Genomic DNA, 72,089 nt, shown 5'->3' on the forward strand with positions numbered 1-72,089 from the left:
TTGAAAGTTTCAAAGATTTCAGAGTTGTGATTAACTTTCCTTTGTTTGGTCATGGCATGAGGAAATGGAAGTGCTGGCGGAGAATCAGTCTTTTCCTTGCAATGATCAGATTCAACCCCTTCCTTACCCTCAAAGATTGACTCATCATCATTCTCACAAGGTTCAAGAATGGGTTTTTCAATAACCTTACCACTGCGAAGAGTGATGACTGATTTTACGTGATCCATATGTTGGCTTCCCGAACTACTTGCATTTGCATGGTACTGCCCCTTGGGATTTTGTTGTGGTTGAGATGGAAACTTACCTTTCTCTTGGAAACTGAGAGCAGATGTCAATTTTGCAAGAGTATCTTTAAAATCTGTCATGCTTTGAGCAAGTTGAGTGTTGATTGTCTCTTGCTTTTCCATGAATGCATGCAATGTTTCCTCAAGATTTCTTCTAGGAGGTGGAGCATAAGGAGGTGCATATCCATGAGAATTTTGGAAATTATGGTGTGCTTGAAACGGTGGCTGTGAAGTTTGTGCATTATTGTTATCACTCTTCCAATTGAAATTTGGGTGATTTCTCCAACCAGGGTTATATGTTTGCGAATATGGGTTATGGTTGGGCCTTTGAAAACTGTTTAATGCATGGGCTTGTTCATGGAGACATTCTTTAAAAGAAGGCAAGGTTGGACAGTCATTGGTTGAATGTTCGTTGGTTTCACAGATTTGACACGCAATGTCTTGAACAGATTTTAGTTGACCACTCTTTTTCAATTCTAGTGCCTCGACTTTTCTAGCTAAGGATGCAAACTTGGCTTGGAGGTCATGATCTTCCCTAAGGTTGTGCATACCTCCACTAGATGTATGAGGTTGGGTTTTACTTGGTGCCTCATAAGTGCCTCTAGTGTCCCAATTTTGTGCATTTTCAGCGAGCAAGTCTAGGTACTCCATGGCTTCATTAGGGTCTTTATCCTCAAAAGTTCCATTGCACATCAATTCAACCATTTGCCTATCTCTAGGAGTTAACCCTTCATAAAAATGTGAAACTAATCTCCATGTTTCAAAACCATGATGGGGGCAAGTATTAAGCAAGTCTCGATACCTATCCCAACATTGATAAAATGTTTCTCCTGGTTTTTGAGAGAAAGTAATGATTTGTCTTTTGAAAGAGTTTGTTCTGTGAGATGGAAAAAACTTCTTTAAAAATTGTTGTTGCATATCATCCCAAGCACGAATAGATCCAGGTCTCAAATTTTGTAGCCAAGTTTTAGCTTTATCTTTTAATGAAAAAGGAAAAAGCTTCAATCTAATGGTATTCATGCTACAATTTGAGTCATTATATGTGTTGCAAACCTCCTCAAATTCCCTTAAATGCAAGTATGGATTTTCTAAATCTAAGCCATGAAAATATGGTAAAAGTTGAATAATGCCTGTCTTAAAATTAAAATGAGATGCATCAGGAGGAAAAACTATGCATGAGGGTGCACTTGTTCTTGTGGGATTCATGTGGTCTCTAAGTGTTCTAACCCGAATATTCTCATTATTCTCATTGTGAAGCGATTGGTTATCTTCTTCGGCCATATTTTCTGAAAATGATGAGGATACCCTACAAAGTCTACCACTTAATGTACGTGACCACACTCTCATGCACGTGCAGGAAGAGAATAAAAGAAAGAAAAGAAAAACAATAGAAAAAGAAACAACACAAAAGAAACAAAGTTAAATACAAGAAAAGTAAAAAGAGAAAATAAAATAAACACTATAATTTGTACAAGAATTTACCTCCCCGGCAACGGCGCCAAAAACTTGACACGACCAAAAGATTGATGTCTTCTCCCAAGTGTAGGAGTGTCGAAGTAATAAATAACCCGGCAAGACCGGGGTCGAACCACAGGGAGGTTAATTGTATAAATTATAGTTAACAACAACACAATAACAACAACAATAATAGTAATAATAATAATAATAATAATAAAGAAGAAGAAGTTGATGAGAACTTTGAGATGTAAGATTAACGTAAGGATTAAACAATGATAACAACAAATGTCAAGGTTAGAGGATCCACTAATGGTATTTCAAACAAGTATAGTATAAACTCTTTTTATTCAATTGGAAACCACACACAAAGGAGGTTCCAATCAGATTATAAATTGTTAACATGATTACATTAGTTATCTTATTCGAATAATGCTAATACTTGTAAATGTTGTCAGGCATTCATGATTATAACTTATGTTAACAACAAATCAAGTTCCTTTCATAGCTCAGGTGTCGGTTATACCATACAGTATGGGCTATGAAAGTGCCAAGTATTTGTTGTACCAAGTGTTATACAACATAAATCTAGATTAACCATTTAACAAGCAAAGTATTAAAAAGTGAACAAGATAACAAATATAAAGCGTGTTATTATCCAACATTAAGGTCCATGTTAAGTTTATATTATACTTATTCTTACACCATTAGTGTACCCTTTTCACCTTGACGTAATTAACTTAGCAACACATAATGAAAGAAAGAAACATAAATAAACAAGGAAAGGAAATGAAAAGCATAAGCAAGAAATTAATATAAGCAAAACTTAAGCATTACAAAATATAAAGAGAGGGCAAGAGCATGATCTTGATCTGAACACCAAGATGCCTCAATACATGGCAAATGCCTCCTTTTATAGGCCAAAATTCAGAACTATTGATTTGTTGACTAATTGATGAGTGAGTGGCCACATCTTGACTTGGTGACAATCCTTATCTTCTTGTCTGCCAAAAACGTCATTGATGACGTCATAATTTGAACAAACTTAAATCATGAAAGTTCTAGAGAATTGTCTCATCTTTCCAGGGTAAAAATGTGAGATCATTTGGACTTCTAGAACTCGAGATATGGGCTGAACACTAAACAATGTCTGGGCTGCAGGACAGATTCGGACTTCTTTGTTGTTGCTGCAATTTGGACTTGAAAACGGCCTTTTTAAATCTTGTGCTTCACATGAAAGTTGTAGGCCTATGTCTTATCTTTCCATCCATATAAAATGGACCTAAATCCAAGATCTACAGCTCTAGATATGACGCAATTACCGAACAGTGTTCCAGTTTGGACTGCACCAGCATCTCTTTTCTAAGTTTGGCCATCTCTTTGTCCTTTCAATTTCAGTACTTCAACTCATCAATCAATTCTTTCATCTATGTGATAGGCCTGCATTTAAGATGAACATTTACCATAAATTAAAGGTATCTTATATTATTAGATATGTTATTATAAAACATGCTTTAGTTAAGGAGTTATTGATACTTCAAGTGCAAAATGATGATATAAAACCTTGATAAAAATGCACTTTTAAGTACTAATCAAAATGCCTCTTTTTATATGCCAAAATTCAGAGCTATTGATTTGATGACTAATTGTTGAGTGGGTGGCCACATTTTGACTTAATGACAATCCTTATCTTCTTGTCTGAATAAAACGTCATTGCTAACATCAGAATTTGAACATATAGTCTTCATGAAAGTTCTGGGCATTTGTCTCAGCTTTCCAACAAAACAAGAATGATGTCATTTGGACTTCTAGAACTCGAGATATGGGCTGAACACTAAACAGTGTCTGGGCTGCAGGACAGATTCTGACTTCTCTATTATTGCTATAATTGGAACTTGAAACCGGTTCTTTTGAATCTTGGACTCTTTATAAACATTTTAGGCCTATGTCTTAGATTTCCATCAATATAAACCAAACCTAAATCCAAGTTCTACAGCTCCAGTTATGATCCAATAACCGAATGGTGTTCTAGTTTGGACTGAACCAACATCTCTTTTCTAAACTTAGCCCTCTCTTTGTCTTCTCAATTTCAGTAGTTAAACTCATCAATCAATCATTTAAATTGTGAGATATGCTTGCATTCAAAATGAGCATTTGCCATAAATTAAAGATATCTTATATTATCAGACTTGTTATTATAAAATATGTTTAAGTTAGAGAATTTAATGATACTTTAAGTGCAATATGATGATATAAACCTTGAAAAAAATGTACTTTTAAGTATTAATCATGCACCACTATCCAAGGGATGGATTTGATTTCCCCAGTGGTATATACAACACTTTACATAGGATAAACTTGATCTTCTAATGCTATATGTACCACTCTCCAAGGGATGAACTTGATCTCCCAAATACTATATGCAACACTCTCTATAGGATGGACTCGTTCTCCCAGCGCTATATACACCACTCTCCAAGGGATGGATGACACGATCAAAAGATTGATGTCTTATCCCAAGTGTAGGAGTGTTGAAGTAATAAATAACCTGGCAAGACTGGGGTCGAATCATAAGGAGATTAACTATATAAACTACAAATAAAGAAATAGATAATATCAAAAAAGGAGTTGAAGAGAGCTTTGAGATGTGATATTGATGTAAGGGTTTAAACAAATATAAAACAATTGTCAAGGTTAGAGGATCCACTAACGGTATTTCAAATAAGTATAATATAAACTCTTTTTATTATTTAACTGGAAATCATACACAAAGAAGGTTCAAATCGGATTATAATTTATTAACATGATTATATTAATTATCTTATTTGAGTAATGTCAATTCTTGTAAAGGTTGTCAGGTATTCATGGTGATAACTTATGTTAACAACAAATCAAGTTCCTTTCATAGCATAGGTGTCGATTATACCATACAGTTGGGCTATGAAAGTGCCAAGTATTTGTTGTACCAAAGGTTGTTCAACACAAATCTAGATTAATCATTTAACAAGCAAGGTATTAAGAGTGAGTAAGATTAGAAATACAAAATATGTTAGTATCAAATATTAAAGTCCATGTTGAGTTTATACTAAAAAAAGAATAAGAGAATAAACACATACTTATTCTTACACCATTAGTGTAACCTTTTCACCTTGACATAATAAACTTAGCTGAACATTATGAATAAGAGAAACATAGATAAACAAGATAAGAACATAATTATATAAGTATAGTAAAGGAAATCAAAAGTATAAAAAAGAGATTAAGGAAAATATAACATGGAATAAAACTTGAACATTACAAAATACAAAGAAAGAGAGCAAGAGCAAGATCTTGATTTGAAAAACCAAATGCCTAAATGCATGGCAAATGCCTCATTTTATAGGCCAAAATTTGGAACTATTGATTTGATGACTAATTGTTGAGTGGGTGGCCACCTCTTGACTTGATAACAATCCTTATCTTTGTGTCTGCATAAAACGTCATTTCTAACATTAGAATTTGAACAGATAGTCCTCATGAGAGTTCTGGGAAATTGTCTCAGCTTTCCAACACAACAAGAATGAGGTCATTTAGACTTCTAGAACTCGAGATATAGGCTGAACACTGAACAGTATCTGGGCTGTAGGACAGATTTCGACTTCTCTGTTGTTGCTACAATTTGAACTTGAAAACGGTCCTTTTGAATCTTGGATTCTGCATGAAAGGTTTAGGCCTATGTCCTAGCTTTCTATGCATATAAACCAGACCTAAATTCCAAGTTCTACAGCTCCAGTTATGATCCAATAACCGAATGGTGTTCCAATTTGAATTCAACGAGCATCTCTTTTCTAAGCTTAGCCCTCTCTTTGTCTTCTTAATTTTAGTAGTTAAACTCATCAATCAATCCTTTGATTTATGTGATAGGCCTGTATTTAAAATAAACATTTACCATAAATTAAAGGTATCTTATATTATCAGACTAGTTATTATAAAACATGCTCTAGTTAAGGAGTTATTGATACTTCAAGTGCAAAATGATGATATAAAATCTTGATAAAAACGCACTTTTAAGTACTAATCAATGGACTTGATCTCCCTAGAGCCATATACACCACTATCCATGGAATGGACTTGATCGATCAAGTGCTATATGCACTACTCTCAATGGGATAGACTTCACCTCCCCACTGTTATATGCACCACTCTCAAGGAGATGGACTTGATCTCCCAAATGCTATAAACAACACTATCTATAGGATAAGCTCGTTCTCCCTATTGCTATATACACCACTCCCCATATGATGGACCTTTTCTCCATAGTGTTATAAGAAAAAATCTTCATAAGATGGACTCGATATCCCTATTGGTATATGCTCCACTCTGCAAGGGATGGACTTGATCTCTGTAGTGCTATATGTACCACTCTTAAAGAGATGGACTTGATCTACCCAATGCTATATGCAATACTCTCCATGGGATGGACTCGTTCTCTTTAGTGCTATATAAACCATTCCTAATGGGATGAACTCAATCTTCCTAGTGCTATATACACCACACCTCATGGGATGAACTTGATCTCAATAGTGCTATATACACCACTCTATATGGGATGGACTTGATCTCATTTGAGCTAGTTGAACCACTCTTAAAGTGATGGACTTCATCTCAACATAGTCATATCCACCATATCCATGGAATGGACTTCATCAATCTAGTGTTATATGCACAACTCTCTGTGGGATGGACTCGATCTCTCTAATGTTATATGTACCACTCTTCAAGGGATGGACTTGATCTTCCCAATGATATATGCATCACTCTCAATGGGATAAACTTGATCTCTCTAGTTCTATATGCACCACTCTTAAATGGATGAACTTGATCTCTTTAGTGTTATATGCAACACTTAAAAAAGGGATGTACTTGATCTCCCAGCGCCATATTCACCACTATTAATGGAATGGACTTGATCTCCCGAGAGCTATATGCACTACTATCCGTTCGAATGATTTAATCTTCTAGTACTAGATGCACCACTCTCCATGAGATGCACTTGATCTCTTAAATGTTATATACACCACTTTCTATGGGAAGCACTCGATCTTCCCATATTAATATGACCACTCTCTAAGGCATAGACTCGATATCCCTGAGCTACATGCAACACACTCCATAAGATGGACTTGATCCCGCCAATGCTATATAAACCACTCTTATAGGGATGAACTTGATCTTCCTAGTTTTATATGCTCCACTCTCTATGGGATTGAATTGATATTCCCAGTGTTATATGGACCATTATTTATGAGATGGCCTTGATCTCCTTTATGTTTTATGCACCACTTTTCAAGGGATGAGCGTAATCTCCAGAGTGTTATATGCACCACCCTTCATGGGATGAACTTGGTCTTCCAAGTGCTATATGCACCACTCTCCAAGGGATGGACTTGATCTCTCTAGTGCTATATGCACCACTCTTCATTGGATGGACTTGATCTCTCCTGTGCTATATGCACCACACTCCAAGGGATAGACATGAGCTCTCTAGTGTTATATTCACCATTCCTTAAGGGATGGACTTGATCTCCCTAGTGTTAAATGCACCATTCTGTAAGGGATGGGCTTGATCTCTTGAGTGTTATATGCACCACTCTTCATGGGATGACCTCTGATTAGTAATTAAAAGTGCATTTTTATCAAGGTTTTATATCATCATTTTGCACTTAAAGTATCAATAACTCCTTAACTAGAGCATGCTTTATAATAACATGTATAATAACATAAGATACCTTTAATTTATGGTAAATGTTCATCTTAAATGCAGGCCTATCACATAAATCAAAGGATTGATTGATGAGTTTAACTACTGAAATTGAGAAGACAAAGAGAGGGCTAAGCTTAGAAAAGAGATGCTGGTTCAGTCCAAGCTGGAACACCATTCGGTTATTGGATCGTAACTGGATCTGTAGAATTTGGATTTAGGTCTGGTTTATATGTATGGAAAGCTAAGACATAGGCCTAAAACTTTCATGAAGAGTCCAAATTCAAAAGGACCGTTTTCAAGTTCAAATTGTAGCAACAACAGAGAAGTCAAAATCTGTCAGAACTTTCATGAGGACTATCTGTTCAAATTCTGATGTTAGCAATGATGTTTTGTTCAGACAAGAAGATAAGGATTGTCACCAAGTCAACATGTGGCCACCCACTCAACAATTAGTCATCAAATCCATAGTTCTGAATTTTGGCCTATAAAAGGAGGCATTTGCCATGCATTTAAGCATCTTGGTTTTCAGATCAAGATCATATTTTTGCTCTCTCTCTTTATATTTTTGTAATGCTTAAGTTTTGTTTATATTAATCTCTTGGCTTTTCATTTCTTTTCCTTTACTTAGTTAACTTATATCTTATTTATGTTCTTATCTTGTTTATTTATGTTTCTCTCTTTCATTATGTTTAGCTAAGTTTATTATGTTAAGGTGAAAAGGTTACACTAATGGTGTAAGAATAAGTATAGTATAAACTCAACATGGACTTTAATGTTTGATACTAACATCTTTTGTATTTGTTATCTTGTTCACTTTTAATACTTTGCTTGTTAAATGGTTAATCTAGATTTATGTTGTGTAACCATTGGTACAACAAATACTTGGCACTTTCATAGCCCAACCGTATGTATAACTGACCCCTTTGCTATGAAAGGAACTTGATTTGTTGTTAATATAAGTTATAATCATGAATACTGACAACATTTACAAGTATTAACATTATTCAAATAAGATAACTAATGTAATCATGTTAACAATTTATAATACGATTGGAACCTCCTTTGTGTATGGTTTCCAGTTGAGTAATAAAAAGAGTTTATACTATACTTGTTTGAGATACCATTAGTAGATCCTCTTACCTTGACAATTATTTTATCCTTGTTTAATCCTTATACCAATATCACATCTCAAAGCTCTCTTCAACTCCTTTTATGTTATTATCTATTTCTTTATTTGTAGTTTATACAGTTAACCTCCCTATGGTTCGACCCCGGTCTTGCCGTGTTATTTATTACTTCGACACTCCTACACTTGAGAAACATCAACTCTTTGGTCGTGTCAACCTTGATCTCCCTAGTGCTATATGTACCATTCTTTAAGGGATGGACTTGATCTCTTCAGTGGTATATGCACCAATCTCCGTGGTATGGACTTGATCTCCTAGTGCTATATCCATCACTCTCCATGAGATGGTCTTGATCTCCAAAAGCTATATATTCAACTCTCAATGGGATGGACTTGATCTTCAGTGCCATATATACCACTATCAATGGGATGGATTTGATTGATCCAGTGCTAGATGCACCACTCTCCAAAAGATGAACTTGATCTCCCCATAATTATATGCACCACTCTTTGTTGGAATTACTTTATCTTCTCAGTGTTAGATGCACCACTCTCTATAGGTGCACTTGATCTCTAAAATGTTATATACACCACTCTCTAAGGGATGCACTCGATCTTTCCAGATCAATATGCACCATTCTCCAAGGCATGGACTCAATCTCCTAGAGCTACATGCAACACACTTCATGGGATGAACTTGATCTTGCTAGTGCTATATAAACCACTTTCATAGGGATGAACTTGATCTCCTTAGCGCTATATGCTCCACTCTCCAAGGGATGTACTTGATCGATCTAGTACTATATGCACCATTATCAAATGGATGGACTTGATCTCCTTTGTGCTATATGCACCACACTATATGGGATGGACTTGATCTTTCCAATGCTATATACACCACTCTTCAAGGGATGGACTTGATATTCCCATTGCTATATGCACCACTCTTCAAGGGATGGACTTAATACCACTCTTAATGGGATAGACTTCATATCTCTAGTTCTATATGCATCATTCTCAAAGAGATGAACTCGATCTCCTTAGTGCTATATGCACCACTCTAAAAAGGGATGGACTTGATCTCCTATAGCCATATTCACCACTATCCATGGAATGGACTTGATCAATTTAGCACTATAGACGTCACTCTCCATTCTCCATAGGATGAACTTGATCTCTTAGTGCCATATACATCACTATCCATGATATGGACTTGATCGATCTAGTGCTATATGCACCACTATCAAAGGGATGGATTTGATATTCCCAGTGTTATATGCAACACTCTACATAGGATGAACTTGATCTCCCAGATATACACCACTCTCTAAAGGATGGACTTGATCTCCCAAGTGCTATATGCAACACTCTCCATGGGATGGACTAGTTCTCCCTGTGCTATATACACCACTCTCCAAGGGATGAACTTGTTCTCCCTAAAGCCATATACACCACTATTCATGGAATGGACTTGATCGATCTAGTGCTATATGCACCACTCTCAATGGGATAGACTTCATCTCCTCATTGTTATATGCACCACTCGCAAAGAGATGGACTTCTTCTCCCAAGTGCTATAAGCAACACTCTTCATGGGATGGGCTTGTTCTCCCCAGTGCTATACACCACTCCCCATGGGATGGACTTCATCTCCCTAGTGTTATATGCTCCACTCTGCATGGGATAAACTTGATCTCTGTTATGTTATATGTACCACACTCAAAGATATGGACTTGATCTACCCAATGTTATATGTAACATTCTCCATAAGATGGACTCGTTTTCCCCAGTGTTATATGCTCCACTCTTTATGGGATGGACTCCATCTTCCAAGAGCTATATACACCACACCCTATAGGATGGACTCGATCTCCCAAGTGTTTTATGCTTCACTCTCTATAGGATGAACATCATATCTCTAGTGTTATATGCACCACTCTTCATGAGATGGATTTGATCTCCTAGTGCCATATACATCATTGTTCATGGGATGGGCTTGATCGATCCAATGCTATATATACCACTATGAAATGGATGGATTTGATCTTCCTAGCGCTACATGCACCACTCTTCATGGGATGAACTTGATCTTCTAGTGCCATATACACCACTATCCATGGAATAGACTTGATTGATTCAGTGCTATATGGACCACCATCCAAGGGATGTATTTGATCTCCCTAGTTCCATATGCAACACTCTCCATGGGATGGACTCGTTCTCTCTAGTGCTATATACACCACTTCCCATGAGATGGACATGATCTCCCTAGTGTTATACACAACACTCTTCATGGGATGGATTCTTTTTCCCTAGTGTTATATGCTTCACTCTCTATAGGATGGACTCGATCTCCCAATAGATATATACACCATACCCAATAAGATGGACTCGATCTCCCAAGTGTTTTATGCTTCACTCTTCATAGGATGAACTTCATATCTTTAGTGCTATATGTATCACTCTTCACGGGATTGACTTGATCTCCTAGTGCCATATACACCACCATTCATGGGATGGACTTGATCGATCCAGTTTTATATGTACCACTATAAAACAGATGGAATTGATCTTCCTAGCGCTACATGCGCCACTCTCCATGAGATGAACTTGATCTCCTAATGCCATATGCACTACTATTGATGTAATAGACTTGATCGATCTAGTGCTATATGCACAACTCTTTATAGGATGGAGTTGATCTCTTTATTATCATATGCACCACTCTCTAAGGGATGACCTTCATCTTTTTTTTTATCTATATGCCCCAATCATCATGGGATAAACTTGATCTCCTTGTGCTATATCCATCACTCTCTAATGGATGGACTAGATCTCCCTTATGTTATATACAAGCTTTTATCTCCCTAATGTTATATTCACCACTCTTTATGGGATGGACTTGATCTCCTTATTATTATATATTTCACTCTCCAAGGGATGGACTTGATTTGCCCTATGCTATGTGTACCACTCTTCATGGGATGAACTTGATCTTCACAGTGCTATATGCACCACTATCCATGGGATGGTCTTGATCTCCTGGTGCTATATGCTCAACTCTCAATGGGATGGACTTGATCTCTAGTGATATACGCACCACTCTCCATTGGAATGACTTGATCTTCCCAATACTATATGTACCACTCTCTATAGGATGCATTTAATCTCTTAAGGGCTATATACACCACTCCCTATGGGATGCACTCGATCTTCTTAAATCAATATGCACCACTCTCCAAGGCATGGACTCGATCACTTAGAGCTACATACAACACACTCCTTGGGATGGACATGATCTTGCTAGTACTATATAAACCATTCTCATAGGATGGACTTGATCTTCCTAGTGATATATGCACCACTCTCTATAGGATTGACTTGATCTTCCTAGTGCCATATGCACCACTCTTCATGGGATGGCCTTAATATCCTTTGTGCTTATGCACCACTCTTAAATGGATGAACTTTATCTCCTCGGTGTTATATGCACCACTTACCAAGGGATGGATTTGCTCTTCCCTGTGCTATATGCACCACAATCAATGGGATGGACTTATCTTCCTAGTGTTAAATGCACCACAGTCAAAGGGATGGACTTAATCTTCATAATGCAATGCACCACTCTACAAGGGATGAACTTGATCTTCATAGTGCTATATGCACCATTCTTCAAGGGATGGGCTTAATCCCCCAATTGTTATATGCACTACTCTCTATAGGATAGACTTAATCTTCCCAGTGCTATATGCATCACTCTACATGGAATCGACTTGATCTCTTAAGTGTTATATACACCACTCCCTATTGGATCCACTTAATCTCCCCAGTGCTATATGCATCACTCTACATGGAATCGACTCGATCTCTTAAGTGTTATATACACCACTCCTTATTGGATCCACTTGATCTCCCTAGTGCTATATGCACCACTCTTCATATGATGGATTTGATCTCCTAGTGTTATGTGCACCACTCTCCAAATGATGGACTTCATATCTCTAGTGTTATAAGCATCACTCTTCATGAGATGGACTTGATCTCATTGGTGCTAGATGCACCACCATCCTAGGGATGAACTTGATCTTCCCAGTGCTATATGCACCACTATTCATGGTATAAACTCGATCTTCCTATAGCAATATGCACCATTCTCCATTGCATAGACTCAATCTCTTAGTGCTACATGGCCCCCTCTTCATGGGATGGACTTGACCCCTTTAGTGTTATATGCACCACTCTTCAAGGGATGAACTTGATCTCTCATGTGTTATATGTATCACTCTCAATGCGATGTACTCGATCTCCATATAGTTATATGTACCACTCCCTAAGGGATGAACTTCATACCCTTGGTGCTTTATGTACCACTTTACATGAAATGAAATTGATCTCCCCTATTATATATGCTCCACACTCCATATGATGGACTTGATCTCCCTAGTGTTATATGCACCACTATTCTGTTCATGGGATACACTTGATCTTTCCTTATCTATATGCCTTATTCTGTATGGGATGGACTTGGTCTTCCAAGTGCTATATGCACCACTCTCTAAGGGATGAACTTGATCTTCATAGTGCTATATTTTTTTCAACCATGTTTCCCATTGGAGTTCCAATTACAAACCCCTTCTCTACTATTTCTACTTCCTTTCTCAATTTAGTGACACTTCTCTTAGCAATGAATGAGTGGGTGGCACCCGGATCAAACAATACATGCATATTAAAATCATTCAACAGTAGTGTACCTGCCACCACATCCGATGCAGCCCTGGCCTCCTCCTGTGTCAGGTGGAAGACCCTCCCTGGGGTCCGATCATTTTGTGCCCTCGGCTTCCCTCGACTGGAGTTTGCCCCTGATTGAGAAGATCTCACTGGCCTATTAATGATGACTGACTGCTGGTGGCTCTGACTGGGCTGTCTATAGCTCTGTACTTGTCCGGTGTTTCTTTTGGGGCAGTCCCTCTTGTAATGACCTTTCCCACCACAGTAATGACACCCTTGGCTAAGATACTGGCAGTTCCTCCACCTATGACCCTCTCCTCTGCACACAAAGCATCGCCAAGGGGAAACTGAGCAGTCCCCAGGGTGTTTTTGTCCACATTTTACACAAAAAGGATAGTCAACTCCCCTGCGGTCACCGGTCCCAGTTGAAGAGTTTGCCCTCGAGTGCGACTGTCCCGCCATCATTCTCCCACTTGACTGTTGGTGAGGCGGTAATATCAAACTCCCCTTCTTTCCGTGCTGCTCAAACACTCCACTTTTTCCTTTCTTCGGGTGCGGTGGTCTGCCGCTGAAATAGTCCCCATCTCTCTTTTTGCTTATACTCTGATACCCCCCTTGGCTTTCTCCAATACATGCCTCCAGAGCTTGTGCAGCCTCAATCAACTCCCTCACCGATTTAAATCGCAAGGCGATCAATCCTTGTCTCAAATCCTGTCGTAAACCATCTCTCAACTTTTCAATCATATGTTCCTCTGTCGGCACATAATGTGGGGCGAACAATGAGAGGTCATGGAATCTCCTTTCGTACTCCAATACTGACATATCACCCTGTCTTAATGCTAAGAACTCTTGTTCTTTCACCTTGCGATGATACTTGGAATAAAACTGATTCTCAAACTCTGTCTTGAAATCACTCCAAGTTAGGGTCTCAGTCGCACGCCTCAGCTGAACTGTTTCCCACCATGTCATGGCCCTATCAGATAGTAACTGGGATGCACAATTTACCCTCAAACCCTCGGGTATGCTTATTTGAATCATTGTCTTTTCTACCTTCCTGATCCATCTTCCAGCTATCTTTGCATCTTGTTCCCCCATATACGGTTCACAGCCCATTTCCCTCATACTCTTGACTAGTCGCACCAGTGGTACCACATTATCCATGGTCATGCTGGTCGTAGGGGCTGCTGGTGGAATCTGCGTGGTAGGGGTTGTTTGTGCTGCTGAACTAGCCATGCCTTCCATCACTGCTTTAACTATTTGTACAAGGAGTCCTGCATCTACATATTGTGGGGGCACACCAGTTGGAACAGTAGATGGCTGTGCTTCTGATCTTTCTCGCTGCTCCGTTGCGACTGGGGGTGTTCCCTCTATCTGATGAGACTTCGGGCCTTCTCCTGCCACCGTATCTTCCCCCTGCAAAGTTTCGGGCGGTATTATCGGAGCATGAGATGACGTATCATCTAAGGGATCTTCGTCTTGCCAACCTTGGGCACCTCGGTTCATGCCCCTCCTTTCTAAGGAGGGTGGCTCAGTTCGTGTCCCTTGTCGGGTGCGTACCATCCTGAAATTCATCGCAACAACACATTTATTAATGATCCTCAGGATCCATACCAAGTGCTCTGATACCAACTGTAACAACCGGCTTTCTAAGCCCAAAACAATAGTAAATTTTTATATATATATATATATATATATATATATATATATTTAATACACATGGTGCCGGTAATCAAAGAACTTGAATCCTCACATCATCAAAATACAATCCATACAATCAACAGTTCATTCAAAAGCGAATCTTACACAAACACATAATATTAAGGTTGCATGATTTGAAGTTCATATTAAAAATATATATACATGGACATGAGTTTGCACTCTTATACTTCTAATAGCCATCACAATTTTTAAACAAAAAGGATCTAATAAAAGTTATACATTCAGTACATTGATCCCTACAAAATACATTGTGATTTAGAATGCATCTACTTAATTCCTTGCAAAAGTAGGTTCCCGTGTATCGGGTATCCTAGACATCTCGTTGGTGTGACGTCCCTGCAGCAGTACAAAACATTTAAGAGAAAACAAATACTGAATAATAATAATAATGGTAACTAACGGCCTAGCAATTAAATAAGCATTAACATTTATAATTTCTTCATGTATTTGATGTAACAATTAGTAGTACATATAGATACACAAGTTTTCAAATGCCATTCGCCGAAACTAGTCGTTTATTTGTCCCGGCTATCCATCCGGATTCCATAGCGATAGCTGCGTCGCTGCCAATCCTAAAATCGGCAGCCGAAACTACATCGCTGCCGATCAAGGAATCGGCAGCGAAACTGGGTCGGCAGCGTTGCAGTCTTCGCTGCCGATACAGACATCGGCAGCGGAACTGCGTCGCTGCCGATCCACAATCGGCAGCGAAATCATCCCTTTTTAACCCGGCCATCCATTCGGACGCCATTAGCCAAAGCTAATCATTCTTTGTCCCGGCCATCCATTCGGATGCCATTAGCCGAAGCTAATCACTCTTTGTCCCGGCCATCCGTTTGGATGCCATTAGCCTAAACTAATCAGTCCTTCATCCCGGCCATCCATTCGGACGCCATTAGCCAAAGCTAATCATTCTTTGTCCCGGCCATCCGTTTGGATGCCATTAGCCGAAGCTAATCAGTCTTTTGTCCCGGCCATCCATTCGGATGCCATTAGCCGAAGCTAATCACTCTTTTATCAACAATTAAGCGTTCGACAATTTAATATCGGTTCTAACAATATGGTAGTACTCAAGTTAAAATATTCCAAGATTCAACGTATGAAAAAGAAAGGTGCAAGTCACCTACCTGCTCCACCTGTGGGTCGTTCCTGTCTTGATGATGGTCCAATCCCGACCGCACCACCTAAGACATCAATGGTCACAAATCAGCACAGTTGTATTTATTTTATTTTTGAATCACATTCATCATCACACTTATTTCAATAGTTCATATGTTCACATTCAAGTGTTCCCTATTTTACACCATCATATCATGAAATTGTTATTAGCATTTAAGTCATTCCTGCCTAGGAGGCTTATTGTAGGAATCGGCAGCGAGAACTGGTTCGCTGCGGGCTGCCCAATTCGGCAGCGAGAACTGCACCGCTGTTGGCGCCACAGTTTTGCTGCACAACGCACAACTCGGCAGCGAATATCACTTCGCTGCAGAAGGTTTAGCTGCGGCAGCGAAACAGAATTTCGCTGCGCAGCACACAAATCGGCAGCGAATATCAAATTGCTGCAGGAGGTTCAGTTGCGTCAGTGAAATAGAATTTCGCTGCGCAACACACAAATCGGCAGCGAATATTAATTCGCTGCAGGAGGTTCAGTTGCGTCAGCGAAACAGAATTTCGCTGCGCAACACACAAATCGGCAGCGAATATTAATTCGCTGCAGCAGGTTCAGTTGCGGCAGCGAAACAGAATTTCGCTGCGCAACACACAAATCGGCAGCGAATATCAAATCGCTGCAGGAGGTTCAGTTGCGTCAGCGAAACAGAATTTCGCTGCGCAACACACAAATCGGCAGCGAATATCAATTCGCTGCAGCAGGTTCAGTTGCGGCAGCGAAACAGAATTTCGCTGCGCAACACACAAATCGGCAGCGAATATCAAATCGCTGCAGGAGGTTCAGTTGCGGCAGCGAAATAGAATTTCGCTGCGCAACACACAAATCGGCAGCGAATATCAAATCGCTGCAGGAGGTTCAGTTGCGTCAGCGAAACAGAATTTCGCTGCGCAACACACAAATCGGCAGCGAATATCAAATCGCTGCAAAAGGTTCAGTTGCGTCAGCGAAACAGAATTTCGCTGCGCAACACACAAATCGGCAGCGAATATCAAATCGCTGCAGCAGGTTCAGTTGCGGCAGCGAAACAGAATTTCGCTGCGCAACACACAAATCGGCAGCACAATCATCACAGGATAACACATTAATTCCAGCAACAAACATCACAGCAGAACACATTAATTCCAGCAACAATCATCACAGCAGAACACATTAAGTCCAGCAACAACATCACAGCAGAACACATTAATTACCCCCTAGTTAAAGCCAGCCCTCTACCATGATTTGTTAGATGTTCTGAAATTGACTTTATTTCACTTTTGTTTGCTTGTTCTCTTGGTTAATTTCAGCTTCCTTCACAGCTGGCTTAGGTCTTAGATCAATTCTTTTCTTAGGGTTTTTCTTCTTCATTTTCGTTTTTGATCTTACGGGGGAGAGGAAGAGAGTTTCGTGACCCATACCTTCTGAATTTAACTAAGTTTGAGGAAGGTTTGACACTATTCAGCTGCTGGTTCTCCTCCTTCTTCTTCCTCTCACGTTTTCGAGCTCTCTTTTTCCTCTCCTCTATGCAGCTGCCCACTCCTCTCTCAAGGTCTCATCTCTCCCTCACAAGTTCACAAAGTAATCTCTACTGGTCTGATTCACGTTTCTGTTGTGAAAGGGGAAGGGAAGAACGGCATGCAGCTGCTGGATTTGGAAGAAGATGGGTCATTCTCTCTCCCCTCTTTGTATTTATACTACCCATCCAATGAAATGGGTTGTTTGGGGGTTGGTTTAGGTGTGTCCTTATCCTTGTTTGGTTTATCTAAAATCAGTTTTACCCCTCCCTCCCAGCTCTGCGTCACTGTTCATTGAGAAATCGGCAGCGAAAACTGCATCGCTGCCGATTTCTGCATCGGCAGCGAAAACTGCGTCGCTGCCGATTTCTGCATCGGCAGCGAAAACTGCGTCGCTGTCGATCAAGAAATGGGCAGCGAAAACTGTGTCGCTACCGATTTCTGTATCGGTAGTGAAGGCTGCGTCGCTGCCAAGTCTAGAATCGGCAGCGAAAACTGCATCGCTGCCGATTTCTGCATCGGCAGCGAAAACTGCATCGCTGCCGATTTCTGCATCGGCAGCGAAAACTGCATTCATCATCATCTCTCTCTCTCTCTAAATATATATATATTTTCCTTTGGGTGTTTACAGTCAACATCCAAAACTACAATTTCTATAAAGGAACTTGATCCTAATTCCTTCATCCTCTTACCAAAAATCCCTTTGAAAGTCAAGAGATGAAACTGTCCAGATTTGTCAACCTTTCCATTTACACCCAACACATGAAGTTATTAATTTAGCAACTCATACTTTTTCCTCAATTCAAGTCTAAGAACTCTAATCTATAATTCAACATCCAGACATCAATTTGATTAGTACTTAAAAGTGCATTTTTATCAAGGTTTTATATCATCATTTTGCATTTGAAGTATCAATACCTCCTTACTAGAGCATGTTTTATAATAACATGTCTGATAATATAAGATACCTTTAATTTATGGTAAATGTTCATCTTAAATGCAGGCCTATCACATAAATCAAAGGATTGATTGATGAGTTTAACTACTGAAATTGAGAAGACAAAGAGAGGGTTAAGCTTAGAAAAGAGATGCTAGTTCAGTCCAAACTAGAACACTATTCAGTCATTGGGTCATATCTACAGTTGTAGATATTGGATTTCAATTTGGTTTATATGGCTAGAAAGCTAAGACATAGGCCTAAAACATTCATGGGAGTGCAAGACTCAATTCTACTGTTTGGAAGTCCAAATCTTAGCAACAATGGAGAAGTCAAAATCTGTCCTGCAGCCTAGACACTGTTCAGTGTTCAGCCCATATCTTGAGTTGTAGAAGTCCAAATGCACCGATTTTTGTTTTGTTGGAAAGCTAAGACAATTTACTAGACCTTTCATGGGGACTATCTGTTCAAATTCTGATGTTAGCAATGATGTTTTGTTCAGACAAGAAGATAAGGATTGTCACCAAGTCAAGATGTGGCCACCCACTCAACAATTAGTCATCAAATCAATAGTTCCGAATTTTGGCCTATAAAAGGAGGCATTTGCCATGCATTTAGGCATCTTGTTTTTTTGATCAAGATCATGCTCTTGCTCTCTCTCTTTATATTTTTGTAATGCTTAAGTTTTGTTTATATTAATCTCTTGGCTTTTCATTTCCTTTCCTTTACTTAGTTAACTTATATCTTATTTATGTTCTTATCTTGTTTATTTATGTTTCTCTCTTTCATTATGTTTAGCTAAGTTTATTATGTCAAGGTGAAAATGTTACACTAATGGTGTAAGAATAAGTATAGTATAAACTCAACATGGACTTTAATGTTTGATACTAATATGTTTTGTATTTGTTATCTTGTTCACTTTTAATACTTTGCTTGTAAAATGGTTAATCTAGATTTATGTTGTATAACCCTTGGTACAACAAATACTTGGCACTTTCATAGCCCAATCGTATTGTATAACCGACACCTGTGCTATGAAAGGAACTTGATTTGTTGTTAACATAAGTTATAATCATGAATACCTGACAACATTTACAGGTATTAACATTATTCGAATAAGATAACTAATGTAATCATGTTAACAATTTATAATCCGACTGGAACCTCCTTTGTGTGTGGTTTCCAGTTGAGTAATAAAAAGAGTTTATACTATACTTGTTTGAAATACCATTAGTTGATCCTCTAACCTTGACAATTATTTTATCCTTGTTTAATCCTTATATCAATATCACATCTGAAAGCTCTCTTCAACTCCTTTTCTGTTATTATTATCTATTTCTTTATTTTTAGTTTATACAGTTAACCTCCCTGTGGTTCGACCCCGGTCTTGCCAGGTTATTTATTACTTCGACACTCCTACATTTGGGAGAAGACATCAACTTTTTGGTCGTGTTAAGTTTTTGGCATCGTTGCCGGGGAGGTAAATTCTTGTATAAATTATAATATTTATTTTATTTTCTCTTTTCACTTTTCATTTTATCTAACTTTTGTTTCTTTTATTTTGTTTTGTTTTGTTTTGTTTCTTTTCTTTTCTTCATTTTATTCTCTTCCTACACGTGCATGAGAGTTTAGTCACATACATTAAGTGGTAGACTTTATAGGGTATCCTCATCATTTTCAGAAAATATGGCTAAAGAAGATAACCAGTCGCTTCATAATGAGAATAATGAGAATAACCGTGCTAGAACACTTAGAGACCACATGAATCCCACAAGACCAAGTGCACCCTCATGCATAGTTTTCCCCTCTGATGCATTTTATTTTAATTTTAAGCCAGGCATTATTCAACTTTTACCTTCTTTCATGGCTTAGATCTAGAAAATTCATACTTGCATTTGAGAGAATTTGAGGAGGTCTGTAACACTTATAATGACTTAAATTGTAGCATGAACACCATTAGATTAAAGCTTTTTCCTTTTTCATTAAAAGATAAAGCTAAAACATGGCTATAAAATTTGAGACCAGGATCCATTCGTGCTTGGGATGAAATGCAATAACAATTTTTAAAGAAGTTTTTTCCGTCTCACAGAACAAACCCTTTCAAATGACAAATCACCACTTGCACTAAAAAACTAGGAGAAACATTTTACCAATGTGGGATAGATATCAAGACTTGCTTAATACTTGCCCTTATCATGGTTTTGAAACATGGAGATTGGTTTCACATTTTTATGAAGGGTTAGTACCTAAAGATAGACAAATGGTGGAATTGATGTGCAATGGAACTTTTGAAGATAAAGACCCTAATGAAGCAATGGAGTACCTAGACCTGCTAGCTGAAAATGCTCAAAATTAGGACACTATAGGCACTTATGAGGCACCAAGTAAAACTAAACCTCATACATCTAGTGGAGGAATGTACAACCTTAGGGAAGATCATGACCTCCAAGCAAAATTTGCATCTTTAGCTAGAAAAGTCGAAGCACTAGAATTGAAAAAGAATGGTCAATTAAAATTTGTTCCAGAAATTGTATGTCAAATCTGTGAAACCAATGAACACTCAACAAATGATTGTCCAACTTTGCCTTCTTTTAGGGAATGCCTCCAAGAACAAGCCCATGCTTTAAACAGTTTCCAAAGGCCCAATCATAACCCATACTCGCAAACGTATAACCCTGGTTGGAGAAATCACCCAAATTTCAGTTGGAAGAGTGATTCACAAACTTCATAGCCACCGTTTCAAGCACACCATAATTTCTAAAATTCTCATGGATATGCACCTCCTTATGCTCCACCTCCTAGAAAAAATCTTGAGGAAATATTGCATGCATTCATTGAAAAGTAGGAGACAATCAACTCAAAATGCTCAAATCATGGCAGATTTGAAAGATACTCTTGCAAAATTCACATATGCTCTCAGTTTTTAGGAGAAATGTAAGTTTCCATCTTAACCACAGTAAAATCCCAAGGGACAATACATTGCAAATGCAAGTAATTCCGGAAGCCAACTCATGGATCAAGTCAAATCAGTCATTACTCTTCGCAATGGTAAGGTTATTGAAAAACCCAGTCTTGAACCTTTTGAGAAAGATGATGAGTCAATCTCTAAGGGTAAGGAAGGGGTTGAATCTGAACATTGCAAAGAAAAGACTGATTCCTCGCCAACACTTTCATTTCCTCATGCCATGACCAAACAAAGAAAAGTCAATCACAACTCTAAAATCTTTGAAACTTTCAAATAGGCAAGGATCAATATACCTTTCTTGGATGCTATTAAACAGGTACCTTCTTATGCTAAATTTTTTGAAAGATCTGTGCACTGTGAAGAAAAAACTAAATGTGAAAAAAAAAGTCTTTTTAGCCGAACAAGTAAATGCCATTCTTCAGAACAACAATGCTTTGAAATATAAAGAACCTGGTTGTCTTATAATTTCTTGCTTTATTGGAGAACATAAAATTAAAAGAGCTTTACTTGATCTTGAAGCTATTGTGAATTTACTTCCATATTTAGTTTTTCAAAGTCTCAATCTAGGTGAGTTAAAACCAACTTCTGTAACTCTTTTACTTGCCGATAGATCTCTAAAAGTGCCTAGAGGAATAGTTCAAAATGTGTTAGTACAAGTTGATAAATTCATTTATCTTGTGGATTTTATTGTCTTGGATACACAACCTGTTGAAGCATGTAATTCAATTCCAGTTATTTTAGGATGTCCATTTCTTGCAACCTCTAATGCATTGATTAATTGTAGGAATGGAGTGATGAAGCTATCATTTGGAAACATGACATTGGAGATGAATATTTTCAACATTTGCAAGCAACTTGGAGATGATAATGATTCACAGGGAGTAGATGTTATTGAAGAATTAGTTTATGATCAATTTGAATCCACCGTGAGTAAAACAAAGTTTGATGAATATGCAGATTTGCAACTGATTTATTCTCAAGAAGAAATCGAGGACAAGAAAGGCACCGAAAATGTTGATATTGATCTTTTGTCAAGATTGACAATAGATTCGACATCTGACATCACACCAATCGATGATTACTTTCTTGATGAATCCTTACTTTCTCTTAGTTCAATGCCTTGGTTTGCTAATCATATCAATTTCTTGCAACAGGAGATTTGCTAATGAAAGTTTTTGAACGAAGTGAAGAACTTTTATTGGGATGACCCTTACTTATTCAAATATTGTCCTGATCAAATATTTCGAAGATGCATTTCAGACAATGAGGTAAGTAGTGTCATTAAACTTTATCATTCTGAGGCATGTGGGAGTCATTTCTCGTAAAAAAAGACGACTGCAAAAATCTTACAATATAGATTCTATTGGCCCACCATGTTCAAAGACACACATGAGTTCTGCAAAGCTTGTGAAAATTGTCAAAAGTCAGGATTTATTTCAAAACATAAGGAATCTTTAGATAATCTTCTATTGACTTTTGGGACATATCCTAGTGGCAATGTGCATTGTGCATTTCATAACTTATGACCACAATTCCATAAAGAACATGCTCGATATAGTCTTGGGAATCTGACTAAAAAAGACCTTGTTTGCTAGTTTTTAAGAAAACTGGATGGGAAGCCTATCCCCGACCCATTGAGGGCGTTTAAGTCGTTCTTAGACGTAAAACCAAGGGAAGATGTGAGCCACAATCACAACTACCTGTACATACAAAGGCTTTTTCAAAAAAAAATTAAAAAATAAATAAATAAATAAAGAGAGAGAAAGAGAGTGAGACTTCAGCTGGCCTATATATAGGTGGTATGATTGCATTTTCAATTTTTTATTTATAAAATCTTCTCTTCCTTCCCTTCATTTCTACTCAACCCATACATTCAACAGATATAGAAGTGTGTAGAAATGGCAGGTTCCTCAAGTCATCACACAAGAAATATTTGTGTTTTTAGTGGATCCGGTCCTGGGAAAGAAAAGGAGTTTTTAGAATATGCAAATCATCTTGGTCAGGTACTAGCTGAGAGAAAGATTCATTTAGTGTATGGGGGAGGCAGCCTTGGGTTAATGGGGGTGTGTCAATAGCTGCATTTTTAGGAGGTAGTCAAGTTTTGGGGGTCATCCCCAAAGCTTTAGCAAAAGGGGACATCGTTGGAAAAACAATTGGAGAGGAACTACAGGTCTCCACAATGTCTGATCGAATGAATGCGATGTTTAACCATGTTGATGCCTTCATTGCTTTACCAGGTGGTCTGGGAACATTGGAAGAGATCTTTCATATTTCCTCTTGGGCACAACTGAACATTCACCATAAACCTATAGGTTTGTTAAATGTTAATGGTTTTTATGATAATTTGTTATCTTTTCTTGATCAAGCTGTGGAACAGGAATTTCTAACATCTTCGGCACGACAAATCATAATCTATGCTACTACTACTGAACAATTGATTGACCAACTACAATCTTTCATCCCTATATTTGATCCCTCCATGAGTCGCATAAATTGGTCACCTATGGAAAGCTGTAAAAAGCTTAGATTGGATTTGAGTCTTTGTTTGTGAAACCTTGTGTCCTTTGGTTTTATTAATCTCTGATGTGTTATATGTATCACTCTCAATGGGATGGACTCGATTTCCATAGAGTTATATGCACCACTCTTCAAAGGATGAACTTTATCTCCACAGTGCTATATGTACCACTCTACATGGGATGAAATTGATCTCCTTAGTGCTATATGCTCCACACTCCATGGGATGGACTTGATCTCCCAATGCTATATCTGTTCATGGGATGGACTCGATCTTTCCTTACCTATATGTCTCACTCTGTATGGGATGGACTAGGTCTTCCAAGTGCTATATGCATCTCTCCAATGGATGAACTTGATCTTGATAGTGCTATATGCACCACACTCCATGGGATGGACTTGATCTCCCTAGTGCTATATGCACTATTCTTCAAGGGATGGACTTGATCTCCGTAGTGCTATATGCACCATTCTTCAAGAGATGGGCTTGATCTCCTGAGTGTTATATGCACCACTCATCATGGGATGGCCTTGATCTTTCTTGTGCTTTATGCACCACTTTTCAAGGGTTGGTTTTGATTTTTCGAGTGTTATGTGAACCACTCTCCATCGGATGAACTTGATCTCTCAAATGTTATATGCAGCACTCTTCAAGGGATGAACATGATCTTCTAAGTCCTATATACACAACTCTTCATGGGATAGTGTAAACCCCTAGTCAAAAATAGATAAATCTGGGTTAAATAGGGTAACTATCAATTAAAAATGATAAATTAGGGAGAAAATCTTATGAATTGGGATGAACATTTCCGAGAGATTAATTTAAAATTTAGAGAAGCTAAAGTAATAAAATGGTATGCGAAATATTAGTTAACGATAAATCATGAAAACTCCCTAACAAGGTAAAAATAATAATTTGAAGTAGGAAGTTTTGTAAATTGGATGATATTATGTGTAAAATAGAAGGAAGTGTCAAATAAATCAATGTATGATTCTTTGCGCAAGAAACATCGAATTTCAGTATAATCCCCGCGCACAATCACGTTATTGGGACTAAAAGTGATAAGAAACTCAAAAACAAATTTATTATAATTATTAATAGGAATCTCCAAAGAATTAGTCTAAGACCCAAGATGATTTAAGTAAATTATATGGTATGCAAAAATCGGATTTTTGACGTGAAATTTCCAACTCTTCTGTTTTACAATATTGAACTTATCTCCAAATTTGATTGTTGCATCGGGTTGAAATTGTACGTGGGATCTTAAGATATAATGTTTTACCTTGAGTTAAAATTTAAGGTCAATTAAAGTTCGGGAAGGTCCTGAAAATAAAGACACAATGTCGGGTCAATGCAATAAACCAAAATTTATAGGGGATATATTGGGGTATAACAGTAATTGACCCATAAAACCTAATGTCATTATGCTTGTTGCTACTGTTCATGTGGAACAGCAACTAAAAAGAGAAAAAGAGGCTTCTCTCTTGCATCTATGCAAAAAATCACTTGAGAAATCTTTCCAAATTATAAGATTGAAGCTTACAAATAGGTTATGAGGAGAGAAACACATTTAGGCCGAAATTAAGAAGCTTGGTTGAAGGAGAGGAACTTGAGGGACAAGTATAGGTGATGAAGAGGAAGAACAATTGAAGAATAAATTGGTAAGAACTCTTCAATTTGAACTTGAAATTGTTGATAAAAGTGTCCTTCCTTAGTTTTTCTTCTTGATTTCATAGTTTGTAAATGATAATTGAAAAACCCTCAATATTGTGATTCTAAGGTTGTTGAAAATGTGTAGGAAATGAGATTTTCTTTAAAGATAGAGTAATGATAATGGATGTTGTGATGCATGAAAACACTTAGTGTGCTTGTCAAATTTATCTCTTATGTAATTAAAATTCTGACAGTCTTCCTAGCCAACTTCTAGTCGAAATTACAACTTGAAAACAATGTAATTTGGAGCTGGTGTATTTATAAAAGTTGTAGGTATGGATGTTATCTTGGAAATGAAACTAGTCTCAACTTATATGGAGTTGAAAAACTCTATATATAAGAAAAACACTGAGTAAAGATCCAGACCAATATAGTACTAGACAGATTTTAGGTGCTATTGTAATTGTTAATTTTGAGTCTTAAAATGATGTAATTTGGAGCTGGTGTCTTATACAAGTTATAAGTATGATTGTTATCTTTGAAATGGAACTAGTCTCGACTTATTTTGAGTTGTATAACTCCTGATATGAGAAAAACATTGAGTAAAGGTCCAGACCAATGATTAGTACTTAAAAGTGCATTTTTATCAAGGTTTTATATCATCATTTTGCACTTAAAGCATCAACAACTCCTTAACTAAAGCATGTTTTATAATAACAAGTCTGATATTATAAGATACCTTTAATTTATGGTAAATGTTCATCTTAAATGCAGGTCTATCACATAAATCAAAGGATTGATTGATGAGTTTAACTACTGAAATTGAGAAGACAAAGAGAGAGCAAAGCTTAGAAAAGAGATGTTGGTTCAGTCCAAGCTGGAACACCATTCGGTTATTGGATCGTAACTGGAGCTGTAGAACTTGGATTTAGGTCTGGTTTATATGTATAGAAAGCTAAGACATAGGCCTAAAACTTTCATGAAGAGTCCAAATTCAAAAGGACCGTTTTCAAGTTCAAATTGTAACAACAATGGAGAAGTCGGAATATGTCCTGTAGCCCAGATACTATTCAGTGTTCAGCCCATATCTCGAGTTCTAGAAGTCTAAATGCACTGATTTTTGTTTTGTTAGAAAGCTGAGACAATTTCCTAGAACTTTCATGAAGACTATCTGTTCAAATTCTGATGTTAGCAATGATGTTTTGTTCAGACAAGAAGATAAGGATTGTCACCAAGTCAAGATGTGGTCACCCACTCAACAATTAGTCATCAAATCAATAGTTCTGAATTTTGGCCTATAAAAGGAGGCATTTGCCATGTATTTAGACATCTTGGTTTTCAGATCAAGATCATGTTCTTGCTCTTTCTCTCTTTATATTTTTATAATGCTTAAGTTTTGTTTATATTAATCTCTTGTTTATACTTTTCATTTCCTTTCCTTTACTTAGTTAACTTATATCTTATTTATGTTCTTATCTTGTTTATTTATGTTTCTCTTTTTCATTATGTTTAGCTAAGTTTATTATGTCAAGGTGAAAAGGTTATACTAATGGTATAACCGACACCTGTGCTATAAAAGGAACTTGATTTGTTGTTAACATAAGTTATAATCATGAATACCTGACAATATTTACAAGTATTAGCATTATTCGAATAAGATAATTAATGTAATCATGTTAACAATTTATAATCCGATTGGAACCTTCTTTGTGTGTGGTTTCCAGTTGAGTAATAAGAGTTTATACTATACTTGTTTGAAATACCATTAGTGTATCATCTAACCTTGACAATTGTTTTTATCATTGTTTAATCCTTTTATCAATATCACATCTCAAAGCTCTCTTAAACTTATTATTATTATTATTATATAGTTAACCTCCCTGTGGTTCGACCCCGGTCTTGCCTGGTTATTTATTACTTCGACACTCCTACACTTGGGAGAAGACATCAATCTTTTGGTCGTGTCAACCAACATAGTACTGAACAAATTTTGGGTGCTACTGTACTTATTAATTTTGAGCCTTAAAACAATATAATTTGGAGCTGGTGTCTTCACCATAGTTGTAGGTATGGCTTTTATCTTTCAAATGGAACTAGTCTTGACTTATTTGTAGTTGTATAACTCTAGATATGAGAAAACACTGAGTAAAGATCCAGACTGACATAGTATTGGACAAATTTCTTATGTTACTGCAATGAGTGAGTTTAGACATATAGATGGAAAAATTAGGTGTTGTGTCCTTTATGAAAGTTGTCACCCTATGTATTATCTTTCCATAGAGACAAACCATGCTCAAAAAAGGGTTCTGAAACTTTAGTTACGATTAAAACACCAAATAGTGTTTAGGGTTAGGTGGACTAAACCAGCAAGGACTAATCAAGCTCTAATCTTTACTTAGAATTTGTTAATGATTAAAGGTTTTAACACTTGGAATGATGTCGTAAAAAATTGATGAAATAAACATTTAATGTTAATACCCATGTTTCGGTCTATAGGAATTTAGAAGGGAGAATCCTTGAGAATGTACATGTTGAACTTAATTGTGTACTGCTTGACAACATTGTGATGAACTTGATGAGGTTATGGAAAATAATATGATCCTTGAACATAGTTAGCAGTACTTCGTAATTGGTATATGTAGAACACCTTATGCCACATGATAATGAATGAGAATTTGATGTTGCCACATGAAGAACAAAAAAATAAGCTTGTTAGGGGAATGACATAGGCTTCAACCACCTTAAGAGAGAATAGCAAAGAAAGACCCTCATAAAGATAGTAATGAGTGATGGTTTCTCTTTAACAATGTTTAATGAATGTGTGATATTGTCATGGAATAGAAACATTACATGTTTCCCTTGCTTCATATATTTTGGAAGTGAATTTGATTGTAGTTTATGTCCAAAACTAGGTTGGAGTATGGTATTTAGGAGGAAAACCTAGTATTGACCATATGCGTGAATTTAGGGAAAAGAAATGCCAGAATGGCTTAGTTTTCGTTGATGATTTTTAGTGTCAAAATGACTTAGTTTTTTCATTGATGATTTCTAGTGTCAGAATGACTTTTCGTTGATGATTTTCAGTGATTCTGACTTAATTTTTCATTAATGATTTTCAGTGTTAGAATGACTTAGTTTTTCGTTGATGATTTTTCAGTGTCAGGATTACTTAGCTTTTGTTGATGATTTGTAGTTTCATAATGATTTAGCTTTCGCTAATGATTTTTAATGTCAAAATAACTCAGTTTTGTTGACAATTTCAGTGTCATAATGATATAATTTTTGTAGATAACCTTCATTAAAATTAGAGACGAATGTCTTGTTACAATATTATCACTATACAATTATACAAACATGGAAGATGTTTGAATGAATGTATGTGTGTTCTAGTATATGTGTGGAAATGGTCTTTGACATTACCTAAATAAAAATATACAGAGTAATGGTCATTTTATGTATCAGAAGACGCAACTGAGATCAGATCTTCGACCAGGCGAGGACACACTACGGGAAGGCAGGTAGGTGGTTTCCACCTTTAACTAATTATTATTAAATCCTCAAAGTATTTATACATAATGTTGCTACTTGATTTTAATTGATTAAAATTACTCATGAAACACAATGAATAATGATATGATTAGCTTCAGCTAATGGTATCCATGTTGGACAACCAAGATTAAATGATGTGATTAGCTTCAGCTAATGGTATCCATAATGGATAACCGAGATTCATTGATGAGATTAGCTTCGGCTAATGGTATCCATGTTGGAAAGTTAGGAATGAATGATAAGATTAGCTTTGGCTAATGGAATCCATAAGTTAGGAATGAATGATAAGATTAGCTTTGGCTAATGGAATCCATGTTGGATAGCCGAGAATAAGCATTGAAGATTAGCTTTGGCTAATGATATCTATGTTGGATAGCCAGGAGTAAAGAATGAGGTTAACTCCGGTTAATGGGGTCCATACTAGGATTACCGATAATGAGTGTTGTGAGTCATCTCATTTGAAAGCATTTACTAATATGATGAAATAAAGAAAATGAGGTGTTATTCACAATCAAAATTAATATTTAAATAACCATATACAAAATTGATCATAGTTATGCATGGAAGAATCTTATATGTACAAGGATTCCTAGACCATAATACATGTCATCAGTTGTTTGTTGAATATAGCTCAAATAAAATAATGTGGTATAAGGTTGTATTAAGATGTGGAGTAAAATATTAAAGATAGGAAGATATTAATAGCCAAATTTGTTGGCAATCAAATGGATTTGCCAGAATTATTGGCATCCGTGAGGGGATGACTAGATCATACTTAGTGGACATAGTATCGGGGACTAAGGATAAGATAGGAATGATACTTAGTGGCCGCAATGTCGGTAACTAAGGATAAGAAAGGAACAATACTTAATGACCGCAATATTAGTGACTAAGGACAAGGTATAAATTGATATTTGACGATTAATTACCAATATCTATGAATATGACAACTTTTGATATTTAGTTGCCCAAAACAATGATGACCAAGGAAGCAAAGTTCGATTTTGTTAATTATAAGATGATGATGTAGATTCTCATTTCCCTATGCTTCTATTTAAGTTGACAAGTCATTTAAACTAAATTGTGGGCAATAAAAGTTACTTCCTAAATGTCCCTAATAAAAAGAGAATTCATGTGGTTGTCTTTGTTTTGAATGGAGACCATTGTCTTGTTGTTTCCAATAAGTAGAAATTATGATGTTGTTGTTTCCAAATAATGAAAATCATTGAAACTATCCTCGATTATATAATGGAAACCATTGTGTAAGACCATTAACCAATGCTTAAAAATGTATATAACAAGGGGGTTGATTGGAAACTTAAGACATAATACTGTTTGATGTATTACTAAGTCAAAATAAATGTGAATGGGTGATAATGTAACAGACATCTATTATACCTAGAAAATAGAAAATATGGTAATGTTACAAACAAATTATGTTAAGTAGTGATGGTGATGAGTCAACATTGGATTAATATGTGTGGTTACTTCAAGGATTGTACCCAAGAAAATCGGTAACTAAGGAAATGAAATATTAATTATTAATCAAGGAATCAAAAATTTTAAAAATGAGTTGCTACGTGGTGACGTATAGTCGGCAACCTTATATTAGAATGTATTATGTAATTCGTTGTAAAGGAAATGTGGAAAGTGACAAATATGAATTTAAACATCATAGCAGTTAGTGTGTAATTCAATATGTGTATGATGTAATCGATGCTAAAAAAATTCTGGATTAGCATATTGTTCTCCTTCCTTATGGAAAACCACATACATGTATTTTATGGCTAGATGTTAAATTTATAATGTTATTTTAGTTGCAATGATGAGCATGAGTATTGTCATATGAGTTGAGGTATTATTGAATTTGAGTTGAATGTTTTGAGCAGGATTGTTAAAAGTGCTATTTGACATAATGATTCATTTCCCTCGTAAAAAATCATGAGCATAAGTTTTCTTTATGACTAATAACTCTTATAATGCTATATATGTTGAAGGTCTTTGACACAAGGTGGGCCAGCACTGATTGTGTTGTTTCACTATTTATAATTTTGTTAGTTACTTATTTTTATGTACTATGAATACTTAAAATTATGTTAATAACTTCATTTGAAATATACTAAATGGTATGATTGTATTTCTAGCATTTGGTTATTGTAACTCTTTTAATATGTGTGTGTGTGTGTGTGTGTGTGTGTGTGTGTGTGTGTGTATCACACATATGTTTTAAGTAAATGAAAAACGAAAAGAATATAAGATGAATTGTGAGAAGAGATGTGAAAAAATCAAATGGATAAACAATTGAATTGGTGGGTGGCCGAAGGCTACTGCATGTATGTATACAGTTATTTGATATTGTGTTACCCAAGAGGATAAGAAAAGAACTGAGGAAATACATAAGTTATAGGGGAAACTCTGCTACAAATTTGGTAAACCAAAGAATCAATAATGAGATGTATTATTAGACAGATTGCATAAAAAAATTACCCTATTATACTCAGACATAATGATTAGAAATATGAAAACTACTTGTAAATTTCAGGTCGCTACAGATGGCTTTATCTCCCCAATGTTATATGCACCACTCTTCATGGGATGGTCTTAATTTACTTATTATTATATGCACCACTCTACAATAGATGGACTTGATCTTTCCTTATTTATATGCCCCACTCTTCATGGGATAGACTTGATCTTCCAATACTATAGCCATCACTCTCCAAGGGATGGACTTGATCTCCTCAGTGTTGTATACACCACTTTTCATGGGATGACCTTGGTCTTCCTAGTGTTATATGCACCACTTTATAAGGGATGGACTTGATCTCGCCAGTTCTATATGCACCACTCTTCAAGGGATATATTTGATCTCCCAAGTGCTATATGCACCACTCTTTATGGGTTGAGCTTGATCTTCGTTGTGTTTTTTGCACCACTCTCTATGGGATGAACTCGTTCTCGCTGGTGCTATATGCGCCTCTCTCTATGGGATGGACTTGATCTCCCTAATGCTATTTGCATAACTCTCCATGGGATGGACTTGATCCCCCAAGGGCAATAACTCTAGTCTCTAAGGAATGGACTTGGTCTCGCTTATAGAAATAGCAACATCATCCAATCACCACTCTTTAGTATGGGGCTCTCGTACCCTGTAAAAAAAATGAAAGATCATAATGACCACTCTTTAGTGGAAGGCTTTTAAGCCCCATGACAATGCTGGGAAAGCTACATGCTCCTACTCTTCAAAAAACCTATAATCACTTAGAAATTTCTAAGTATAGTTTCACCCTCATTGGGTTCCACACAATGACTTAGAAATTTTTTTAAATGATGGGTATGGTACCCTCAATCTCTTAGAAATTTTTACCTATAATCACTTGGTATTTTTATTTGAAAAAATTTCTTTATGTCCAAATGCATATTTTTCTACACCTTTTCCAACTTACATCCCTTTTTTATACGAGCAAAACTCACTACTTTACTCGAATTGAGAGATTAATTAAAGTCTTTGCATATTATTATATCACAAGGATTGGGGACTACAAATTGTTGTTACTCATTTTTGGACCCCACGTGCTAGAGACAATGTATACCTCTTTCGAACCAAGTGCAAGAGTGTAGCTCATATTTGCTAGAAAATTGACAAAAATGGAGAGAGAAATATTTTTTTTCGAAACCCTGTTTGAGCTATTTTCTGCTCTCTTTATCCTTCCCCTTTGCTGCCAAAATCATCAGGTTTTCTTAGACTGACTAGGGGTCTTCATAATGCTAAATTCGTTCCTTTGTTATCTTGTTTTTAAGGTTGAATAAATCCCTCAGAATTTGCACTAAAAAAATAGTTATGCTGTTGTCGCAATTTTTTGTTTCAACTTAGGCTCTGATTCTGACTCAGTTTCGTACGATATCTGACCATCCTAGGTATATTCTGTCACTCATTACATGTTGAAAAATTGACGTACACCTTTATTAGGTCCTAGGGATCATTGTTCTTAGAGCAGATTCTCAGTCAGATTTGGATGCTTAGTATTGTCAGATCAAGAACCTTTTTGACCAACTAGATTACTATCAGTTTCTGTTATGTAAAAAGATTTTATCTCACTTCAACTCCTTCATCAAAGTTATAGTCCTAGACACGTAGATGAATTTGAGCTTTTGAATCACTTGATTTCGATATCAGAGGCTCAAGATATTCCCGTTTGAATATCTAGTGTGAAAACAGGGATTCCTGCCGCAAGAATGATTTTTTGCCCAAGTTCGCGGGACTGATTCGAAGGATTTTTTTTGGACCAAGGACTGAATCGAAAAGTGCTGAAATGAGGGATTAAATTGAAGAAGGATATTGAAAGCTGGAGAGGGGGGTTGGATCATCATAAATGACAGGATTTTTTACCACACCGAATAAGGAAAATAAGACTTTGCAGCATGTACCCTTACCCTTCTGATTTCTTTCCTTTTTTTTCCTCTGCAAATTTCCTGCTTGTTTCCATGTTTGTCTTGCTGATTGGAGAGCTGCAGACCACGTTTTTATTGATTCATTTCAAAGGAAACAGCTGGTGCCTCATGGTCCCAGCTATGGAAGGAAAGAAAGGAGCTTGTACCACCCTTTGATCAATGGAAATTAAGTGCTGAAAATCAGAATAGGAATAAGAATATTTCAGTTTCCTTTTTGCATTTTTTTTACTGCACATCAGCAGGGATTTGCATCCTAGAATTAATGCATTGAATCTTTCCTAAATAGAGATATGTTAGACTATATATAAACCCCTCTAATGACCTAGCAAGAGGCGGCAAAAAGAGAGCAGAAAAATAGAAAAGAGAGGGCAGAAAAATAGGTGAAAAACGCAGAAAAGAGAGAGCATAAAAAGGAGACAGAAAATGGAAAAAGAGAGAGCAAAAAAAAAAACAGCAAAATAAAGAGAAGGAAAACGCAAGTAACAGGGGAACAGAGGGGTTTCTTTCTTTGATCCATAGAGCCTTTGGTTCCCCTACATCCTTTCGTCACTGTGAAAGAAACAAAAGAGAGGAGAAAGGAGAGGCAGGCGACGGGGAAACCAGTAGAAGCAAGAGAAGAAGAACGTTCGATTCACCAGCACATCAGCTTCAGTATCCTTGTTTCTTCTGTCATCTACCAGTAGCTAAGGAGGCACACGTGAGTTGTCTTTTGGTCTCTGGTTATTATTGGCTGCAAAAGGATCTGCAGGTATAGGCCCCAATCTCTCCTCCTTTGTTTTTTTTATAGGCATTCGTTGGTCATTCGGTTGTGAAACTTTTTCTTCCCTCTGAATAGCTGATTTTTGTTTAGACCAAGCCAGCACTTGTCCATTTCTTCCATGATGTTTGAGTTTAGCTGCTGTCCATGTAAAAAGGGTTTGTCTTTCATGTTTAGGAACTGTTACATTTAAGGACTTTCCTTTTATTTTCCTTACACCCACTGGAGAAGAAATCAGCCGGTCATTGTTTTGTTTTTCTTAGTGATTGCTCCCAGTTTTATTTTTGTTTTTGCTGTCTGCGTGGGATGAGTTGGATTTGATTTTTTATTATTGCTTTAAGCTTATTATAAATCTTAGAATATATATGACGGCTTTTAGCTTTTATTGCGATTTTTCTTTTGTGTTTAATTGCGTTGCTTGTGTTTTCGATAAAAAAAATATAAAAAAATATTTTTTGTGTGTTGCATACGGCCAATATCCTAACATGTTTTGAATGTTCTTTTTTTAAAAAATATTTGAATTTTTGAAAATGTGTTTTCGCATGGATTTCTTAAACACAACAAAAATTATTTTCTTGCATTTCTAGATTTTACAACATGTTTGTAAAACTCCAAAGGGTATTGGCCAATATTCCAAAAAAAATAAAGAATCTTATTGTGGGGGGAATTCATCTATTATTCACCGTTAATGTTTGGATAAAAAAATCCCAAAGGGATGAATATCCAAAATATTTAATGGGAATAACTTGTTATTATTCACTGTTAATATTTGGATAAAGAAACCATAAGTGGTAAATATCCAAAATAATTTTCTAGGGATAATAAGTCATCACACATCCTTAAAAGAAGCCTTGATTGTAATCGAGGACATTTCAATTTTTTTACTCCGCGGTTTATGAGCCGTAAGAGTATGAAATACTAAGTGAAAAATGAGCTTTTAAAGCACATGGAATCTCCTTGGATTTCTATCTTAATAAATTTAGTTTGAATCAAACCTAGGAAAATTGATGGGATTAGAAAACACCAACACCATAGCAATTATAAGACAAACCAAATTAACACCAAGCAGCTTACCTTAGGTAGGGCGTATTAGGGGTGCTAATACCTTCCCTTTACGCAACCAATCCCTTGCCTTAGAATCTCTGAAAGACCAGTTAGGTTTCCTAGTGACCATAATACTAGGTGGCGACTCCCTTTATCCACAATCAAAACAAAAGACTCTGAAATCAACCGAGGATCGCCGCGATGCCGCGCTCCGCTCGCGAGGGTGCGACACAAATGAACCAAGATTTTATCAGTATATCTTTATATATCTTTACCAAAAAAATATTGGATCAAGAAAAACATGTGTATAATTTACTTGAATTCTCTAGTGTGTTGGGCTGGCACGCGCCAGCAATAAACACGCCCCAATATAGATGTGTTGGATTTGGCCAATGCCAGACCCAAAAGATGTGTGCTCTACAGCAAAATTGGGATTTGCTGCCGAAATTGTAGAAATTGAGTTGGTTGCAGCGAATTAACATTTGCTGCCAAATTGTGTGTTCTGCAGCGAATTTGGGATTTGCTACCGAAATTGTATCGTCTGTAGCGAATTTGTAATTCGCTGATGAAATTGAGTTATTTGCAGCGAATTAACTTTACTCCTCTAAGTCCCTCCTAGCTTAGGTTGGCCTACTTTTAATTTTTATCGGGTTTTACATCCGCATGGATTTGTTAGCGCGCATAGCCCCTGTTGACTCTGAAATCATCAACGAAAACTGAGTCGCTACCGACTCAGAAATCATCAACGAAACTACTTCCACGGCGGACGCATGGATTCATTAGCGCGCACAACCCCTGTTGACTCAGAAATCGTCAACGAAAACTATGTCGCTGCCGATTCAGAAATCGACAGCGATAGTGAGGTCATTTCTGGCTTTACTTTTTTTTATTGGGTATTTACATTACCTTAGATATAGTGTATTAGGGGTGATATTGTCATCCCTATACACAAAAAAATCCCCTTATCTAGACTCTAAAAATCATTTAGGGTTTCTAGTTATCAAAATACTAAGTGACGATTCCAAACCTTTATAACCATAAAAAAGACAATAATTCTTTATTCTTTCCATACCACCACCAAAATCCTGATCTAAAAGGATGATCACCACAATACCACACACAAGTGACAAAATAACAATTCTATTGAGGAGTTTCTTGTTGGCTAAGCTTTATTGTTTGTTTGTCTATTGTGTTTTAATTTGATTATTTTGTGCACTAATTTTTAAACATGTATTTTTATACATATTCCTTATGCATTATATGCTTTAATTTTTGTACATATTGCTTATCTATTATATATTTGATATGGATTAATATCATCGTGCATCACATGCTTTAATTTTTAAGAGCACATGTAAGCTTCTAGGTTAGGTAGGGGATTAGTGGTCTGTCCTACATCAATTAAGGTTTAAATTTGTAAAACACTCAACTCAAATCTAAGTGTTTGCTTTATAATTGTGGACATATGTACCTGATGCAACCATATTATTCGATAGTTTCACCCACATTTAACTAGTGTTTTGCCTATGTTTTATATATAAAATGCCTTGATATTCTTTGTTTTATGTTTTGAAGGCACTTTTGGATGAAAGATGCAAAAAGGAGTAAACTGGAGATAATTGACAGATTTGACCTTCAGTCGATGTTTTGTGCAGAGCGTGAGCTCTAGAGGTTGAAATGAAGTGATTCTAGTGGCATTAAAAAGCTAACATCCATACCTTTCTGGACATCTAAGGCAAGAAAATAAAATAAGGAAGAGCATGGAAATCGCAGCCTTCAAAGTCAAATCTCGCAATCTGCCAATGTTGACCTTCGGCCATTCAAAATTGAATATCTGGAGCTACAGAAGTCCAATTGATGCAAACTCAATTTTTTTGGATTCATGACTCAAAGGTCTATAAACGCTCCAAATTTAAGCCAAAACGATGTCATATGAGAGAGATATGATTTTTCAAAGATGACATCTGAATTCTGCCAGCAAACAGGTTTCGTGAAGAAACGAGTCCAAATTACATTCTGAAGCATTTAAACCGATATCCAAGTTTTTATTTCAGCAATTTAGCTCCTCTAAGTCAAAGCTTGAAGATTTCATGCAAGGCTATTTCTCTTTTTTTAGAAAAATAGTTATTGAAGTACTTAAATGTAAACAGTATACTTAATGGAGGACTATTTTGTAAAATAGAGACCTAGGGTTTCCTAGGATATAAAAAGAATGAGAGAAGAGAAGGGGAGTAGCCAGCCAAGAAGAGAAACACGCCCCCTTCCTCTAAGAAACCCTAAATCATGCATTCTTCCTTCTTTTTGATTAGTTGTTCAACAAACATGCAAGGCTAAACACTTTTTCTTGGTTGCAAGGACACGAAAACTTTCGGATTTCAAGAACTGTGAGATTTATTTTACCTTTTCTTTTCAGTTTATATGATGAATATGTTTGTTCTCCTATGCTTATTTTTCCTATGATTGTTTATTTTAATTGCTAGAGCGGACTCTAAGTTATTATTGTAGACAATCTATTGCTAAGTTTGATATCAAAACCGGAGTTGTGGTATATGAACTTGTGAAGCAACTGAGTTTAATAATTGTGGCGGATCTACATTATTAATCTTAGGGAGAACATTCAATCAAATCAAACATAGACTGTGGACAGTTATGTTTTCTTGATTAATCAACTTATCTAGTTCTTAAGGCTTCCATTGAATTAAATTACTAGTGCGGACACTGTGGTTGTTTGATGGTTAGGGTTAGTTATACGGCGGATCCGTTAATTAACCAATGTTAAGAAGAGATAAATATTCAGAATATAAATTGATGTTTCGTTTTCATGATCAGTTCTGATTTCTGTAGGTGGATGTGTGCTTGCAACCAAAGTTTGTTCTCTTGATAATTTTCTGATTTTATTAAATTTTGTTTGATAGTTTTCTGTTTTCTTTTGCTTTAGCCTAGATAACGTCCAAACCCCCTCTAAATTGCATATCATCTAGCACAAAAATCTGACTTGAATCTTCCTTGTGGGATCGACCCCTTGCTTGCTCTATACTATCTTGTGTGTTGTGTTTGAAGCTAGGGTAATTAATTTGTGCGACCGCGACATCGCAACAGTACCTTAACTGTTTCTTACAACGCCCATGTACTATCCTTACAGTGACCATCACTAGACAGATTTAAGACTCTTTTGAGACCATATAGAAAACATATTCATGTTCACTTAATGAATAGAACATATCCTTAGAATGTATGCGTTATCGGTAAATTGCATCAATGAAAGCCTAACATGTAGTATTATGAATTTAAGGACTTTTAGGTGGAAAACGATCATCACATATATTCTACAAGAGTCTAAGCTATTACAAAATGATTGAGATGCATATGGATTTTCTCATTGGTGTAAACAGTAATGATGACATCAGATTTCTGAATATATAGATGATGACCATTGTCACCCTTAAAGGGCGAACCCGTATTTAATTTACCTTTCTACAAGCATCTCATATTTATTTCCTTTGCAAACTTGAATGGTTTTTGTTTGAAAGATTGAAATATAGATCCCCCTTTAAAGCAAACTTATAACACCAGATTCCAAAAGAAACTGATGAAAAATGAGGAACAAGCCCATTGGGAGGATGAATGTCAAAAAAGATATGGAAAACCTTAAAGGGGACATAGCAAGGCTCACCAGCCTACTTGAGTAGGAGTTAAGGGAAAAATATATAGAAGCCTTGGGTACTCAACCAACAACAACAACTCATTTAACAACCATAACTCTTTTTCATCAACAAAATTCAGGCCCTAGTAGGACATCTCCAAAATCCCAGTTCATGGGCCATTATCCATATGTCCAACTTATTTGTCCCATAGGACTAACCCCTACAGTAGATTTTATTGGAGACAAAGCTATGAAAAAAAAGCTTGTAGAAGAAGAGGCTTATGAAAAATAGATGGCTTTAGAAGAAAGGATGAGGGCGATAGAAAGGTCTAATCTATACACCATAATAAAAGCATCAGAAATGTACCTAGTCCCTAATGTCATAGTACCGAAATAATTTTGAGTGCCCGAGTTTGTGAAGTATACATAAACTCAATACCAATTGACTCATTTAAAAACCTATTATAATAAGATGACAGAAATTGTCCATGACAAGAAACTTCTTGTCCAACTTTTTAAAGACAACCTTAGCAACGTCACCTTGACTTAGTATATGAGGCTTGACAATAGTAAGATTGAAAGGTGGAAAGATTTGGTTGGTGCATTTATAAAACAATACAAGTTTCTTAAGGATATCACTCGGGATAAATAAGTGATTATAATTGTAAAACCTACCATTATAAAATTTTAGATTAAACTTTAATTGACAAATTCTCTTCTTTAAAAATAGATTATACATTCAAACTTGGTTTACAAGCCATTTATTAAAAAAAAGATAAGAAAAAAAAAACAATGAAATGAAGTCATTCATATGTTAAAAACATTTACCTAGATTCTTTTTTCCAAGTCAACTAGTTTACTTTTTTTTTAAAAAAAAAAAAAAAAAAAACAAACAAACAAGGCCTCTCAAGACCTTTCTTACCTATGAATGATTATTTTTTATTGTTCAGGACCGCTAGGTACCTCAAGGAGGGTGAGAAAACCTCGCAGATGGCTTTGGAGGGGGAAAAAAAAAGCTCCTTTTAACTGGATTGACCATAAGACCGCTTAGCGAGTTCTAAGAGATTATTTCTGCAACGCAAGGAAAAAAAAACGAAATTATTTGTGCAACGAAATTATATATATATATATATAACAAAGAAAAATTAACATTTATATGACATCTGATTTCAACTGATTCACACGTAATGCTCAACCAAAACAATATGGCCTCTGGGAGCAGGAAAGGTGGCTCTCCCTTCAGTGGTGGCGATCTCTCTTTTAAAGAATGACGTAAAGAACACCCTGAGAGTATTTCAGGGTTCATTAATCAAGCTTGAATTAATCTTATCAGCCTGATTGCTAATGACTCTAATCTTACCAAGCTTGCATTGGATTACTAAATTCCCATTGAGTTCCCAAAGAACACCCTAAGAGCACTTTGACTCATATTTCTACATTTTAGGGTTAGGGCAGGTCCCCATCTAGTTAGTTTCGTACCAATCAGCGTGCTTGATTGAGGAATAAGGACTTCAACAACAAGGACAACGACTTGGACAAAATCATGAGAAAAGGTTAAAACATTTATTTAGTTTTGGTACAAGTAGTTCTCCAGCTTAAGAAAAGGATTTGCCAGCTGTTGACTGCGTGATGTAACCACACATTTCCTGAATGGAACGACTTGCGTAATGGTAACTGTGGCGGAATTCGTTCTTGCAGAACGATGCCTCATTAACCAAAGAGTCTAAGCAGGCTTAGCATATGCTATTTGATTTCATCAGAAATCAAATACATAAAATCTTAAAACCTTTGAAAAACAAAAATACTAGGAGCCAAAAGGAAAAAGAAAATATATATATATGTACATAAAACTCTCGAGGTCAACACACACCCCAAAACTATTCACCGGCGTTTAAACTTGACTATCCGGCCTCAGCCGATCAAATGATCGTTCACCAACGTCGTCATTGTTGCTGTTTCTGTTGCTATTGTCAATCCCAAGAAACAAACGATCAAATGGTGATTTAAAGGACCTTGCAGACTTCAGGAAATTCTTCGGTGGAGTAGCATTCACCCCATCACTAGTACTCTCATCCTTTGATGGAACCGAGCCGGTTCTGCATATAAAAGGTGGGGTCATTGTCAAACCCTGACGGTCAGGCGGTCTTCCTTCTTGGTCCAATTGTTCATGATAAAAGAGATTCTTGCTTCGCCCAGCACCTCCACTTCGGCTCCTGTAACCTCTTCTTGGACTCATAGCTCTAGAAAATGACCCGCAACTCTTTGTACGGTTCAAGCGAGAGTTTATCAACTGATTATGAACCTCTTGCGGTAACCTTAGAGTAAATCGTTCGCGATTCTCTTCCGATTGAATCAATGAATTATTGATTGAATTTGATCTCGAAATTAATGCATTTAACCGCCAACCTGTTGACCATGATTGAAGTGGCCTGTTTTGATTGACTGGGCTTGACAAATTCATATTTGGAGATCTTGTGATTTGTTGTCGCCCCTCTCTTGTAATTTCATTGCGGATATGAATTTGAACTTCATTTTGTGTCTCATCAGGGACATTATCGTGGCTATCCGGTTCAACCAAGTCATTTTTCGGGTCGTCAACATGAACCGGATTGAATGGCAAGTCGCCCGGTTTTGGAACCAAATTGGCGCGGCAAACCGGGCAGGTGACATGGGAGGTGAGCCAGGCGTCGATACAATCAGGATGAAACACGTGGCTGCACTTCGGAATCAAACGCAGCGTTTGGTCATCTTCGAACTCGATTAAGCAGACGGCACATTCTAGGGAGCCTTCGCCAATTTTAAGACCTTTGACTGTAGAATAAAGGAAAGTAGGGAAGGTGTCGATGACCTCCTGCTCAAGGCCGTGATTTCCCCTCCAAGACCCGCGCCCTGCGCCTGCGAATGCGGCAGGGTCAAAGCGAGTCCCGCGAAACCTTCGATCGGCACACTGTCGGACGTAGACAGAGAAAAAGCCCAGTAAAAAGAAAACACTTACAAGAACCACCATGAGTATTGCCATCAACGGATTGACTTTCGGTTGCGGCGTGGAATTCTGGTTATCGGGTGTTGGTGGTGGAGGCATTGAAGAATTACGTGCAGGCTGTGCAATAGAAAACTGCGAAGTATAGAGAAGGAGCAAGACCATGAGGAGGGCATGATTGAAGCCCAAGAGTTGGAGAAATGAAGGGGTGTGAGTTGTCATCAGGAATTGTTTAGCGTGAGTAATTGCTACTGTTTTGAGGTTTCGTCGGGTTTAATGATTTTGATGGTTGCTCAAAGGCAAAGAAAAGAATAAGGGGCTCTAATAAAGGCGAGAGCAGCATCATCATTCAACTGTCATAAACAAAAAAACAAAAAACGCAGAGAGAGAGAGGTGGCGCTATACTGCAATGGTAGAGAGAGAAGAAACATTGAATATGGAGGGGTTGTTGGGTTTCGAAGAAGGAAAGGCCTGTTGTGGTTTGGGATTTTTGACTTTGAGCTCCAGGGACCCACATGAGAGCTATAGGATTGTATCAAGTTACCACGTAGGAGTAGTTTGATTGGGTTTGAGAAATGGATAAAAAATAAAAATAAAAATAAAAAATCCCATTGAGAATATTAACTCCATTACACAAATCAAGAAGTGATAATTTTGATCCACCTAAATCCATGGTGGACTTGTCATTTGTGGCCTCCAACTTTCACAGTAAATTGTCGATCTTATCAAAGGATTTGTAGCAACTAGCTAGCCGGTGACCGGCAGAAATGCTAAACTTATTCGTGATCAGTCTTATGCATTAGAGCTTCTAGATGATTTGGTTTTGGTAATCCAAGCCTGTCTCCATGCCCCTAACCCTAAGTTGATCAAACGAAAAACTAAATCGGATCTCGCTTTCCTTGTTTATTTATTCCTGACTCTTATCCATGACTAAAACACATTTACAGGGTACAACACTGCTTGCGCCTCCCCTGGTTAACGATATCTACGTTCGCTTTGCAGGCTCCGGGTGATTTTTAAAAAATATATATATTGTAACAAATATCCTAGACAGAGAGAATGGTAAAGAATAAAAAATATCCACATTCGAATTTCTTTGTAAAGAATAACTTGTTTTTTTACAAAATATATGGTAACAAATATCCCATATATATTTTAATTGTAAAGAATAAAAAATAGTATTTTTTTCAAAAAAAAATATAAGGAAAAACAAGAAAAAACTAAAAAAATTATTACAAAAAATAGTAATAAATAAACCAAGTGTAAAATATAAAAAAATATCAAGTAAAAAAAAAATTATAAAACAAACTTGTTTTTTTAAAAAAAATACAAAACCTGAAAATTACATAATATTTATCACCGCGCTACAGTACCCGCTATTATAAAATACTATTATATAATATTTTGTAACAAATATCGTCGATCACTGCCATAATTTGTATTGGAATATCATATCCATTTGTTTCGATAAATTAAAAACTTGTGCAAAATATCCTAGAGAGAGAGAAATCAAAGAAAAGGAAATAACTTGGATTTTTAAAGTCGAGCTCCACTCCTCGTTCAATCAGTCTTATTTCCATCTCTCCAAAAGGTTTTCAGATAAAAAGACAAAGGGGCAACGATAAACAGAGTTTCGTGGCTGCTGTGTCACGCACATTTTATTAAACAAAATTCTCATGGCTAGAATAAGATTAGGCAATTATCCCACTCAATGGACATTTATATTCAAAATAAAACAAGATGTCAGGACAGCTAATTAATTGATCCCTTAGCCCAACCTGACCGCCAAGAAGTGATCAAATATATATATATTCACTGTCACATAATTTTGAAAACACACACGCGCACACATATATATATATGTGTGTGTGTGTGTGTTTTCAAAATTATGTGACAGTGAATATATATATATATATATATGTGTGTGTGTGTGTGTTTTCAAAATTATGTGACAGTGAAAGACTACTTGTTCAGATTTTTTTTCTTCTATTATATCACGGCTCAAATAATTTATTTAAATTGAGCAACTCTTGCAAGTTCAGATGAGATTTCCTTGAAGACCTCGGCTTCATACAATAATATACGCCATTGACCTTTTCTTCCTATTTTAAAAGAATGATTATTATATAATCATTAAACAAAGAACACATAATAATTATTATATGGGCAAAAGAGGCTGTAAATATAAGCTCTAAATTGACAAGTTTTATTTTTTCTGAAAATAATGATAGTTAAGTTTGCCTTTTGGGAGATTTACAAAGCTTTAAATAAGACAGAAACTCTATCTTAACCAAAAAAAAATTCAAAACTATAAAAAAAATCATAAAATTCAAAAATAACATAAAATCTGAAAATAATAAGAAAAATCACAAAAAAACACCAAAATAAAGCCCTGGGACGAGATTTGAGATATCTAAAGATCCGATATCTTGTAAGAATTTGAGGGCGACCCAATGGTTAGATAAAACAAATATAGTTCTTTTAACCTGTTATTTTGGTTTGGCGTTTTCAGACCTTCTTTTGAGTCTAAACTTGTCCCACTAATCTAAAAATGCATCTATTACACCATCGACGTAATTCGTCCGGGGCAAACAAACACATGAGTGCTCAGAATCACCCGTTATTGCAGGTCTGACTATATTATGTACCTTCACCCAAGCAAATTTCAACTTAAATATTTTATAGAAGTCACATATTTTAATGTTTTTTAGAATTGTTAATTTATAAATTGGTTGGTGATATGTGATGGGATAAACCTGCATAGTTGACCTATCAAATTATTAGAAAGTCGTATGATTAAGCGTAAAATAAAATATAGGCCACGAGAATTGTAAACTCCTGGCTAAAAATAAAATAATAAATAAATTTATCCTAGAAATAAAATAAGTTAAATTAAGATTTAGAAAAATTATGCTATTAAGGGCTGGCTATGCTGGAAATCAAAGAAAGGACGAAGATTTTGAATTTTTCTTCAAAATTCTTAGAGAAACATCTAGAGAAATCAAGGGATTTAGGGGTGGATTGAGAGAAACACTCATCACCACACCCTTAAGCATCTAAACAAGAGAGAAAAGTGAAGGAAACTAATGGGAAGAACCAATATTGTTCACAACAGCAAGGGTTTATAAGGGAGGTTTCAAAAACATTTATCCGGTTGGGATTCGAAGACTCGATTTATGTTTAATAAGAAGTTATAAACCTACTCTAGCAATTTCATACATAACGAATAACAATTGAGGTAGAAATCATGGAATTAATGTTAGGTTTTATGGTGCAATTTTGGGGGAAATGTAAATCGACTATAAATGATCAAATTGGGTTAGATTAGGTTGTGTAGAGTGTTCAATTAGGTAGAAATGATGAAGAAAGCCATGATGTCCTTAAGGGCCCAATGGCTGACCAATGAGGGACTACATTGCATAAACTAGATTTATATGTCATTAAGTGAAATTGTGGTGAAATAATGTATATTTATCAAGGTTGTCAATTCTGTTTCGATAGGTGTTTCGTTTTTTCAATTGGAATGGAATGTTTCAGTTTCGAAGTGTTTCGGGGTTGTACTGTTCATATATATATATATATATATTCAACAAACATAATTCAAATTCAAGATAAATTAATTATAAATTATGCAATACAAACACAATGCCAAACAAATATAATTTTAAAATTTAAAATATTTATAAATAGTCAAGATTAAATAGATCTTTAACTTAAAGTAATTCAACTTAAACAAAATATCAAAATATTATGAAAGTAAAATGTTTTAACACAAATATTTTAAATATAAAGTTAGGTTAATGTTATCAAGGCTAATGGAATCTAAAGCATCCTTTGTTTTGCTCAAATTCCTACAAAGTATAAATATGAAAAAAACAACATGAATATAAACCATATATATTAGTGATAAATCTAATTTTAAAAAATTAATATCATTGTTAATGAAAATAGTAATAATAATTTTTAATATTATTATTAATATCATTGTTATTGAAAATTATAATGAAAAAGAACTTTTTATAATTGGGTGGTTTAATTAATTAAATTGAACAAGGTTCAATTTGATTCAATGGCTTTTCAAGAGCGGAACGGAACATGTGGAATGAAACAGGAACGTTCCGGGTGGAATTTAGCCGAAAAATCAGGAACGGACCGAGATTTAAAATGAGATGAAATTTGTTCCGTTTTGTTTCGTTTTTTGAATTGGTATGGAACGTTTCGGTCATTCCGGGCGAAACGGAACGGAATTGACAACCTTGATATTTATGTGAGTAAAGTGATTTTTGAAAAAAATTAAATTACAATATAAATTGTGATTGATTGAAAAACTATGATGATGAGAATTTAGAATTTAGGTAGGATTGGTGTTTTGGAAGGAAAAGGAAAGAATTGAGTAATGTGTAACCTTTGATGTAAGTGAGAATTAAAAATGCTAGGAATAGATTTCGGTAAAAGAAGCGGTGATAGTGTCGGCCAAAGAAAAAAATTGAAAGAGAGATATGATGATGATTTCGGTATATGAAACATAGTACAATTATAAATGTTGAAAATACATATATTTTTCATGAAGCAGTGCAAATATCTTAAATAAAACATAAATGGGATTAATGGACCTTAAAATGTTGAAGTTAGAGATATCACAACATATTTAAGAGAAAAATGCTTGTTCGAATAATGTGAAAGTGAATGGAACACTTAGTTGGTTGTGAAATTTATGGACGAGAAGCAAGACAATTTTGTCACTCAATTTCCAGAGAAGTCTAGGGCATAAAAACATGAGATTTGAATTTAGTTTCTTCATATAAGCTATATTTAGAGATGTTAACTTTCTATTGAAACTGACCTTGTGTAAATTAGAGTTATAAAACTCTGGGTATTGATAAAAATCTGAGAAATGATGGGCTAAGAACTGTGCTAGACAGTTTGGCCGAGTTGCGATATCGAGTAATTTGGATGCGTTAAAGGCTGAGTTATGTCTCCTCTCCTTCAGTCTAAATATAGTTTGGATATCGAAGATGAAAAGTTACAATTGAAACTATATTTTGTGATTATAATCATAATTTAAATGAGAAAACGTATTCTTAAATGAATAGTCTAAATTGACTGAAATTGATAAATATATACCTTGTTTGAAAATTTGTTTTCATGTGAAACTTGATATGGTAGTGATTATAAAAAAGAAATTTGAATGTACATATATGTGTGGGTGAGTTATAAAATTTGCTCTTGTTGAGAAAACTAAGGAAAAAGAATAGAATAAGAAAGATGAAATGAGTAAAACAATAATCTAATTGAAAATGAAGGTTAAATTGATGAAAGTAAATTTAGAATAATATTATGTGAAATAAGCATGCAATGGAAGAATAATATGGTATACATGTTGATACAAGAGAGGCCACAGGAGTTGTGCAGCAGTAAAGAGGTACTACTCGAGCTCTGATAGCAGGTAGGTATCATACACCTCATCATTTTTTTACTTAGTTTATTGTAGTAGCATATTGGAGATGTTATATTATAACGTATTTAAATTATGGCTTATAGCAAAAGAATTAGTTTCCTGATAATGAGACTAATGTTTGGTAAGGGGCAAAAAAATTAGTTTCCCGGTAATAAGACTAATGCCTGATAAGAGACGAATGAATTAGTTTTTGGTTATGAGACTAGTGTCCACTAATGGACATAGGGGGTTAGTTTTCCCGGTGTTGGGACTAATACCCAGTACTAAGCAATGGATCTAAATTCTTAGAAGTGAGAAGAATAATACCTAGCAATGGGGGGATAAATTTAGATTCTCGGAAGCTGGAATAACACCTGAACATAGGCTAAGAAGGAAATTACTCAGTGTTGGATATTACTTGGTAATATTGAGTTTTTAGAGAATAAATGTCAGGAAATGAATGATTTATTAAACTAATGACAAATAAGAATTTTATAAGCGGTGAATGAATAATGTAAATTATTAGATGGATTATGATGATTAATAATTGGAGAATTATTTACAATGATGATTTATATTATAAATGCATTATTACATATGTTCTGTTTAAGCTTTTACATGTTGTAGAATTAATAGTTATTTATACAAATGTAGGACAACTTTTCATAATTTTGATTAAGCTTGTATTAGATACCCATCTTGTACTGTAATGGGTTCTGTATTTAAATATTAATTATCCTAGAGATTATGTAATATAACTCAACTCAATTATGTAAACTTATGATGCCATATTAGTTTTTTTATTGTGTCTTAGATTATAAGTGTTTGACTATGCTTCTTATATTTTGAAGATTTGAATATTTTATATTGATAAGTATATGTATATAGTGAACTATAATGAAATGTGATGAATGCGATGTGATGAGTCCAGGATTATTGGACAATGAATGAAATGTGAATTGGTTGAATATTGAAGTGTAATAGGTTTTTAGTCGATAACTTGGGATCTCCTGGTATAGGGGAGATTCTGTTGAAATTTTAGTAGATTTTCAAATCTAAGATTTCATATATATATATATATATATATATATATATATATATATATATATATATATATTCCACTCTATAAATTATAATATTCATGAGAAACTAAATAATGATTGCATGTAATTATGAAGGATGTTACAAGAACAAACAAAAAACATTTCACTCTATTGCATCAAAAGAAAAGAAAATAAAAAGGTGTCAATTAATGGCAATTAAAATTTTAATAAATACCAAAAATGATATCAAAGGTATCAAAAAATCATATAGATAATTTTTTTGTTTATTTTTGTGTTCAGGGCTTGAAGAAGTGATGAGCATATGCAAAACAAGTTAGATTGAATAATAAGAGACAACTTGTGCAACATTTTGTTCACACAAAATAAGGAGTTTGTTACAAGTTACAATTCTTATAAACCAAGAACATCATAAATATTGAAAGACTCTTAAAACACTTAATTTATTTCTTCATATCTCCACTTACAAAAAAAAAAAAAAGAGGCTATTACAACCTCTTTTTTATAGAAATAACTAGAAAACCTAATAATATTGAATAAAAAATAAACTATTAAAAACTATTATATTGAAATAGAAAAGAGAATTAGAAAAACATTATAATAAAGAATAGAAAAATAGAATAGGAAGAAATAAAATTAACCAAGGAAGATATCCATTTAAAAAAAAAAGACTTTTGCATTAGTTTTTCCGGGTTGGAAGGAACTTGTCCTCGAGTTCAATCTTAAGTTAGAAATTGTCACCCATCAAGAACATCCTTTTGTGCATGAGCTACCCTATCATAGATCCCTAACACCTTTGTGTTGGCCACCTCATCATAGTTCCCTAACATAGTACCTTAATATGGGCCTCCCCATCGTGAATAACTAACTCAACATAATACAGACCTTTTAATCATATGGTCAAGCAACCCCTAACAAAGTTGAAATACAACCCAGAAAGCTGATAATAAGGTTTGATAGAACCCTGATCTAGAGGTAACCATGTACCTAAGAGCTAAAGGTATTGGAATAAACTTGAACCCAAAGATAACCTTGTACCTAAGAACCTAAACTATACGATAAGTTTGATGAACAATCTTTGTCTTTGCAAAGAAATGATGTTTTACAACAAATAACCAAAAGGAAGAAACTCATGTTTGTTATCACCAAGCTGTTGAGATTTATTGCTCCAAAAACATTATATTATCTCCTCTAAATAACCCTAGTGGATCCCTTTTGAGTTGCAAGCCAATGTGTCCAATTTAGGAATTAATTAATATAGTTCTAATTATGAAATAAACCTCTAAAAATATCTAATGGACTAAAACAAACCCAAATTAAAAATAATTGTTCAATAGCAAATAAATAAAATAGGATAATAAAAAAAAAGTCTTCATGCTAGAATTCTTCATATAATTGAAATCTTGAAGCTCTTATAAATGGTGTTTTGATTGAAACTTTTAGTGTAGGAATTCAACTAGAAAAATTTGTTTTGATTGCTAGAATTTCCTTCTTTGTATTGCCTCATATTAGTCTCCTTAATGTGTTAGGAATACTGACAAATAAGAAAGAGAAACCCAAGAGAAACACCCATTTAGATGCCGCCATATTAAGTCCATATGGGACTTGGAATCCTTGCAAAGTATATGAATCAAAGCCATATTAGAAACCTTTCTAGCCTAATATCATGCACAAGTTTAGGACCTAAATAAGCCTGATTTAATCTCTCTTTGCTTTCTAAAATTAACTCATTACAGGTCCAGACTGATTGGGCTAAAAATAGCCAAGAAAGAACACTTTGTCGACGAATCTGCTAAAATAGTAACCGCAACTTTGATCAATTTAAATAATATGTTTTCGGACTATGATTGACCTTTAATTTGAGTAAAAACTATTTTCATATATCTAGTACCTCCCTGTAAAATTGTAGCTTGATACAACCTATGGTTTGAGAGATATGTTCAATCTCACAAAACTAGTCAATAGGTATTTGAAGGTAAGATTTAGACAAAACTTGAATTTATCACATGAAGATCATCCATTAAAAATAATCAGTACCAATCTGAAAAATAGCATCATCATCAAAGCCTAGAAGAACTTTATTAGCATAGAAAGTCTCACTAATATACAAGTTCTCCTTTTCAATCATCTTTCCCATCGCTCATTATATATTTGTTTAGGTGTCAAAGGCATAATATTATAGGCCTTTCATCCATCTCAAAGGAATATTTATTTATCAACCGATCATGCATAGCTCTAATATCATATTGTCACGGTCTACCAAGCAACAAATAATTAGCTTGTATTGATACAATATCATATACCACCTTAAAGAAATATATATTTGTCAACCTATCATGTATAACTCTAATATCATATTGTCATGGTTTACCAAGGAACAAATAATTAGCTTGTATTGGCACAATGTCATAAACCACCTCATTACAATATTTACCAATAGAAAAGACAACTAAAACCTATTTATTCACTTTCACTTCACCACTATCATTCAAACAATATAATTTATAAGGTATGAGATGTTTTGCAGTGTGCAAGTTCAACTCTTCCACCAATTCAGTATTAGCTACATTAGTGCAACCATCACCATTTATAATTAAACTACATACCTTATTTTGAAAATGACATCTAGAATGCAATATGTTATCCCTATAATCTTTCAAATCATCGAACATGACATGCATATTCAATGCTCTTCTCACCACAAATATCTTTCCCTCAACCGGATACTCAACATTAAACATCATCAGCATCCTTCAAGGGTGGTATCATCTCCTGTTCATCCTCCCTATCAGTCTCTACCTTATTATTGACTTTCATAACCATGACTCTTTTTTTTTTGACACTATGGAGTAACATGACCGAAATCCACACAACAAAAGCATTTAATGTCACAATTACAAAAGGTAGGAGTATCATTATTACATTTACTAATGGCTGAGATGTATTTCTTCTCTCTAGGGTATTCGGCCTTACCCTCCTTAATTGGCTGTGATTGACCAGCCCTAATGTTAGCCTTCCAATTAGGTTTTCAAGGTGTTGAAGAGCTTAATGGTGGGCTTTTCTGAACGATACCCTTCTGTTTAACTTGTCTCTCCACCTTCATGACCATATACACCATCTCCTTCAACCCCACATAATGATGCAACTACATAATATGAATTATATCATGATTCAAGCCATTCATGAATTTAGCAATAATAGCCTCTCTATTTTCCTCAATATTAGCCCAAATCATGGCAATTTCCATCTACTTCAAGTAATCATCAACATTCTTTGTACCTTGGTTCAAACTCTACAACCTTTGATCTAACTCTTTGTAGTAGTGGCTATACACAAATATCCTCCTCATAATGGATTTTATCTCATTCCAAGTATCAATTTGCTTATCATAAATCCTCTTATAGTTTGTCACTAATTGATCCTACCATACAATGACAGTCAGTAAAAGAAATCACAATAAGCTTGACTTTCTTGAGTTCTGGATAATTTTTATACTAAAAAATCCACTCCATGTTTTTCTCCTACTTTAAATAAACTTTCGAATCATTCTTCCCCAAAAAAATCAATATTTTCAGCTTAATATTACCCAAATCTCCACCAAAATCAACATTATGGTCACAATACATGTAACTACCCATTTGGATGAAATTATCATCATATATATCCCTTTTATACTAACGATTCTTCCCTAAATTGTTCCTCATGGCCCACATACACATTATCAAAATTAACATTATCCATTTCTGTATTATCAGTCACAAACTCATCCAGATCGATGTTAAATCGCCTTACAACCCTTCTAACATTAAACTCTCTTTTCTCAAGCCTATTTTAAACCCCACCATAATCATTAGAAAGTTTCTTCTCTAACCTGTTCAACTTATCTCCAAATTCATTGGGCATCCGATCCATCTGTCGATTCATAATTCTCAACTAAGTTATAATTTCATTTTCCCCTTTCTATGGTACCATGTTATTGCTTAACTCAGACATCTTCAAATATGAAAAATTAGTTAGTTGACAAGAAATATATATTTCTCACTCACTCCCTCATGTTTTTACATTCCTCTTGTGTTTCACTCAAGGATATGTGGCGATTCGCAAGATACTTTATGACAAGATGAAGATAGACTAGAATTAATTAATGATATAGAAAAGTAAAATTAACATACAAATGATCTCTAAAATATATAAATAATCTAACCAAAACTATATAAAAAAAAGTAGGGAACCCAAAACTACACAAATTTTCTTGAACTAAATCGATTAAACCATTTTAACCAGAATCAATTTGATTTTTTTTTTCCTAATGCAACAACAAAACTTTTCTGGATAATAGTTTATATTGTTTTTTTTATTAAGAAACTCTTATTAATGCAAACCCTAGTGCTAGACGTGAAGAAAGTCGATAATGAAATCAAAGACTCAAATTCTATAAAGAACTGAAACAAAAGCAAGGAAAATAAACAGATTTAACTTGATTTCAGAGTCTGGCTCTTATGCCAACTGATGTGGATCTCTTGATCACATGGTAAAGCAACCTCCAATGTAGTTGAAATACAACCTGTAAAGCGAAAGACTAGGTTTGATAGAACTTTAACCTAGAGGTAATAAGAACCCGAAGTATATGAATGATGTCACGAAGCCAATTAACCTTCAATAAGTCAGATGTACGATCTTTGTCCCTACAAAGAAAAGATGTTTTACCACAAAGAATCAAAAGGAATATACTCATGTTTATTATCACTAAGCTACTGAAATTTAAAGCTTCATAAACATAATATAGTCTTCTCTAAATAACTCTAATGGACCCCTTTTGAGTTGTAAGCTAGTGTGCCCAAACTAGGAATCAACTAACATAAGTCTAATAATGAAATAAACCTCTAAATAATGTTTAATGGGCCATAACAAAAACAAATTAAAAATAATTATTCACCATCAAGTAAATATAATAGGATAATAAAAACAAAGTTTTCATATTAGAATTCCTCCTAGTATATGAAATCCCTAAGCTCTTTTGAGTGGTGTTATAGCTGAAACTTCTAGTGTAGAAATTCATATAGGAAACTTTGTTTTAATTGCCTTTTAGTCTTCTTAATGTGCTAGAAATACCTGCAAAATAAAAAAAAAACCTAAGAGAAATATCCCCTTAGATGCCGCCACATCAAGTCTATGTAGGATTTAGGATCCTTGTAAAGTAAGGACTTTAATTCTTCAATGAATCTAAGCCACATTATGAACCCTTATAACCAAATACCATGCATAATTAATCCATTACAGGTGTAATAGTCCTAATTATCAGGACAAACACAAAATCATGTTTATTATAACATAAATGTTTTTATATATAATTTGTTGGAATTTCAGCAGAGTCTCACCTATATCGGGAGGTCCAAGTTATCGACTGTGACCTGTTACACTTTTATTCATATTTTCCAATCATAATCCAATCATCATGGATTTCAAACCACATCAATGGTACTCATTTATTTCACCTATGCCCACATGAATATGCTCATAAGTAGTTATGCATCCTAAGGAAAATAAAAATTAAAGCATATACATAGAAAGTTAAAAGAATATCATAGTAGTGGAACTCATTTGTATCCATGAATTAAAAGTAGAGATTTAATGTTTTTATTACATAATTAAGTAAATTACAGTTGGTACCTAAAATCATACATATCATTCCTAATCTATAATAATATAATAGGGTAAGGACTACTCTTGACGTAACTAAGATGGCCCTGAAAAATGCAAAAGAAATATTATAATAAATAAATCAACTATAAAAATAATTATTACATTGTAACAATATCAATCAAATACTAAAAACAACATCGTCAATCATTAACGAGTAACATTTCCCTTCATCTGAAGAAGGATTTATCAAGGGTATGCTAATACTATATCATTAGTATCCTTTGTTATCGTTCCATAGACATCTAATCTAAATATTAACAATTTGTCGATATCAAGGTATCCTTTTGATATTATTATCTTTCTCTAATTACCATAAATGGTTAATCACATTCATTTTCATTCTCCCAATCCTTGGGGTTTTGCCGATGCTAATAAACATATTAGCATCATTAGTCTCCATTACTTGGAATCGACTAATCACATTTTAAAAATAATATGGATATCAATATAACCCATTGATATCATTAGTTATCCTAGTCTGGAATAACTAATCAAACCCTTATAAGTATCTCAATTCATCATTTGAAAATGTTGATGTCAAGAACCCTTTAATATCATTAACCTCCATTCAGGAGCAATTAATCAAGTTCCACGTGAATACTGACATCAATGTGATCCATTGATAACATTAGCTATCCAAACTTGGAATGGCTAATCAAATTCTTTTAGATACTTTAATTTGTCATTTGTTGATGTCAATGTCAATAGTCTTTGTTAACAATAGCAATCATTAGTCTCCATTTAGGAGTAGGTAATCAAGGTTTTTTTGTCTATAATCTTTCTTTCCCTCTATTATATATTTATTCACTTATTTCACACAACAATACCAAAGATGAAGAACTAAATTCCAATAATGTTAACAACGCCCTAATTTAACAATTTTATAGGTGTCAGGCACCTACTTGTTTTGTTTGAAGTCATTACTCTAGCTTGAGTGAGTGGTCTAGCGGCCAAAGTATCCCCTATGAATCAATTTACCCATTGATTAATACCATTATTAGTAAACTCAAACATCATTTTACGTTCCAATATAATAACGTTTCCTCTATAACATCCATTCTCAATGTTCCATTTCAATTTACAAACACATCTTCATATAAGCATATCATACACAAAACACAATCAAATCTTATATTTCATCCAACAATTTTCTCCAATTGAATTAAAGAATTAAATTCTCAAGTCATTAAAAACTCATCACCATTATCTAAAAATAATATCAATCATCACAATCATTATTCACATCATTAATAACACAATTTATAAGAGATATCATGGATACATCACTACCAAATCTCTCTATCAATGGCCGGCCACCTAGGGCTTGTCTAACCCACTAAAATTTCTTCATTATTCCTTCATAAACTCACTCATTCCTCAATCTACAATGATCCTAAGAGTTTAATTTCAAGGAAATTTAACTTTCCCTAGATTAGCAATTTTGAGAAATGGTCTGATCATTTTATTAAATTAGTTTAGCCATTTCTCAAAGCAGCTAGGCCATTTCTAGTCCTAGAACAATTTACATACTTGGCCATAAACCTTTCTTCTTTTTATCTTTTTAACTCTCTTTTTTTTATTATATTCATTTTTCTTATTTCATTTTATTATAACTTAATTTCTATTATATTATTTTTAATTTATCCTGGGGTTTACAACAGGTCTGGACTGATTGGGTAAAAAATAGCCCCAAAAGAACACTATATTGATGAATTTATGAAAATAGTAACAGAAACTTTGACCAATTTAAATAATATATTCCTTAACTCTGGTTGACTTGAAATTTTATGAAAATATATTTTCAAATGTCTAGTATCTTCTTGTAAAATGTTAGCTCGTCTAATATGCATGATCTCGCAAAACTAGTCAGTAGGCATTTTAAGGTAAAATTTGGATTTAACTTGATTCATATCATCTCCTCCCTCTTCAAAAGGATTCTTCCTCGAATATATAACTTGAAGATCATCACATGAAAAAAACAAATTAGTACCAAGCTGAAAAATAACATCATCATCAAAAGCTGGAAAAACTTCGTTAGCAAAGAAGGTCTCCCTGATATACAAGCTCTCATTTTTAATCATCTTTCCCGTTTTCAATTTTAGTTGCTCATCATATATTTGTTTAAATTTTAAAGGTACAAGAGTTATAGGCCTTCCAACTATCTCAAATGAATACCTATTTTTCAACTCATCATGTATAGCTTTCTTATTATGCTGTCATGGTCTACCAAGCAACAAATAACTAACTTACATTGGCACAATGCCATATAATATCTCATCACAATATTTACCAATAGAAAAAAAAACCAAACCTGCTTATTCACCTTCACCTCACAACTATTGTTCAACAACTATAATTATAAGGTATGAGATATTTGGTAATGTGTAAGTTCAACTTTCCCACCAATTTAGTACTAGTTATATTAGTGCAACTACCATCATCTATACATACCTTATTTTAAACATTGCATCTCGTATAGAATATGCTCACCCTCTGATCTTCCAAATCATCCAACTTGACATGTATATTCAATGCTCTCGTTACCATAAATATCTCTCCCTCACCTAGATACTCAACACAAAACATAATCAATATCCTTTAATGGTAGCATTTTTTTCTTTTTATCCTCCCTATCGGTCTCAACCTCATTATTTGCTTTTATAATCATGGCTCTTCTGTGAGGATACTGTGAAGCAACATGAACAAAACCTAAACAACGAAAGCATTTAATGTCATAATTATGAGAAGTAGAAGTATCATTATTACATTATTTATACCTTGGCTTAAATTCTGCAATATTTTATACAACTCTCTATAATAGTGGCTAGGCACAAATCTCCTCCTTACAATGGATTTCATCTCATCTCAAGTACCAACTCGTCTCTCATAATTCCTCATACAGTTTGTCACTAATTGATTCTACCACACAATGATATAGTTAGTAAAAGCAATCATAGCAAGCTTGACTTTCTTCAGCTCTAGATAATTGCGACATTAAAAAAATTCACTCCACCTTCTTCTCTCACTCTAAATAAACTTATGGATCATTCTTCCCCTGAAAAATTGATATTTTTAGCTTAATTATACCAAAATCTCCACCAAACTCAGCATTACAGCACAATACCTATAATTAGCCTTCTACCTGAAATTATCATCATAGTTATCCCCTCTATACTAATGATTATGCAATTGTCCAAACTGTTCCCCATTTCCCATGAACATATTATCAAAATCAGCATCACTCATGTCTATATTATCATCCACAAACTCATCCAAATCAGTGTTAACTCATTTAACAGCCCTCCTAACATTAAATTTTCTTCGCTTAGGAATATTTTGAACCCCACTATGATCATTAGCATGTTGCCTCTCCGACCTATCCAACCTATATCCAAATTCATTGGTCATCTAATTCATATACTGATTCATAATTCACAACTAAGTTACAATTTCATTTTCCCCACTTTGTGGTGCCATGTTATTGCTTGACTCAAACATCTTCAAATATGAAAAATTTGTTAGTTGAAAAGAAATATATATTCTTCACTTATCCCCTCACATGTTTATACTCATCTTGTGTTTCACTCAAGGATTTGTGGTGATTTGCTAGATATTTTACGACAAGACGAAGACACAATATAATTAAATAATGATATGGAAAACTTAAACTAGCACAAAAATTATCTCTAAACTATAGAAATAATTTGACCAAAACTAGAAACAAGTAGGAAAACTCTAAACTACCTAAATTTATTTGAACCGAACTAATTGAACAACTTTTGACCCAAACCAATTTAAATATTTTTTTAATTGTAACACAACAACAAAAAGTTTGTGGACAAGAAGTATTTTTTTTTTGTTGAGAAACCCTAATTGATGCAAACCCTATTACTAGACACGAAGAAAATCACCAACGAAAACAAAGACTCAAATTCTAAGAATAACTGAAATAAAATATAGTTTCATATGTCTTTTATCTCCATATAAAATTTAAGCTCAGGAAGAATAAAATTAAATAAGAAAAATCTATTAAAAAAAACACTAAAAATTACTGGAATGCGCTCCACAGGAACTAAGATCTGCTCGATCCTTTCTATACTAGAAGTAGAAAACCTTATGGCCGTTCCCTCGTTGGAAAAAACTAAAGTAAAAGGAAAACAAGAAGAAGACAGGAATAACAGAATAATCAAAAGGCTTTTAAAAAAAATAATACTCTTTTATTATTTAGTTGGCAGCTGATTTTCTCAACCAAGCTAAGGGTGTGTCATCACTCCTCCCAGTCATTTAAAAATGAATGCCGGAGTCCTTTGAACTAATGAAGAAGCCATAGAGTGAGTTTCGAATCATCGATCATGCGCTTAATAATTAATGCCGAAGTCCCTTGAACTAATAAAGAAGCTACCTGTTTTTTTCTTGAGTCGTAAGACATGAGTTTTTAATTAATCTCTTTTTCATTTCTGTAGTATTTTGATCTTATTTTTTAAAAGATTGATGTTTACACTTACAGAGTCAAATTTTCATCAGAACCCGGGAAAAAAAAAAAACACCACACGTTAATCGAACATTTTGAGGCCCACATTTTTTTTCCCTTTTCTTTTCCTAATTTTGAGCGGCAATTGATCTAGGCTTATAAGCATCGGTAAAGTAGTAATGGATTTATATTCGCTGCCTATTTGGGTGGTTTATAAAGACATACATCGGGCCTTGCCTATAAAATTATCCCCGGACAGAACATGAACTTCATTCAATTTTTTTAATGAACCCGCTATATGCAAAAACAAAACAAAACAAAAAACAACAAAAATGAAGCTTTCTAATGGATGAACTCAAGGTGTTAAACCTAAATTATTGGTCCAATCCAATTCTATTGCTGATGGGCTAAGGATAGACTTTATGCATTCACGATGTTTGGAGATGCTCTAGACCAAATCAATCGTGTTAAACTCAAACTATTTTATTTAGATTCATTTACAATTTTTTAATTTTTTATAAGATAAATTTTTATTTTTCTTACTCGAGATATAGAGTTTTGGATTTCATAAAAATATACCAACCATATGTTTTTTTAGATTAACTTCGCATTCATCAATGATTTATTTTAATCATGTTAACATTCCATATTAAAAAAAATTGAAGGAGAATAATTTTCAACAAAGCTTTAACTATAAAAAATGAGCAGAATTCATTTTTAATTTGGCCTCAAATTTCCCATTAACCATGATAAAAAAAAAAATTCCAGTAATTCCTCACATGAATGAAAATTACATGACCAATATAAAAGACTCAAAGATTCATAGAAAGATAACGATAAGTAGATCACTATATTAGGATCGGTAATTTTTTGTTTTGAACTTTTCTTAGTAAAATACTATCGCTTTTACTAGCTAAATACTTAACATGATATCTTGAACTATTCTATCTTTTATGTAAACTAAGACAATAGTACTCACATTGTTCTCCACCTAGAGATTTTATTTGATTTTCACGGTTGTGTTCATTTTAGCCCTGAACAACTCTTGATTTCATGAGGACTTTAAAAAATTTAGCTTTTTGTAAATTCTCAAAAAACAACCATATTTTTCACTCATATAATTGATCTTACATTAAGAGTATTTTGTTATATTCTATTTAATATACCAAGATATGAAAATTATTAAAAGCACAACTCATCTTTTATCACATTATATCTAACATATTTTTCATCAAATGAATAAACATGAAATAATAATTTTTTAGTGCTTTTGAGAATGTTATATGATTTAGTTCTTCATTTGAACCTCAATCTTAGGATCTCCAGTCAAGTAGGTATGATTATCATCATTACACTATTTTATTTCTAAAGCATTTAAACTCATTCTACTCGATAAATTATATATAAGCTCTCTCGATAAGCCTTTAGTAAGGATTTGTAATGTTTTCCTTTGACTTTATATAGCTAATGAAAATAATCCTATTTGAGAGCAAGTGTTTAACAATATTATATTTATGACGTATATATCTAGACTTACCCTTATAGATACTATTTTATGTCCTTTTAATTGCTAACTAATTGTCACAATAGATACAAAACATTTTGATCAACATGGAATATCCTCTATGAATTTAAAAGTCATTCGACTTCCTCTCTAGTTTTAACAAAAGAAATAAACTTTAATTTCATCATGGATCACGCGATACATGTTTCCATAAAGGATTTCCATGACATAGTTATTTCACCGAGTGTTATCCACTAGTGGATTTCAAGTTCTTAGTGTTGAATATCCAATTAACATAATATACATTTGTAGTATCGTTAGGTAACCACTATAATGTAACCCATAATCCAAGGTGTATCTCAAATATTTAAGTATCCTATTTATTACTTTCTAACGACCCATACTCGAATTACTAATAAAATTGCTCAGTTTGCTAACCGAGTACACAATATATGGTCTTGTGTAGTTCATAACATATATTAAGCTCTCAATTATTTATGAATCTACTCCTTTATCTTTATTTTTAGACAAATGTACATTTATGTCCATTAGTATTTTGACAGTAATATTGTCAACTTTAAAAAATTTATTGAGAATTTTTGTAATATAATGAGATTGGGACAATATCAATCCATTAAATATCCTAGTAATTTTTACTCCTGCTATGACATTTACAACATTCAATTATTTCATGTCAAACTTATTCATTAATATTTTTTTAGTAGACTTGATCATGTGATTATTGTTGTTAAAAATTAACATGTCATTCATAAAAAGTCATACAATGACATAACCTCTATATGTGTTTTTTTACATTAACATATTTATCAAATTTGTTGGTTTTAAACTCACTTGTCAATATAACCTTGTCAAACTTTCAAGCTATTTTTTAGGTGTTTGTTTCAAATCATATAAAGACTTGACAAACTTACAGACTTTCTCTTTTTGTCAATTAACAACAAACCTATTTGGTTGTTCCATGTAAACCTCTTCATCAAGGTTCCATTTAAAAAAAGTTTTTTTTATATTCATTTGATATATTTCAACTTTGTTAATAGTTATGATGGATATTAACATTCAAATAAAAGTTATTCTTGACAAAAGTAAATATATGTCAAAATAATACATACCTTATTGTTGTTTGAAACTTTTAACAAGTCTTGCATTGTATTTATCAGTAGTTCCATTTACTTTTATTTTCTTTTGAATATCCACTTATGTCATAATGGCTTGCTTATAGATGTAAGATTCACTAGTTATCATGTATGATTATTTATAATGAGTTCTATTCTACTAATGACTGTCTCCTTCTAATAAGAAGTTTCAGGACATGACATTGCTTTGGGGTAGCTGCAAGGTTCATTTTATAATAAATATGTTAGAAAATAAATACAAAATATTTTGGTTATTTTTTTCTTTTTTACTCTTTTTATGCTCGACTTCATCATCTTTGATCTAGCTTTAATCATTTTATTAAGTGAATAATTTTCTTATGCTTCATTAAATGAAAATATATCTTCAAATAAAGTAGCATTTCTTGATTTCATAGTATTGTTAGGATGAATGTCCATAATACTTGACTTGTGCATAAAAAATTGATAACACTATTATTATAAGCATATCCAATAAAAATAGAATCTTTAAATTTAGGTCTTCTCTTGACCTTTTTAGGATCAGGTACTACTACCTTTACAAGACACCCCTAGACTTTAAAGTATTTGTATGAAAGTATTTTACTTTTTCATAATTGATATGGTGTCTTTTTTAATAAAAAATTTTTGGTACTTAGTTAAATATATAATTGACAATAATCATTCCCTCACCCTACAAGTTCTGAGGTGTTCCCGAACTCATCAACATGACATTCAATACTTTTTAAGTATATTTTTATCTTCTATAATGCTATTATGTTATGGAAAATTTAGAGTGGTAGTTTAGTGGATAATACCATTTTGAGAATATAATTCATCAAAAGGTGTTTTGTATTCTCTACCTTTATCACTTTTATTACCTTTATTTTCTTATTAAGTTGATTTTCAACTTTATTTTTGTAATTTTTAAATATTTTAATAACTTTATTTTTGCTTCTAAGTAAATAAGTATAACAATACCTTGTGTACTCATCTATAAAAGTAATTTAATACTTTTTCCACCTCTAGTTTGCACAAGTTTTAAATCACTAATATCCGAGTGAATTAAACCTAGAGGTTCAGTACTTCTTTTAATGATTAAAAAGGAAGTTTTGGTTATTATTTTTCTAAAAAAAATACTTGGTAATAATTTAAGATTTATTAATCTTTGTATAAAATTATAATTCATATGTCTTAACTTGTCGTAACACATCATAAGAGTTAAACAAGTAATAAGATTAGGCATTATTCCTATTATAAACTTTATCTTTGGTTAGTCATTACATTCATCTTAAATAGGTCATCACTAATATACCCCTTACTTATAAATGTTTCATTTTGAAAGAGCACAAATTTATCACTCTTAAATATCATAGCAATTCTTGCTTTTCAGTGAGCTAGACACCAAGGTCTTCCTTATCTCAATAATATAAAATAGATTATTAAGGGTGAGAAGCTTTTTGAAATTCATTTTCTGTATGACCTTCTTAACACTGAGTACCTTAGAGGTTGATGAATTTTCTTTGTATAAGTCACCATTTATTTATTTTTAAGTAAAAAACATCATCTTCTTTATACATACGTTTTTTATTACATAAGTATCAACCTATCATGCTCAAGATTGTTAATCAAGTTAACTTCAGAAAGAACAAAAAAAAATTATTTTTGAAACTTTATTTGTGAGGTGATCAACCTTAGTAATATTAGCATGAAGAAACATTTCCTATTTAGAGTTTCCTTGTTGAGCCCTATTTTTACAATCCCTGGCCAGATATCCACTCTTGTTACAAATGAAGTATTCATCATTTAACTTCTTGGTAGTTCTCTACTTGTTCATAACAAGTTTTTTCTTTTGGTTTTTTATTGTAGGATTTCACCACTTATTCCATAATGTTTGTTTTAAGTGCCATACAGAAGAGGTAGCTCTTCTTTCAAAAAGCTTATTATTCTCTTTTATCCTTAACTTGAAATGAGGTATTCAACTTTCAATTGATTGTGCTTATGCTTAAGCTAGTTCTTGAAGTCTTTCTATGATTGTAATAATTTTTCAATAATTACAATCACTTAAAGGATTCACTAAGAACCATTCCTTCAACATGAATATCATGCAAGATGAGATAAAACTCTTAAACTTGACTTATCATGGTCCAGGAATCGACCATCTTAAAATGAAAAAAAAAATTACTATGATTTTTTTCATAGCAACATCTTCATCCTTGTACTTTTTATTCAAAGCTTCCCATAGTGTAATTTTACACCCTTAATTGAACAATACACATTATACAATGTATTGTGTAATTCATTCAAGATGTAGTTTTCACACATGAAATCGTTGTGATTCTATGCATCCATAACTGCCATAATAGTAGGATCAAATTCATTATTTAACAACTTTGACACATCTTTATATAAGAATCTAGCCAAGTTCATGGTGGTTATATAGAACAATGTTTTTTTTATTACCACATCCTAAAGCTCAATCCATTAAACTCTTTAGGTTTTCCACAATTCTCCAAAGAAAATGATGGAAGAATTTTCCTTATCAAAATAGTACTTGTCAAAGCAATATTGGCTGAGACAACCAAATCTTGAGATGAAGTCATTATTAGTTTTTTCTAAAACAATATCCAAATATTTATAATCAATATTTAACTACAATAAAAGAGGAAAGAAAAAAAAATGTAGAAAATAATTTAATAATATAGGCAGAGAAAATATCTAAACACTCGTTAAATATTTAGCATGAAAAAATAATGATAGTTGACATGTTTATAAATTAGATTTTATAAAAATTGTCATCATAAATCAATTAACTTAATTTGTTTTATTTAACAATCAAGAATGTAATGAACACAAGTAAATAGCCAATTATAGTCTTAAAATTATAGGATATATATTAGATATCAATTTTTTGGTTATAAATCAAAATTATGATGACAAAAAAAAAAAACATAGCAAGCAAGCTAATAAATCAAAATAAAAAAAAATAAACAAACTAGTATACATAAACTAGATATAAAAACTAGTTTTAAATTAAGTTTTTATTTTTTGGTTTGTCTTTTTTTATTAGGTTTCATGTTTCAAAACTAAAATTTATTTATTTTACATTTCAGTCCATGAACTTTGATGGGAGAGAGAGTTACTGCAAAATGAGGGAGGAGAGCGAAAGTGGTTGGTCGCCACATTCTAAAATCAAAACGTCTGATCTTGGTGTCATTCCTCTTAACAAAAAAATGTCATTGTGGTGTTTTTACACTTCCATCTCACTGGATGTTGTTACCTATTTTGTGACCCTACATAAACATGCAAAGGAAAAGGAGGAAATTCGAAAATAATTGAAAAATGTTGAAGAAAATAAAAAATATATATATCCGTGAGGAGAACATGGGAAATGCCTAGAAAAATGCTAAAAAATGGTTGAGGAAGATTAAAATACACAAGATTGAAAATTTTGACTGATAAAGGCCCTATTAGCAAGGAAAATTTAAAATTTGATATTTAAGGACTCAATTGGAATTTTTTTGAAGGTTTAGTTGAATTTATTAAGGGCTGAATTTCAAGAAAAATTGATTTTTGAAGTCAATTATGGCTTTAATTGAAAGAAATTAAAGTATAGGATTTGAATTGTAATTTTAAAGAGTTAATTTGGTTAAATTATGGGTTTAATTGCATAAATATTGAAGTTTGATGAGTAATTAGGGACTTGTTTGAAGAAATCCAAAATCAAGGACCAAACCAAAAAAGGCGCGTGAATGTAGGGGTTGAAATTGATCAAATCAGTGGTCATATTGAAGAAATTGAAAGTTTGTTGATCGATTAAGGGCCAAAATACACAATTTCATAACCAAGGACTATAATGAAATAAGCGGTCAACTTTGGGGTTGACACTTGAGTTTGGCATAGGTGAAATTATATGGAATTAAAAGTTGGGAGGTAATTATGGGTGAAATTAAAAGTAATTAGAAGAACAAAGACTAAACTAAAGTCTGTCAAATCCCAAATTAAAAACCCTAATTTTAGTATTTTCTTTAGCAATTTTGGTCAGGCTCCTTAAGATGAATGAATGTGGTATTTTTTTACCACTTCTTTGGTTGTAACCATCATCATTAAATTGAGCAACACCCCATTACAAAGATTAGCTACTCCTATCAAATATTTACATCTCATTTTCTTCAACGAACTCAACAACATCTTGTCCCCGATCAGCCATCACTGCATTTTTAGATTTTAGGCTAATTAGATTGACACTTTTAAATCAATGAATGTAGAACTACATACCTCAAAACTAAGCAAGAATGGAAATGTATACTTCTCCTCTACCAAGATTAGGTGGTCCTCGATGACATTTACATTAGATTTTCTCCAAAGAAGCCTTAAAAGTGGGTCACTCAGTCATTGATGATTGTGATACCCATTCTGCAAAACCACTAATCTTTTTGTGTGTTCACACTTCAAGCCTTCTCAGTGGGTTCTTATCAAAGGTTTGCCACATTTCTTTCAAGATCAAATGTTTGTTGTTATTATTTAATTCTTGCTTAAAGTTGTTATAAATGTTACTAGATGCCAAGATAATATTTTGTGACTAATTTTGATAAAATAAAATGGTTTTTGTATTCTGTCAAATATAGCAGTAGGTGTTTGATGTTTGTTTAGAGCTTGTTGATGCATGTTATGAGTTCCTGGTTTTTGTTTAGGTTCTTTTAAGAGTTAAGATGTCAATTTTTAATCTAAATTACATAAATATATAGACTGTTTTAAGTTAACAATTTTGAAAATTGGAACCTCTTGCATGATTTGTATATTTTGATGTTATTTATTAGTTTTTTTATTCAAAAATGTTTGGTTATAGTAGTGTGACTTGTTAGAATGAAGAAAATATGTTTAAGAGGTCAAAGATGTCAATTTTGAAGGCTTGATAGTGGCTAGGTTTATATTTCTAGGTAGTGGTTGGGTTTAAGGCAATATTCTTCATGTTCTTAGCAAGAATACTTTAGTCCCATGATTTGAACCTGTTGTGGTTCAATTCTTTGCACTAAACCATTCAAACAACTTTTTTAATTAATAATGTAAGGATTATTTGTCTCAATAAGAGGTTTTCTAAGGGTTTTAATTTTAAATTGAAACTTATTTTGACTAAATCGTGATTATTGGTTGATAATCGATGTTTAATGCTTGATTATTGTTTAGTGATTAATTTCAATCCTTTTTGTGCCTTTTTATTTCATAAAATATGGCCTGGATTAGAATTCATGTTGCTCGAATTTAGGTTTGAATGTTCTTTGTGTTCCTTATTTTTTTTGTATTTGATCGATTTTTTTCAAGATTTTTTAAAGTTTTTTTATGTTTAATCTGTTTTGACTTTGTTTTTTTTCTGACTTGTTTTCCGGTCAAACCCAAATCTTTGGTTCGGTTTAAGATCGAACCAAGGATCTCGAGTCAACTTGGTCAGGTCAACCTGGTCTGGTTAAATGTCAAGTCAAATGGCTAAGGTTTGGCTGACAATGTTTTTGCTAAAGATTTTTTTGGTTTAGGAGTATGTTTAGCAAACACCCCATAAGCCTGTTTTAGATAGTTTTATAACAAAAAATAGGATTTTACCCAACAAAGCCTGAAAGAATATTAGAAAAAAAAATTAAAAAAAATTCTTTTTTCTTGCATATGATCAAAAATCTTTAAATTTACTTGAGCATTTTTATATATAAAAAAATATTTCAGCATGTTTTTAAAAAAAGATATTGCATGTATTTTACAACAAGTTTGTAAAATTCCAAAGGATTTTGGTCTCTATTTCAAAAATATTAAAAATCTATTTTTGGAAAGAAAATATTATTCACTTTTAATATAAGGATAAAAAAACCTAAAAGGGGTTAATATTTAAAATATTATTAGGGATAATAATTTATTATTACTCGTTTTAATATACAGGTATAAAACTTGTATGAGATTAATATCCAAAATATTATTGGGAATAATACAGGTATAAAAAAAGTTGTAAGGAATTTTATTCGAAACATTATTTGGAATGACATGACAGCCAAAAATTCTAAGTTCACCTCCAAAAAAATCTCAATGATAATTGATGACATTTCATCGTTCTAGACCAAGTTCTTGACCTGGGAAATCAAAGTTTGTTCATTATAGCAAACCCGTCATAATAGGAATAGAAACATCATTGGACCATAGTGAATAAAGAGAAAAAACAATACAATTTACCTCAGGTAGGGCATACTAGGAGTGCTACTATAACTCATTCACTCATAATATAAGGATAAAAAAAGCTGTAAGGAATTTTATTCAAAACATTATTTGGAATGACATGATTGCCAAAAATTCTAAGTTCACCTCGAAAAAAATCTCAATGATAATTGATGACATTGCATCGTTCTAGATCAAGTTCTTGACCTAGGAAATCAGAGTTTGTTCATTATAGCAAACCCGTCATAATAGGAATAGAAATATCATTGGACCATAGCAAATAAAAAGAAAAAACAATACAATTTACCTCAGGTAGGGCATACTAGGAGTGTTAATACCTTCTCTTTACACAAACAATTTGTGCGCGACTCCCTTTTCCAACCAAAGACCATTCTAGATCACCGCCCGAAAAGTGTCTCCTTGATGTCGTGCCCTCACGAAGAGGGTATGACAAAATGGTGACTCTATTATGGATCCTTTGACTACGCTTTGTTTTTTTATGCTATGTGAAAACTGATATTTGCTTATTTTTCTCCTATGATTGCTTTGCACTGTTTAAAAGCCTTAACATGCATTCTTTTTACATCTTGTCATGCAAAGATATTCATGCATCACTAATATTATATGCGAGAGCACACACTAAAAAGCTTTAAGTTAAGTGGGGGACTAACAACTTATCTTATGACTTTTAGTCAAGGTTTAAGTTTGTGTAAACCCTAACTCTTCATTGAGTGCTTAGACTGATAATGACTGTACACGTACCATCTCATTGCCTATTAAGCCTTATATTGCCTTCATGATGGTGACCACTAGGACAACAAGAGACCTTTTTAGAGAGAAGTAGTAAACCTACCTTTTGTCTCACATAAAAGAACTTTAAGGTGTATGTTCCATAATAGTTGTTTTGCATCAAGCTTGAGCTTAACCATGAAGCATCTTGATTTACAGGAATTGTGAACAATAAGATGGCCACCACTGCTAAATTTACCATTGTAGAATATGGGCAAAATTTTGAATTGTTATAACTATTAGAAGAAAACTGTTGTAGATGTGATGTAAGAAAATTGCCACCGATCAAAACCCTGAATTATGCTATGAATGACGTGAAGAAATTGATGTCCCATGTCTAAAATATTGATGAGGCTGCATTTTTCAGGAAGTATGGGTGATTGTGATATAAATCATGTAGGTAGAAGTGTTGAACCCGACATTTAAAGCTCTTGTTCACTTTTGTGATCCTAATTATAGGTGTTTCTCCTTCGGGAACGTAGATATGTGTCTTGTAATGGAAGAATACAGAATACTGATGGAGTTTCCCAACCATATGTATAGGGTTTATTTCCCTTTAAGAGGTGACAATGTAATCCCTGAATTGTCAAAATTACTCAAAATCTCAAATCTGATTAAGTTTTTAGAGAAGAATGCTAGTGTATTGAAGTGGAAAATATTAGAAGCTGAACTGGAGAGGAATAAGTCACAACATAGATCCCTGATAGAAAGATACAGACTAGTTGTTTTAGACATATTTGGCCTTGTGTTGTTTCCAAGCTTAATGAGTGTAATAAGTTTTGAAGTTGTTGTTGTATTTGTAGAGTATGAAAACACACAAGTTAATCTTATTGCAACTATATTAGATGAAACCATCATCACCATTATCCATTATAGAAAACTGGAAAGGGGGCAATCAGATGTTGCACGCAGTTGTTGTACATATGGATGGTAAGTCATATTGAAAAATAAGAAACCAAACTTCAATGATTTTTTGTGGTTTAACAAAAAGCCTTTGAAGTTAGTGGAAAAAGAGGGACGAGGAAACTTGGGTGATCAACATTGGATAGAAAATATGCAAGAGTTGCCTAGTAGAAATTTCAATTAGAAAGCCCTTTAGGTCACAATAGTAGATGTCTTGATGAGTTGCGGGCAAATACATTGGGTACCTTTAATCGAGATTACAGGTTATGTAAGTTATGCCATGTCCCTTATGGTAAAACAACTAGGGGGTATACAATACATCCCGATAACTATCGGAGTTGCTCAATTTTCTGGTTTATTCAAAAATTTATCTACATGTGAGATCTTAGAGATTATCAAGCAAGATTGGAATCACCTAGTTCTATATATAAAAGTCTGATAGTCTAAGGGATCCTATTATAAGTGAGGAGTATACAAGATGGAGGAACTTGACCTTAACTATTGTTCCTAGGGTGCCGCGTTCTGAAGCTGGACCTTCGCAAGGTGTGGAGTAACCCATAAAAAAAAAAGGATCAACAATGATGAAGAGTTGAGAAATCAAGTAGAAAAGCTCCAAATAGAGTTGAGTAAGAGCAAGAGAGACAAAATGGCTTTAAAAGTAATGGTGCTAGAAAAGACAAAGGAAGGGCATTTTTAGATAAGCAAGTTCAATCCAGGGATACAAGAACAACAATGATAGAGCTACAATTAGGCAAAAAAGGCCACAAGGGAAGAATCTAAGAAAGAGAGAGGAGAACTAGGTCTGAACTAGATGTAAAGCAGCTCTGAACTTAAGGCATTGAAGTCAGACTTCAATGACTATCAAGGAAACATTGAATGTTATCAGGATAAATTTGCACGGTTCAAGCAGAATTTATGGACAGTGTTGAGAAATAAGAGGAGCTGAACAAAAAATATGTGATGATAGAAAGCTGACTAGTTGAAGCACAAGTAACAGTAGGGGTTAGAGGAAAAACGGAAGGCGGATGAGGTTATTGAAGCAGATTCAATGATTAAAAGAAATGAAATCAAAGTGTTAAGAGTGAAGCTCGACAAAGAATGAGAAAAAGTGAAGCACTTGGAAAAAGAAGTTAATAGCATTAGAAAAGCATAAAGATTAGATTGATGTCAATAACAATGCCCTAAACCAAAGCAACATGTTGCTTATAAAGAGGATGACCGGGATGAATGAGTAAATAAACGAAGCTGCCAAGTATGCCCGAATTATTATAACTAATGCCTGAAAGGTTAGAGGGGACATTCTTCACTATCATTAGAGCTTAGCTAAGACCGATTATTTTTTGGAAATGATTGAGAATCACGACTTTTCTTTCCTACCTTTGGCTAGAGTCGTGGTTGAAGAAAAAGACTAATGTACCTTTTTTTTTCTTGTATTTTTATTTTCCAAAAAATGTAATGGACTTGTTAGTCTTATTAATGAAAAGGGCTCTTACCCATTTTTTATGTAAAATTTGTCTCTTGATAAACATGATACAAAGCAACAGCTCGAGTATAATTACTCCTGACAAGAAATGTGATAAAAGGATCCATGCTCGTTATGCAAGTAAAGTGATGGCCATGAATCATTGGCATATGCATAATGACCATGCATTTATTATAAATTGTCATATGCATTACAGGTTATGAAACATAGGTCCCTTACCTGAAGTCTACTACACCCAACTGAGAAAGAGGATGGAAAACAAAGAAATGGCTCACATGAAATCACATTATCAGAGTTAGTTGGAATTTGTGAAGGATGAAGTTGCTTGACTGACCAGCCTATTCGAGCAACTTCTAAGGTCAAAGAATGGGGAGGGATCATTAACACATCCTCCTGTGGAAGCACCAATAGCTCATGTCTCCTATACACCTTCAAACTTAGAAGTAAATATAGCAACTAAGTAGTATTTTATCCTTGTTGCCCTATCTAGCCGACTCAAACTCCTATGACTGTGGATTTGACAATTAAAAGACCCTTTAATGATAGATCTGCTGGTCCAGTCTGTGATAGATGGGCTACTCTAGAAGAAAGATTGAGAGTAATTGAGGGAAATGATTTGTTTAACCCTATACAAGTAGTAGAAATATACTTAGAACCAAACATTGTGGTACTGAAAAAGTTTAAATACCAGAATTTATCAAGTATACGGGACTAGAATGCCCAAATACCTATCTCCAGTCATTCTACAATAAGATGGCTGAAGTCATCCATAATGACAAAATGCTAATCTATTTCTTTCGGAATAATCTCATAGGGTCTATCTTGAGTTGGTATATGAGATTGGATAATGCTAGGATTAAGAAGTGGAAAGATCTAGCAAGTGCCTTCTTAAAATAATATAAATTCAACCTGGAAATTGTCCCTGATAGAACCAGTCTAATGCCCATAAAGAAGGGAAACCAAGAGCCTATAAGGGTATATCACAAAGATAGCGGGATGTGACAACACATTTCCAACCTTCGTTGATATAAATAGAAATGGTGATGTTGTTCACCAACACCTTTAAATCCCTTTATTATTATTGTAAGCATCTGATAGGAAGCTCAACTCATCATTTCTATAATGTTATGAGGATTGCTGAAATGATAAAGTAGGGGATCAAGTCTGGGCATATAGTCAGGCCAGTTGAAAAGAAA

At 34.1% G+C, this 72,089-nt stretch overlaps 1 protein-coding gene and 1 long non-coding RNA gene across 3 annotated transcripts; both read right to left on the reverse strand.

The window, feature by feature from the left end:
• Positions 1-15,127: 15,127 nt before the first annotated feature.
• Positions 15,128-17,705, reverse strand: LOC127905381 (uncharacterized). 2 transcript variants are annotated; one of them, XR_008059344.1, is made up of 3 exons: positions 17,624-17,705; positions 16,183-16,239; positions 15,128-15,391 (listed from the first exon to the last, which is right to left on the reverse strand). It is a non-coding gene; the product is annotated as an uncharacterized LOC127905381 (long non-coding RNA). The 2 variants fall into 2 exon arrangements; XR_008059343.1 differs by lacking the exon at positions 17,624-17,705 and having other exon boundaries at positions 16,183-16,468.
• Positions 17,706-40,781: 23,076 nt separating this feature from the next.
• On the reverse strand, positions 40,782-42,666 carry LOC7486572 (E3 ubiquitin-protein ligase ATL15). The gene has a single exon (XM_002307320.3). It carries the CDS (start codon positions 42,437-42,439, stop codon positions 41,129-41,131), a length of 1,311 nt encoding a protein of 436 aa, XP_002307356.3. The 5' UTR covers positions 42,440-42,666; the 3' UTR covers positions 40,782-41,128.
• Positions 42,667-72,089: the final 29,423 nt, after the last annotated feature.

This window comes from Populus trichocarpa, chromosome 5 (genome assembly GCF_000002775.5).
Source record: "Populus trichocarpa isolate Nisqually-1 chromosome 5, P.trichocarpa_v4.1, whole genome shotgun sequence".
In the NCBI taxonomy this organism is placed as follows: Eukaryota; Viridiplantae; Streptophyta; class Magnoliopsida; order Malpighiales; family Salicaceae; genus Populus; species Populus trichocarpa.

Coding starts and splice junctions, on each gene's coding strand:
- LOC7486572 (XM_002307320.3), bottom strand. CDS start 42,439: ATGACAACTCACACCCCTTCATTTCTCCAACTCTTGGGCTTCAATCAT.